At 37.9% G+C, this 72,089-nt stretch overlaps 1 protein-coding gene across 3 annotated transcripts; it reads right to left on the bottom strand.

Annotated features, from left to right (window-relative positions):
• Window positions 1-1,784: 1,784 nt before the first annotated feature.
• slc26a9 (solute carrier family 26 (anion exchanger), member 9) lies at window positions 1,785-60,178 on the bottom strand. Of its 3 annotated transcripts, none has more exon segments than NM_001102740.1 (21): window positions 1,785-3,252; window positions 4,102-4,176; window positions 4,692-4,837; window positions 5,356-5,410; window positions 7,519-7,806; window positions 9,061-9,180; window positions 9,734-9,826; window positions 12,373-12,442; window positions 14,293-14,399; window positions 21,090-21,185; window positions 21,683-21,760; window positions 22,605-22,718; window positions 23,987-24,134; window positions 24,729-24,811; window positions 25,507-25,659; window positions 25,748-25,912; window positions 29,334-29,509; window positions 29,763-29,873; window positions 29,955-30,094; window positions 36,588-36,783; window positions 60,081-60,178. In NM_001102740.1, coding segments are annotated over 20 exon segments (2,391 nt in total). In that variant the 5' UTR covers window positions 36,713-36,783; window positions 60,081-60,178; the 3' UTR covers window positions 1,785-3,204.
• Window positions 60,179-72,089: the final 11,911 nt, after the last annotated feature.

Consider the following 72,089-nt stretch of genomic DNA (forward strand, 5'->3'; position numbering starts at 1 on the left):
TTTTCATGCTTTTCTACTCAAAATACTTTGTAGTCAATGGCCTTTTTTCTCTCTCTCCAAATGCATTAAACTCAATGGGCGTTTTTCTCATGCCAAATGCAAGTCAGTGGCCGATTTTCTCACTTCAAATGCATTGAAGTGAATGGTCTTTTTTTTTTTTTACTGCGCTTTTATTACTTTTTTTAGGAGAATTTTGTTTGCAGAGTATTTTTGCAGTTGGTTAGCAAAAAAATTTTAGGTGGCAAAATGTGGAATTTTGATGTGAATCCATGCCTGGTGAAAAAATGTGCTCATCACTAAAGAAAATGAATTAAAAGAAATGTTTTTTTCTTCTCAAATTTTCACGTGTTTTGAAGTTTTCACTTGAATCTGCCCCACAGAGAGATACTTTTTTTCTGGTTGAATTGTATCTGGCTCCATGAGAAAATCTGGAATTGAATCAGGAGATGAGCTTTTATCATCAAATTAAATTGGGCTCCATGGGAAATAATGAAATTGAAATATAATATACCATAAAATAAAGTTTATCTGTATTGCATGTTTTAGGTGCTGCACTGTTCTCTATGAAAGTTACAATATTATGGCCCTTACTCAACTTTAGCACAGTTTTCAAAATAAGATCACTGCAACCAAGCTGAAGCCCTATTATAACTCTTGTTGGACCTACAGCAGATACTACCCTACTAGTTATATTTTTTAAATATATTTGTTATAATTGTTAAAAGAACATCTGGACGGACAGTATCTTCCTTTTGTAGTAATACATTTAGGGCCAAGGTGCTGCCAGTCCCTTTCTAAGGGCTCTGGCACACGGGGAGATTAGTCGCCCACGACAAATCTCCCTGTTCGAGGGCGACTAATCTCCCCGAATTGCCATCGCACCGGCGACAATGTAAGTCGCCGGTGGGATGGCACACGTGGCGGCGCGATTGCCTCGCGAGGCAACTTCGGCAATTTGCCGCAATCGCCTGCGCAGCATGTGCCATCCCACCGGCGACTTACATTGTCGCCGGTGGGAGTCATGTAGAAAATCCTTTACTATCGGGGAATCAAAGAACAAACTGCTGTCCAAACTAGCTAGTGGACAGACTAAAGCAAACTAATTAGGTATGAACAAAAATAAAGTGAGGTACTTTACTGAAATATGTAGGAATTAGCTTTCAAGTTTACTTAATAGCATTGTTCCATGTAGGCTGAACTAAGTCATTTTGGCACTTTTTCAGCTGTATATGCACAACATGTTTCAGTTCACCAACTTGCAATGATATAAATTCAGATCAAAAGTTTTGCAGAGTTTAGCAGCATTCATTGTTTTTCTTCGGAAAGAAAATAGAGTAGATTTATAATATACCATTTATTATTGTGCATGCCATTTTATATGTCACTATATGAATAGCAAATGTTAACTGTATAGAAGATATGTCGTTTTTTGCCTTTTTACTAATAAATTTGGAGCTGAGTAACTAGGTGTGGTTTTTTGATCACTTCATAGGTGGTGTTTTGTCTCTCTCTCTCTTGACCAAATACAGAGTTGACCAAAATGCATTAAATAAGAATAACACAAACATCCTTGTCTGTACTTATATTTCTATTTTCTATAAATGTATACATGTTGCTATTATTATTGTTAACACATATTTATAAAGTGCTAACATATTCTGTACTGCTGCACAATGAAATACAAATGGTTCCATGATTTTACAGTGTTGTACATGATATTAATGAAGACAAGTAATTCAGAAATTCAAGGTACACTCTAAATAAAGAAACAATGCAATATAACGTTTTGGCAACAATAATTTATTTCATAATATTATACAGCATAGATAAATACACTGTCAGCCTCTGTCCTGGAGAGTTTATACTAAAATATTCTAAGTGTAACACTGGAAAGTGAAACAACATACAGCATAGATGGAAGTAGAAATGGTCAGAAACTTAGCCATCTATAATAGTCCCCATTATATGAGCAGAGTATGTGCTGCTGTGCATTATTCAGTTCTGGCATTTCTCAGGGTTGTTTTGTGTTCATCAGAATTATGGGAGCATGATTTGAAGCTATATTTCATGAAACAAAGCAGTAGAAACGCACTTGAAACAAATAAATCAGAACCTTTACATTTTTTCAATAATCTTCTTTGCAACAAACCCAACTGCAGAACCATTTGTGTTCTAAAAAAGGACACATTCTAAATCAAAACGTATGCCCTTACTTAGTGACAACAAACACATCTAAATCATTATGGCAGGCAGTGTGGAATTGGCATTCAGAGGGGTATGAAATAAATAACTTTGTATAACTTTTGTTTCTATATATACAGTACACACACTGCATTTCATATTTAAATCAATGGACTGCGGTATACAGTGTTTGCTCCTCAGTTCTGGCATTTGAGTGAGCATGGCCTTTATTGTTTATTTCACCCATGGCATACTAGAGTGAGAATTTCTGCATGTCATAAAATGCTAGCTGCTATTTGTCCCTCCATCGGGGAAATGATTATGATAAAGTCTTATCAGTATCTTAGTGAACTGGTACACATAACGTGTGTATATACCAGAGGTATACAGTCAAAGCTTCTGATTGACAGAGGAAAATAAAATCATAAAATCACAGCCAATTTGTGGCTTTAGTCCCATTAAATGATAGACACTTTATTTGTTGTACATTTTATTTCACTACCTTTACTATTTAACTGGTATCCTGGTGCACAAGCTATGAAGTCAGTTGAGGTCTCTGAAACCAGTTTCATAGATGATGTTATGAAATGGATACTTTGAATGTTAGGGGATAATAAATTAAAAGGGTTTCCAGGGATGAAAAAGCATCCCTCAGTGTAAATAGTTATCTGTTGGGGGGAAGCATCCAAGTAGACAAAACAAAGTCTTTATCAGAAGGAGGCACCTATGGACTCAGAGTAACCAAGCAACATTGTCATCCAAGTGATGGCATATTCTGGATACCTTCTTACATCCAAGTTATGTGTGCAACCTCAGATTGTCTTTTTGAAGATCTCTTCAAATTACCTGAGTCACTTTGTTCTGGCTGAAAAGCAGCAGGCAGGTAATACTGCTCCAGTGAATATGTGATAGCAAATGGAAGGCAAGGTTTGAGATTGTTAAAAAAAAGTGCTATGTCTTGGAACCTTCTGTGATCAGCAGTATAATATAAAAAGGGAGCTTTCAGCTGGTCAGCATGGAACCTTACAGCGCTGTCTGGATTTCTGTCTGAAACATGCTGCCAAACATTGCCTTGAAAATAGAAAATGAGAAAGGATATAAGAATATAAATAAATCAGTGTGGTATAAAAATACAGGTATGGGATCCCTTATCCGGGAACCCGTTATCCAGAAAGGTCCGAATTACGGAAAGCCTGTCTCCCATAGACTCCATTTTAATCAAATAATTCAGAATTTTAAAACTGATATCCTTTCTCTCTGTAGTAATAAAACAGTACCTTGTAATTGATCCAAACTAAGACATAAATAATCCTTATTGGATGCAAAACAATCCTATTGGGTTTAATTAATGTTTTATTAATTTTTTAGTAGACTTAAGGTATGGAGATCCAAATTATGGAAAGACCCCTTATCCAGAACACCCTTGGTCCCGAGCATTCTGGATAATGGGTCTTTTACCTGTACTGCAAAATGTATTAATTATATTTATATGTTTTCACATTTTTCATTTTTAATATTCTACTTTCACATAATTATATTTGTGTACATATATATATATATATATATATTTGTTCCAGCTGATTTCTTCTACTGCAAAAGAAGAAAATAATGGAACAGAGCAGAATATTTTCTTATGTGGTTGAACACCACTAAAATGAGGGTGAAAGCCTGTATTGTTATCACTTTGTTTTGATCATCTGTCCATATGTTTCAGTAAAACATCACTTAAAGAAATTGATTTTATTTTTGTTAGTAACAAATAACAAGTTTAATTCATTTAAAAAAAATACGTGACTTCAAATTAATTTAATGTAACGGAGATGGTTTTTAAACATCAATGAAGAAATCTTCTTAAAAGTACTGTTTTTAGTCAGGGTAAATACAACACTAATTATTATTCCATTATCTATTTCTACTGACCTCTTCAAGGTTGGGATAATCTTCACTGATTTCATCCTGTGTGTCCATTATATAAATCTCAGTATCACCTGCTCCCTAAAATTCCCAAAAAAACTATTTATTTATCCATTTATAACATATTAGTGCAGTAAAGTGGAAGTAAAATGACATAAACAGTCAAAAAGATTAAAAGCTAAGAATAAAAGTAATTTTCCTCTCATTATCAAAAAGAAAACCCCAAGGCAGGCCCGGACTGGCAATCTGTGGATTCTGGCAAATGCCAGAGGGGCTGCTGTAAGATGCCATAAACATTCATTTAGTGGGCTGGCAGGGGGCTGTTTGGGCCTCTGTGTACTTGAAATACCAGGGTCAAGTTTTAATCCCAGTGCAAGACTGCCCCACAGACTTTAAAATACAGTAATACATCTACAGAAATATATTATAAAATCCTCTGCCAAATTGCCAAATAATTAAAACTTTGTGGAAAAAATGTGTACAAAATGGACCAACTTTTACCCACATTCCCTAAACATTGTGAATGTTCTTTAATGTACAGTATGTGAGTAAGAAGTCTGTATGCACAGAATGGTTGACAATACCCATACCCATACCTTCTTCTTTGAATCAGTGTTTACAATCCCTGTGTTGTTGGCCTCTGCATACAGTACAGCATCATGCACAGTAATGAAGAGGTGTTTACGATCCAGACTTCCTTCAGCAAACATCCCACCATTCTCAATATCATCATATACCTGGGCTGGACAAGTACACAATATCATCAAAAACAGCTTATTCTATATTGAAAACAAGCGTCTAAGGCAATATATTGGCATAAGCTGCAGGTGTTTCTTTTCTATTCCCTAAATTCAGCATGCACATACATTCAACTCCCTCATCTTCATAAAAGCAGTCATTTTAACATGTCTATATTTACAAACCATGTCATCTGCACACTACATTATACTTTGCTCTCTCATAAAGCCAAATTTCAATACACATAATTAATATTATTGTTACATATTTATAAAGTGCCAACATATTCAGCTGTGCTGTATGATAATTTGGTGTATACACTGAACATACAGGTTTACATAAAAAACAACCAATAAACAATACAAAAGAGAAAGAGGGCCTTGCATAACATAATTACATATCATACAAACAAAACCAGACACATGATCTGAAGTATGTAAATTTACAACCAATTTATTACTATCCACATTTAATATTTACTCACTCATCACTTCTATGATTATTATTAATAGAAGGACTTACCCTGTACGTCTGCTAAGTAAACATTGACTCCAATCCTCTGAAAACTTGTGCACAACTAAAAGACACAAATGATATGACAGTTATTAGATCTAATGATGTAATTAAAATTAAGCATGTTATTTATTTTATCTGTCCTCTAATTAATTAAGTATACTCACTTAATTAAGATATAATTAATCCTTATTGGAGGCAAAACAATGCTACTTGGTTTAACTACTGTTTAAATAATGTATTTAGCAGACTTTAGATAGGAGATCCGAATTATGGAAAGACCCCTTATCCAGAAAACCCAAGGTCCCACGCAATCTGGATAATGAGTCCCATACCTGTATTGCATTTTAATAGGTGACAGTGGAAAATAATTTTCTGCCTCCACAAAGTCTTACACAAGAATCGCAAGGGTGAGCAAAACTGTAAGTATTATAAGTAAGTATTATTGGAATGGAAAAAAAATACTAATTTGATGGCAAGACCAAAAGAATAATACTCTATAGCAGTGCTGTCCAACTGGCGGCCCTCGGACCGCATCCCCCACCTGTCTGGCTGCTTTGATGGCTTACCTTTGTGTAAGCTTTAAATGGTATCAGTACTGGCCCCCTGCATGGTTAACATCTCAGGCTGTAAACCCCTGTATTGTTTAAAAATGTAATCCCCTGTGTTGTTCACACCTTTTAATCCCTGCATTATTCACCCCCTGCAGTGTTCACACCTCAGGCTCAGGCTGTAATCACCCACATTGTTCACACCTCAGAAAGACTGTAGGAGCAGTAGAAACCCACAAATAAACCCTACACACTATAAAAAGAACATATACTGTGGTGTTTTATTAATATAAATATATAAATATATATAGTTATTGTGCAAACTGTAGGAGCAGTGCCAGCATTGCGTCACTGTAGGCTGCCTGTGTGTGCCATACTCTGCCTGCCCTATGCTGCCTGTGTGTGCCATACACACAGGCAGCATAGGACAGGCAGAATATGGCACACACAGGCAGGGTAGGGAAGGCAGAGTATGGCACACACAGGCAGGGTAGGGAAGGCAGAGTATGGCACACGCAGGGTATGGCACACACAGGCAGGGTATGGCACACACAGGCAGGGTATGGCACACACAGGCAGGGTAGGGCAGGCAGAGTATGGCACACACAGGCAGGGTAGGGCAGGTAGAGTATGGCACACACACAGGCAGGGTAGGGAAGGCAGAGTATGGCAGGTTTTTGCTGTACTACCACCATTAATATGGCTATGGTCATGCGATAACATGGGTGTGGTTTCAAATGGGTGTGCTTTTAAAAAGGGGAGTGGTCAAAACTAGCTTCCATTATCGGCCCTCCACCACGGAGGAAAAATTTGCGCTAAATATCGCATTAGTCGGTGCGAAAATTAACACCTATATATTATAGAAAAGTACAGTTCATGAGCTTTTGGCAACACAATATGGACTTTGCAGTGTGATTTATTCAAGTATGTGTTGGCCTTAGAGTGATGTAGCCTCAAGCTTGCATTTTCAGAAAAAGTAGTTTTCCGAACGTAATGCTGTGTATGGCTAATATGGCGTGTGTGCAATAAGTAGCGCACGTGCGTTAATTAGCGCGTGCGACAAGTAGTGCGCTGCGTTAATTAGCGAGTGTTGCATCAAATACCGCACGAAAATTGTCTTCACGACTTAAATAACACAAACAGCATCGCGTCTAAATTAGCGCAAATATCCTTTCAGTGAATCGCGCGTTAGGACGTGATAACATTTTTAACGCATACTATAAATAGCGCTCGTTTTATCGCACTTTAGTGAATCAACCCTTATGTATTAATGTACGAGGAAGACCTTGGGCTTGTTTCAAACATATAATGTAACTTTAATTTGGCTACATGCATATCATGTGTGGTATTTAGCACTTTTGTGGTGCTGGTGCACACCATGAGAGGGATCCAGCAGAGGTTGTGCTGGGAACAAGACTGCCAGAATGGGACATAATTATAAGGAGTATAAAAGGGTGTGTACCTGATGGCAGGCAATGCTTTTGGCAATGAAAGAAAAGCTTGCATTTTTCTACAGCATGTTTGTAGACAGCAGGAGGAACATTAAAGCAGAGGGGGTGAGACAGGAAAGCAACTGGACAGATTGTGAAGCAAGGGTGTTTAGAACATAATGAAATAATACCTTCCCCAGAGCTTTGATCCCCATCAAGTCTACAAAGCACACCCCACTCATATCAATGATGACAGTATGGAAGTTCACAATAGGAGGAGCTGCAATGATCGGATCTTGTGTCTGTGCAGGAGTGGAGAAACCATTTTGAACATTTTCTGTTGTCTGAGACCCTGATGTCAAGGTATTGGATGAGATGTAACTAATTGCACTTGCAGTCCCATTTACAGTGCTGTTGTTATTTGAATCAGTAGGTGAAACGCCATCAAAATCTTCCTGGAGCTCTTGCAGTGAAAGTGTCTACATTAAAAACATAAAAATGGTTATATTCTTAATTTTTTTTCTTGGTTTATTATCTGGGGGAATTGGTACATTATATAATGGGCATCGGCATTAGATTATAAAGTGACAGACAAATCTATACTAAGTAAGATAAGACAAGATGAAAGCATAATTAAATCAAAAGTTCTGTAAATCATTGATTGAAAATCTAACAGCAAATAATAAGCACAAAATTCAAAAAACAATTCTTCCACAAAAATAATGTTACAGACTCAGTCCTGGTGTGTTTATCTGTTTTTTAGATATTATAGCTGGATTCCTAGACATTTGCATATGGCAACTATTAGATTTTCAGTGTTAAGGTCCCCATACACGGGCTGATAATAGCTGCCGATATTGCTCCCTTAGACCAATTCGGCAGCTAATAGTCCCGTGTATGGGCACTACCGACAGGCCTGCCGGACCGAAATCTGGTCTGAAATCGGCCAGATCTCTATTGGGCAGGTTAAAAAATCTAGTCTGATCGGGGACCACATCGGCTCATTGATGCGGTCCCCGGCTCGTTGATGCGGTCCCCGGACCGACTTTTCCTATACCTGTCGTCATAATTCGATCGATCGAACTAGCCTGGATTTTTCCAATATCGCCCACCCATAGGTGGAGGTATTGGGAGAAGATACGCTCGCTTGGCGACATCACCAAGTGAGCGGATCTGAAGGTGTATGGGCACCTTAACATGTCCAGTTAGGCACAATGGCTCCTAGGAAGGGATTTTCAAATAAAATCACCTAGGATGACCCAAAATAGTTTCACAGATAATGCCTTATTTTTAGGTGTCAAAAGATATTTATCTGAGCAATAAGCAACCATTATGAAAACATTCTTGCGTGAGACTGCAGTTTGTCAGGTCCCTGACAACTGTGTGTAGAGTTGTCACTGTTGCCAGGTTTTAAACCCAGACAAAGGGGCGCACATCACCGGCAGGGTTATTGTGTTGTATGCAATTCAGAGGGTTTCTGCTCGGTGTTTAGAATGTTGAAAATCAGGCATAAAGTTTTGACCTGGACAGCCCCTTGAAAAACTAGGCTGTCCAGGTCAAAACCAGACAGGTGGCGACCCTAACTGTATGGTAGATTGGGAAATATATAATAATTTATCCTTGTAATTTGTATTTAAATTGCCACAGCAGTTTAAGCAGAAGAGTCTAAACTACATATTACACATTTACATGTATGTTTACTGTTACAGTGACATTTGACAATGTGCATTCACCTTGTTTTTCATAAATAGTGATCCTCTCTTTTTTTTCTGTTCTTTTTTTTTCAATTCTTGCTCTTGCTGCTTCAAGTACTTCTTCTTGGATAAGTAGACCTTTCCAGGATCTAAACCTGTCTAAAAGATAAGAAGCTAATTACTACCAATATATACATTTGATTCAAAAACAAGCATAACTAAATTTAAGCTCTCTCTTTTTCCAAAATGTCTTAGTGTCCTATATATATATTGAGAACGGATGAGTGCAGAGGACCTCTTTTTTCTGTCTATATGTATAGTGTGATAGCCAACCTTTAGCCATCCAGATGTCTAGAGAATGCCACCATCAGCTGAAGACTGTGGAGGCATGGTGGCAAGTGTAGTTCTCCAACATCTGGAAGGCTCCTGGTTGTCCAAGTTGGTATACTGTAAGGAGATGGCTATTGGCTGCTTTTTTACCACCTGCGTATTGTAATGCACCTTTTGACCATCATGCTCATCTGATTAAGAAAATGTTTATCTATCAGATTGTGCATTGTGTATTAAAACAAAATCTACATTTGTTTTATTCTTTCAACCTTATGGAAGTTGTCGTGAAATACTAAATGTAGAAACATCTTGTTTATGCCTTGTGGTTTTAACTACCAAAATTAATATTTAAAGTGAAAATTTTTTTTAGGAAGATATTTACCTTTTTGATCACCTTTTGTCTAAATATCTCAGAGTTGGCAAAGTAGAGTGGAGAACAATAAGTTACAATTTTAATTCCATCAATGGGTTGAACCTAAAGGAAGCAAGATCAGAGCAGTTAAGACAGAAAGATGAATAGACAGACACACATATATTACAGACAATGTAAGTATGCATGTATTATTTGGATTTTAAAACAACATCAGTATTACATTTTCCTTTGTCACCTATTTATTGTACATGTAACACAAATGTGCCCAGTCTTTTCCAAAGAGGGGTCTAGCAGTAGTGAAGAATTAGTTAAGCATTAGACATGCTACTCCATCAAGATCTGCCACCTCAACTGAAATGTTGAAGGTCTGCCCAAGTGCCAAAGAAAATGAAGTTATGGTGAACAAAATACTGGTAGATCATGAACCTTCAACAGTGCAGGATAATGAGTAACCACCTCTATTAGAGAAACAGCGGTGGCTCCTTTAAGCAACAGATGTGTTGAAGTAGATCAAGCATATCATGGGGCCGCAACTACAGGTATGAGGGCTGTTATTAGAAACCCATTTTGCAGAAAGCTACAAATTAAGGGAAGCACATCTCCCATAGACTCTATTTTAATCAAATAACTCATCAAATAACTTTCAAAATGTACCCAGTATTTGATCCCAACTAAGAAATAATTAATGCTTATTGGCGGCAAAACAATCCTATTTGATTTAATTAACGCTTAAATGTTTTTTTTATTAGACAAAATATGGTGATCCAAATTACAGAAATAATTTGGAAAACTTCAGGTCCCGAGCATTCTGGATGTAGAACCCTTAGGGGCAGATTAATCAAAGTACGAGTTCGAATTCCGAAATGGGTCTAATTCGGATTAGATATGATAATTTCTGATGAACGTAAATGTCACCAAAATGCTTACGAAAAAATCCTAATAGTCACGATAATATCGTATTGGCGATCCAAAAGTCACAAAATTTTTGTATCCGAACGGTCGTAAACGGCGGGAAAACCTTTCTGACTTTGATCCTTCTGTGCATGTTTTTGGAAGCCTCCCATAGGACTCAATGGCACTCTGCAGCTCCAACCTGGCCCAAGGAAAGCCTCCCATAGGGCTCAATGGCACTCTGCAGCTCCAACCCGGCCCAAGGAAAGTCTCCCATAGGGCTCAATGGCACTCTGCAGCTCCAACCTGGCCCAAGGAAAGTCTCCCATAGGGCTCAATGGCACTCTGCAGCTCCAACCTGGCCCAAGGAAAGTCTCCCATAGGGCTCCATGGCACTCTGCAGCTCCAACTTGGCCCAAGGAAAGTCACGATAACGAAGCTCGAATGAATCCAAAACTTTCGTACTCATTGCGACAAATACGATTTCTTCACGTAAATTTTGACGCACAGTACAAAAAGTTGCACAAATTAGCGAAAAAAATCACAGAAAATACTCACAGTTTGAAAACTTGGAAAATATACGATTTTTTTGTATTCAGATTCAATCGTACTTTAATGAATGTGCCCCATAGTGTATTGTACTTGGAGACTTTTAAGTAATATAGTCCTCTGTGCCTTCCACTAGTAATGTTTAAGAAAGGGATGCATCAGCCAATCATCATAAGGACAGAAACCAGCCAGGAAAGAAGAAAGATGGGCTGGGAGATTTAGAGACTGACAGTTTGTATTCCAGCCTATTCAGTGACCATCAAGAGAGAAAGACTGCTATTTATCGTCAGGGGGAAACATTGTAGTGTGCAGCCTGCTGGCAGTTGTTTCCTGCTGTTCTCTGAAGGGAGTGTATGCAAGATCCCAGCAGCCACCCTGGATCCTGGATCAAGGGAAATCTGCAGGGTGCCTTCTGGACTGTGATCTACTTTTAACTCCTGCTTTTCCAGTAAAGGGATGTTGAAAGTTATATAACCAGCCATTATCCTACTAATCCATAACATTTTCAGCCCTTTTTGCATCTCGGGGACTGTGTGGCTTCTATGGACTGTGTGAGTTGCTGGATGTTGCTGCAGCACCCAGATGTGTCTCTATTTCAGCCACCACCTGAGAGTGTGGTTCCAGTGAACCCACAGAGCTGCTTGGTGACTTGAGGGATTACACGGTTACCTCATCCACCTGCTGACAGCAACGCTTTCACACATCCAACTGCGCCAGAGGGAGCACCCTTTATACCTTTACCCAGGACACATCTGCATCTTGTGTTGCCTTCATACCCACAGACAGAATCCAGTTCCAAGTTCAATGGCTAACATTTAGTTAGCATTTCATTTAGACTGCTGTGCCGATTGCAGCCCATAAAGTTGCTCACAAGGACCCCCCCACACTATATCCAGCTGGCAACATGTTTGGGGACATAGGTGTGCACACAAGGGTTTGAGAGGTTCTTGCTGGGGGCTATTCTTGTTATCTGACAAAGCACCCAATGGTGCGAAATGCGTTAGGAGGGCAGAGTTTGGGTACCATGAGGCACTGGGAAGCACCTGTTTGTAATTTGGTATAGTATATTTTTGTTTTTCTGTTATGTTTTGTTAAAAACCTGAGCCAATAAATGTTTGTTTATTTCACTGTGAAATTTGTGGATTATAATAGGCACTATAACCCCACAAGTTAATCATTCAAGGTAACAGGAAAAGAATGACACTCACCTTGCTATATACCTTGGGATTTACATAAATATCGGTGGCAGTCACCTGGTTTAAGGATGAGCCATTCCGGCTGTTAATAAAAAAAGGAGAGAGAAAAGGACTTTACTTTTCAGGCATCTATATAATTGCCTATCGCTTCCCTGATATTTTATATACTTTAATGATATATTATGGGTTTGATTGCATGTTGTAATTCAGAAAACTGACAAAAATGTTTGGATTACCGAAATGTAATTTAAAAAAAAAAAAAAATTCTTTCTTTATTGCATTTTCAAACAAGGGGGAAGGGTACAGAAGGCAAAAAGGGTAGGATGGGGAAGGTGGCCTGCATTGTCCATGGTGTTTTAACATTTAACACTGGTCCAAGTTGAGACGTTATTACCTGTTACATATGTTTACCTCTTTAAAACAGTCATTATTCATTCTGCCTCTTGAGTGTTGTGTAAAACCAGTGTAAAGTGTTTTTCTAGGAATTGGGTAAAGGGTCTGCTTTCATGTAGGAGAGCCATGGTTCCCATACCTTTCAGTAAACATTACTTGTGTAATGGGTAATCTTTTCTATTTTCCTTATTTCCTCTACTAGCCGGACCCATTGCACGTGGGATGGGGGATGAATATTTTTCCAGTACCGGAGGATTAAAGTTTTGGCAGCGTGCAGTAAATGCAAGGTAAGTAGATCCGACAAGATAATGTTTTTTCTCTGGAATTGCATTTAGCAAAATTTGGGGTATGTCTGTATTTTATGTGAACATGTGTGCCCATTTTAAGGCCAAATCTTCAGCACTCATATGAGCAGTTTGGAAACATTTTTTTAAGTGTTGCTGGTGTGTGGTGCTATACAGAAATATAATTTACTTTGAAATATGTCTTAGCCAGAGCAATAGAAGACTCTCAAAAGAGACTCTAGGTGGGCCATTATATTGTCAGATTGGGGACCACATCAGTTCGTTGATGCAGTTCTTGGTCCGACAGCCCATATACCCACCGTTTTAATATGATCGTTTGGCCCCAGGAATTAGCTCGATATCACCCACCTTAGGTGGACATATCAAAAGCAGATCTGCTTGTTTGGAAACCTTGCCAAGCGAGCAAATCTTAAGGTGTATGGCTACCTTTAGTGAGTATTGAAATTGCTAGCATGGGGTTGTGACTGTACAAGGTAGAAACAGATTTTCCCTGTTCCCCTTGGTGCAAGGTTCCACATCACAGGGCAAGAGAGATAGATAAGGGTTAAAGGGCTGCCGCTATATAGTTTAGCTGTGCTTAATGTCCAGAGCTGAGGCACAATCTTGATTCAGGCAGAATGGTTTGTCTACTAAGTATAAGCCCTGTGTGGGAAATTTAGAGCAGGGTCACATTGGGTGGATTGTCAGCCTGCGGATAAGTGCAGGCTGGTAATCCGCTTATACGCTTAAAAATTCTTCTTGTTGTGCCTGCCCCTGAAAGCATTGAATCCACCTGTGCGCAGGCACATGCAGCCAATATCCGCCAATAAATGCGTTTGTTGGTGGATATTGGCTGCGTGTACCTGCACTAGGACAGATTAAAAGTTTATGGGGCAGGGACAACAAGAAGGACTTTTATGTGTACAGGAGGATAGTCAGCCTGCACTTATCCGCTGGTTAACAATCTGCCTTGTGTGACCTAAAATCACACAGATCTACTTGTTACCAGCTTAATCTCAGTATTGACTATGGAAGAGTATTTTCTGGCATTTTGTAGCTGTGACAAGAAGCTGGATACACAAGTACAGTAGTTCTGTGTGTCATTTCCCTTACCTTGAGTGTGTGTGATAGAACTATGCAAGATAAATATCAGACTAATACCTCAGTTCCCAGAAACCTCACTGAGAAGTGCAGCAAGTTTGCACTAACCACTCACTGTATGATAAAAGAGAGAAATATTAAAATAAGTACTTACAATTGCGTATTGAAAATTACAACCAGGATAGAAAATGCAACTCCAACAGCCAATCCATATGGGAGACCCAGAATAAATGTAGAGAAGAAACTCACCAGCCAGACAAGCTGTAAACACAAAGAGGCAAGGAGACATACTGAAGAATTAATATTTACTACACTGTCCCCCGACAGGGTTAAAAATATTTGTTAGGACCTAGGAAAAATAAGTCTCCCAAAATACCACATAAATCAACTTGTAATGGGTACAAATCATGGACATATCACAAAATTATTTTACGTACAGTGGTTCTTGAAAGTTTGTGGCAACAGTAAGTGAATCCTTAGGATTATCATATAATTTGAAAGTTAAATCAGAGTCTGGTATTCTCAGTCAATGGGATGACAATCAGGTGTGAGTTCGAGATGCTTCGATCATGGCTTGAACAAAGGACCTCAGATAGAGTTGTTAATGCCCATAAAGCTGGATACTGTACAGTTACAAGACTCTCTCTAAAGAGTATAGGTTGTTACCCTACCTAGTGGTCGTCCATCAAAGATAACTCCAACTGCAAGGTGTCTAATAGTTAGAGGTTAGAAAGGAACCCAGGGTAACTTCTAAGCAACTGAAGGCCTGTCTTACATTGGTGAATGTTGATGTTCATGAGTCCACCATCAGGAGAACAATGAACAGCAATGGTGTGTATGGCAGGGTAGCATGGAGAAAGCCACACACAATTGAAATGTTGTGTAAAGACCTAAAGCGAGCAGGCTATGTAAGGAAACCCACCAACGTCCAAGAGCTGGAATTACTCTGTATAGAGAAATGGGCTAAAATCCCTCCAAGTCAATGTGCAGGACTGACAAACAGTTATCACAAATGTTTACTTGCAATTATTACTGCACAAGGGGGTCACACCAAATACTGAGGGCATGATTCATTTACTTTTGCCATTGGATTTTTTTTTCAATACGTACATTACCAAACATAATAATTTTAGTTTCATTTGTTGAACTACATTTACTTCATCTACTTTTAGGACATGTTTGCAAATCAGAGGATGTTTTAGGTCACATTCATATAAGAATAGAGAGAACCACAGTATATAGTTTCATAACCTCCTAACAATTTGGTGAGGAAATACCATTTTAGGCATGATTCAGTTGTTATTATAACTGTGTGACTGGTCTCTGTGCAGAACCAATAACCTGCTTAACAAATATGTGAAAAGTATTTGTTGATGAAATATTAACAAACTTCCTACTGCATACACCAGATTGTCCACCGCAGTTATATGGAATCATGTGATCCAAAATTAGAGTTGTGCTAGGGTTATATAATGGTGTATATAAATTCTGATTAAGTGTAGACCACACCCACTCCATTCCATACTGAACACAAACACACACACAAATTTGCAGGTGATGGTTCTGTGCATTTTGTGCATTACCTGGAAATTCCTGGGTAGCATGAAGTACAAAAGATACTCTGTACAAAGTCTATAGTCCTACCACTATATGGTTAAGGGTAAAAAACCTGGCTAACGAACAGTACAGGAGATGTAACAGATCCCTCTGTTACAAAGAAAACAGGCTAATGGAAACCTTAGATCCAGGCCTCCGTTACATAATGTAAATGTCAGAGGGAAAATTAGTGACCTTTGCTGTATGCTGGCAAATGCACTGAGCTTGTCTGGTAAATTGGAAAAGCTGGACTGTATTACATGTGCTAAAAATTGTCATATAATTGGTATTGCCAAAACCTGGTGGGATGAAACATGCGACTGGTTTGTGAATTTAAATGGTTACACCATTTTTAGGAGGGACAGAGGGATTAAAAAGTTTGTCTTTATGTAAAGCCAGAATGAAAGCCTATGTACTAAAAAAATTACCAAGGATAGTACTGGGATGTGTGTGGAATCCCTTTGGAAAGATTTTAGCTGGCAAAGGGTACTGGCACAAAAGCAGAATAATCACCTGCAATAACTTTTGGAACTGGTAAAAACTGGCCAAAACCCAAATCCTTTGCGAAAGATTCGTCCAAATACTGAACCAAACCTGAATCCTAATTTGCATATGCAAATTAGGATACGAAAGGGCTTCAAGTTACATGTGTATGTGACAAAAAAATGTCATGATTTTAAGGATTTCAGTAGAATGGATTTGGCCGGATCTGAATCCTGCTAAAAAAGGCTGAATCTTGGCCAAATCCCAAACTGAATCCTGGATTCGGTGCATCCCTAGCATTAAGTAATAATACTAAACTCTATTGTTTGTGTGCATGAGCATTTAGGGAGGGATTGTCCTTGGTCTTTGCCATTCAAATTCTTTATTAATGACCTGGTGACCGTGTGCATTGAAAGTTCTGTTTCCATTTTTGCCGATGATATTAAATTGTGCAAAACTAAAAGTTTTTCAGATTTTCAGAGCAATTTGACAACATTGGAACACTGGGCAACAACCTGGAAAATCAGGCTCAGTTTTGATAAGTGCAGGATATGCATAAATATAAATGCGAATTATACACTAAATGGTAGTGATTTCGGGGTATCTGGGGTGAAAACATAATTATGCCTCTTTATAGGTCTCTGGTAAGGCCTCACTTTGAGTATGCAGTGCAGTTTTGGGCTCCAGTGCAGAGATGTGCAACTAAACTGATGTGTAATGGAAGTCTATGAGGGTAGGCTGTCACGGTTGAGGTTGTTTTCTCTGGAAAAAAGGCACTTGCAAGGTGACAAGATTACCATTTACAAGTACATTAGAGGTCATTAGACAGATAGCACCGGATCTTTTTTCCCATAAATATGATCAACACACTAGAGGTGACCCCTTTAGATTAGAGGAACAAAACTTTCATTTGAAGCAGCGTAGGTGGTTCTTCTCAGTAGGGGCAGTGAGGTTGTGGAAAGCCCTGCCAGGTGATGTTGTAATGGCAGATTCTGTTAATGCCTTTATAAGTTGGTTGGATGATTTCTTGAACAAACACAATATCCAAAGCTATTGTGATACTAAAATCTACAATTAATATAGATATATAAAGATGGTGTATATAGTTTATATATAGTTTATATATCTATGTACATACAATGAGAGCCAGCACTCACAGGACTTTTAGTAATCAAACAAAAGAAGGGAAAAGTTGACAAAAAGTATCCTTACATGCTGGTTTATTAATCCAACGTTTCAGTTCCTCACAGGAACTTTCATCAGGGAGATGCTTTTTGTCAACTTTTTCCTTTTTTTTGTTTGATTACTAAAAGTCCTGTGAGTGCTGGCTCTCATTGTATGTACATTTGTATTTTGTTGCTGCTGCACCCAGGTTTCAACCGTTTCTGTGGTGTGCTATCTATACTGGAACCTAGTTTATATATCTAAGTGTATAGATTGGTAATAGTGTGTGTATTTATGTGCATTGGGGTTCATTTGGAGGGGTTAAACTTGTTGGATTGGGTTTTTTTTACCCAAACTTAACTAAATGGAACTAACATTATTTGCAATATTCCATCCAGTACAACCTTAGCCTGACTTATAGTGAAAAATACTAGTGTAGTGCATTTATTTAGGGCTTAGTTGTGGTTGTACAAATTTGCAGCAGTCGGTTATGCAAAAAGAATCAGAAGCATCTAAAGAATAAGATTCAGATGTCATTTTGATGCCAAGCACCTGAAGTAAACATTGGAGATTTTAGCGCAACTGTGTCTGATTCATGCCAAAGAACAAGTGCCATTGTGCAAATTTTAATCGATCAGGCGCAACAGCATCAACCATCTAAAGAATAAGACATTGGAAAAAGTAGATAAATAATGTCTATAAGTACATGTTTTATGTAAACATATTGATTAGCTAGTGTGTATTGACTGGTTGAATATATTATTCATTTTAAGCATTTTTGTTAAATAAAAACATGATATTTGCACTGATTTATCAGTACATGCAATTATAGTTTAAAAATGTCCTTTTCTTCTCCTTCTTTTTATCTCTATCTGCCCTCGCTCTCAGCACCTGTTTAAAGTTCCCTGGCAGTATCTGCCTTGCTTGGCTCTCTCTAAAAACAAATAAAAAGCAAGTCTGATAAGCACGCAGGCTTGGGTCCAGACAGCAAGCCTTGGCACATACCCGGCGACTGTGCCAGTGAAAAAAAATATAGTACTGTATATAAATGTGTGCAGACACTGGAGCTCAACTATTACCAAAATCCCATTATCTTTTAAAATGATTCAAATTCCTGATGGCCCCTCAGCATCTATGCTAGTAATTCAGCCCTATTATCTTCTACTTCAGAAAAGTTAACTGCTAATGGCATTGGTCATAGGATTGGGGATAACTTTGCCCATGTTACTACATAGATATTATAGTAGATTAGGGTTGCAGGAAGAAAGTGTTTATCCACTCCCACAATATGTGAAAAACTATAAATATGAATGCTGATAACATAAAATCCAGCCAAGAAAAAATATACACTATTTATAGTCAAACTTCCATTTATCTATCATATGGTTATGTACACAGGCATAGTTCACTGTGTGTACAGCTCCATTGTTCTATACATATCTGTATTCTACAAAACTTCCATGTTGTATGTATTGTCCATATATCTATTTAGATTTAACTAAAGAATTTGATACAGTACCATACAGAAGGTTACTGATTAAAATAAGGAAGATTGGCCTGGAACATAATGTTTGTACTTGGATAGAGAAGTGGCTGAAGCATAGATTATAAAGAGTGGTGGTGATAAATAGAACATTCTCTTTTTGGACCAGTGTTGTTAGTGGAGTACTGCAGGATGTCTTTCCTTTGTCCTTTGCTTTTTAATTTGTTTATTAATGAACCTGAGGTTGGCAAGTGCTGCCTGCTGATGATACTAAGGGGCATAATTATTACAGAGTGTAAGCCAACATCACCGGTGATGTTGCCCATAGCAGCCAATCAGCTATTGCAATTTAAAGGTAAGGTTTGTATATCCGCATTTCTCAGCCCTGCGGTTTTGGCCAGGCTAAGAGAACAGGACCTGCTTGCCTACACTCCTCCATGTGCCTGCATTAAGAACTACGGCAACCGGCCGAGTGTGGCACACAGAGAAGAGCGGATTGGAGGTTAGCCTGGAAAACATCAGCTTTTGTGTTTTTCTGGCCAACATTTAATCCACTCAGTTCTCCAGAGTAGACCTTTAATGTCATAGATAAAGGGAAATGGAAACGATATCACCCAACATTAGATGTGTCTATTAAAATATATCAAATAGCATATGTAAAATACTGCTTCATATAAGTAAACCATTTTCATAAAAATATAGTTTCCATAAATCTTCATAAAAAATCTCTCAGGTTGACCAAAACCCCCATTTAATTTTTCTGTAAACGATGCACTGTAACGAATACAGCTATTTCCAGAGTGCAAAGGAGCAGCTGGGGAAGGCAAGGAATGGAAATGATGTCTGCTGGGAGCGTTTTCTTTTCCCAGCAAAACAGGCCACAAGGAAACAGTCTACCACAAATTTGTGGCAAAGTTCTACCATGAGCCAAACCTCAAAAGCACCTCTAAACTCTACAGCAGTGATCCCCAACCAGTGGTTCGTGAGCAACATGTTGCTCACCAACCCCTTGGATGTTGCTCTCAAGGGCTTAAAAGTAGGTGTTAATTTTTGAATTTCTGGTTTGGAGGCAAGCTTTAGTTGCATAAAACCCAGTGTAAAGCCAAAGAGAACCTTGTATAGGTTGCCAGTCCACATAGGGGCTACCAAATAGCCATTTATAGCTCTTATTTTCACCCCCAGGGAACCTTTTCCATGCTTGTGTTGCTCCCCAACACTTTTTCCATTTGAATGTGGCTCACAGGTATAAAAGGTTGGGGATCCCTGCTCTACAGCCTAAAAAGTTTGCTCACCCTAGCAAGTTATATGTACAAAAACAAAAGCAAACATTTTGCCAGTTATTGGATTGGCATTCCTGCACAGGCAGCCATAAGCCCCTTAAAAACAACAATCCCTTCAGAATCAAGTGCTATAATAACAAGACCTGTTGTTTCTATGGAGATTATGTAACTGAGTAGACAACATAAACAAAGGTGTTAAATTGATCATGGGTGATGTCAAAATTCAAACCAAATGAGCACTTAATTATAAATTCCACTGGTATGTGGTAAGCCAGTAAACTAAAGCTCTAAAATCCTATTTCTCTCTAGATCTAAAGAGATTAACTGTTGTATTAACATTTATTTATGCATATTTTCCTGGGCAGCATGGTTGCAATAACTGCCAAAATGACTGTACTGTTCATTTGTACACACACTTTAATAATGACAGACGCTAGGCAGCCATCAGAAACAAACGTATGCGACCCAATGAGGTAAAAAATAATATACATTTACATGAACAAACACAGTCTGCTGCAAATATAATTACTGTCCTTGGTCCTGTAGGAGTTAGCAAATACAAAATACTGTATGGGGCAGAATTACAAATCCAAATGTATGAGTCAGTGGTATACAATCACATCATTGTAGATGTTTAATTCATGGTTATAAATCAAATGTATTGCTGTAAAGCAGTTATTTTAAAGAGGATATTTATAGCACCCATGCACTTTTCAGCATTTACTGTCCTTGCTATAAATAGCTACTGTTTAATGTGGTTCCATTGTTATGCAATTACATATTTCTTCAGTGGTATTGGGGAGGTGTGTGTGGGAATATATACTATTGCAGGGCTAACTATGTGCTTGCACTGTTAATTCCCAAAATATGTGAACTATGTTATATAGTTCTTTACTCAGGGTTTCTACATAGATAAACTTATAATGGTTGAGGTGAGGGACTTACACAGTCAAGTTTGCTTTTCTTCCACAGGTAAAATGGGTCAGACAACTGCTTCAGAGAGTTTTTCAAGTTGACTGCTATCAGAGCTCCTAGAACAGACTGTAAGGTACATTAGATATTCAGGTTAAAAGTAGGAGAAAGTGGTGATATAAAAAAGGGTAATGGAGCAATTGGAGGAAGGAAAAAATAAGAACAATGGATTATCGATGCAATTAAAAAGAGACCAGACACACAAAGAAAGGAAGATGGAATTACAAGTTAGAACAGGGTTCTTTAAGTATTTTTGAAGGGATGAAGACTGAGACTAAAGTATTAATGCCTTGAACACAACGGGGTGGAGCAAAATTATAGAGACCTATCCAAAATAGCACTGCAATCATTGTTTGGCCATGATTCTACAGTTCCCTAACCAGTAAGGTAGAGGCATTAATATACAAAGTTATTGAACTAAATGAAACTTTGATGTCTGCTCTGATGGTTGCCTTTTCTCAGCATATTTGCTTTCTAGCATAATAATAAGCCCACCAAAACAAAAACTATATTATGGCCTATCCTTTGTAGTATAAAATATATGTTTCCATGGAGGGGGGTTATACCTTGGGTAGGGGGTTCAGATAGGTTCCAAGAGCCAATATTGTCACCATAACTGACATCATGACAAAGAAGCTGGCAATCTGAAAAGGCAAACAATCAGTCAAAAACAAAGTAAAGATAAGTACAATCTCATATTTGATGTGCAAACATTTTTGCTGAAATACTGGCTGCTCTTTTGGAAACAAAATCTTTCTCTATATCCCTTCTTCTTCTCCATGGAACAGGGAACAATAGAAGTAGCAGAGCCAGAGGGTTCATTGGGAGTCTTAAATGATTTGCATTATGTGTATAGTATGTAAAATAAAGGGGGTCCCCTAAAAGATTTTGCAATTCTTTGTATGTTATATCATCTATTCTATTATTTCCTTTGCTGCTCTTGGAAAAGCTCGGTAAAAAACCTTTACAGTGGTCTACTTAATTTTTTCATGCAAATTTCCTTCTAATTTCTCCATCACTTTTCCCACTTCCTACATGTAAGTACTAATATCCAATGCAGAGTCAGATCCACAATTGTACTGTATTTAATTGCATTGTATTTATATGCATGATCTGGGAACTAGCCCTTATATTGTAGTGTCACCCACTGTGACCTACAGCACTTATATTCTCCTATTTGTGTCTGTAAGTTACCCTCCCATCTACAGTATATTGTAAGCTCTACAGGGCAGGGACCTCCATCCTCTTGTGTCTTTGACTCTTAACTTATTGCAACTATATCTTGTATTTATTTGTATTTATTGTTATACTTTGTATTTATCTATTATTATCTTAATAACCCCCTGTTTGTATTAATGTATTCTACTGTACAGCGCTGCGTACATAAGTAGCACTTTATAAATAAAGATATACATACATACATACATACATACATACATGTGCCCCTGCAGTTTCTAATAAGCAGTGCTTATATTTTTTTAGTCTTACCTGGGATTTACCCCCAGCACCATCCACTGCCAGTGTGACAGACAAGGCGCAGCAGATAACATGTATGAAGAAGAATGAGCCAAAGAAATTACCAGATCCAAGGGCCAACATTTCCTGTAAAAGCATTATGTCTTGTCAGTACACAGCGAGCAGAGCTTGCTAATCTAAACATACATATTATAAAGGCATTATTTTTATATTTTATTTCTCAGAATACTGAGGTGCTAATCAGCCAATGGCATAGGGGGTGATTTTAAGTGTTTTGTTGCCTGGATATTTTGAATTCATGTAGAGAATATTATCTACTCTACCCATATGTGAACTATTTTTATAATTGATTAGTAATTATATACTTATGCTTGACATTTTAAGACAGATTGGAAAGTCTCAAGCACATTAGTGTTTGTCTGAATTGTATAGATAGATAGATAGATAGATTGCAATTCAGTTAAAACCCCCCAAACCACTACCTGTGCCATGAGCCTTGCTATTTTAGTTTTTCTGTTTGTTTGATTGGTCTTTGAGGGTTGTAAGAAAATTCTCCTTATTTCCAGGTGATTGTGGGTTTTTGTGCAGAGATAGTTCATCAAAATGCCAGAATCAAATCATACTGCTACATGTGAGTTTATGTGATGTAGTGACACAAAGCTGTCTTAGTAACATTAATATTTAGACTAACATAATTAGCTTTTAAAACACATAGAGAATGCACACAAAAATTACTTAGCAATACAAGGTGGTAGAACCAGGATGCACCCACAAAAAGGTGTATAAAAATGTGGCTTTAGAATATGCCACACATCATCACACTAGCTAATATACAGGTATATAGGCATATAGGTGACGGTGTAATATTCTGGCAAAGGAATAACTTCATTCTAAGTATAAATATTTGGGTTCACAAACCCCTTAAAGAGTGATTTACAACCTTAAGCGCAGTCTGCAAAGTCCAATTTGGGCACAAATCAACAGGTTTTTTTTACCTATAAAAAAAAGCGTTTCCCCACACAATTCCAGGGTAATTGTGGCTGTGCAGGGAGTTGCTCCCGGGATTGCACCAATTTTGGCTCTTGCCGTTAAAACGATATTTGTGTGTGATTCTTTGGGAGCATGTCTGCTGCACTTATTGATGAAACTGTGGGAACCCTAAAATTACCACTATGTTTAGTATGTTAGTAGCTCCAGGGTTCCAGCGTCAACAGGTGCATTTGCACATGATTTAGCAAACAGAGAGAATAGAGTCAACTATAGAAGTGCTAGGAGTGTGTCTGGATACAAGTACCTTTAATGTCCATTTTAGCACAGCTGTACCAATGCATTTGTAAATGACCTCTTTTGACTTATTTTAGCTCAGACCAAGAAGAATAGAATGGTTGTCTCACCTGGTTAGCATCAACATCGAAGCCATGCTTAGCTCCCAGTGTCCTGCCCATGGCTAAGTTAATCACATAGCCAACGATAGCCAAAGAGAAGGCTGTGCCAACCATTTCATCCCACTGAGTAACATTGGGCACTGTGGGGGAGGGGAACCTATGAAGGAGGAGATAGAACATGACTCCACTAAACAACTAATGATTCTAAAAAGATTATGAGACGTTGAATTTTATCTGTCTTAAATCAAACAATAATACATGTTTTGTTATTTAAATAATGTTATTGCGCCAGAAGCCCTTATGATGCAACTTAATGCTTAGTCGAGGAAAGCAAACCAAAAGGGGCTGCTTTTCTGGCTGTCAGCCCTAGGCTAATAAAAAGAAGCCTGTGCGGCTTTACAATTGATGCTTGTGTCTATACATTTCCATTGGTTTAAAGGCAAGTAGGTGTCACTGTCACTCAGACAATTGTTTGGTGTGTTACTGCTGATCGCCCAAAAGCCTTCTACCTGAAAGGAAGCAAGAAACCAAACAGAAGAAAGTCTGAGAGTAGGCGGCTTAATTAGAAATGGCTGAAAGATTGAGAGGCAGCAAAGTTAAAGAGAGGTCATCGAGAGGAAGAAATGTAATGTGCGACAGGACAGATATTAGAGTAAGCACAGTCAGAATGCCATAGGACAAAACCCTCAAAGAGTATATCCCTGCTGAGGGGTCATAGTTAAACCTACAGATTAAAGTATTAGGCACTTACCCTAGCGGAATATGCCCAACTACATTCATGTGATACCTTTCAGGAAGTTTAAAGCTACCAGATACAGCTGTCGCAACAATAACCTAAAATGAGAGAGACACACAGATGCATATTTTCCTGAAAGGCAACAACGCCTATTCTAAATTTTCAAATTTTCTTTTGCTTGGGAGGAAAAAAATACTGCCCTCATCCATTGTGAAGCAAATACACCAGCAGATATCAAGGTGGCCATGGTTCAGAGAAGCTAAATATTTTTGTGAATTCTACCTGCATTTGTTGGGGTCCAGGAGGTATTTGGGGCTCAATAAGCCACTTACTGATAAATAGTTCAAATATATATTTATAAAACACATATTAGGACCAAAGTTAGAGGGCCCTAAAATTATGTTGTTTTGGGGGCTAAAAAACTTCTAGATACATTACTAAATAAATGTCTTAAAATGGATTAATCAGCCACAGCCAAATCCATTCATGCCATATAATATCAAATGTAAATGGTTTGTGCTTCACTGGTGTGATATTGATCTAGTAGGGAGTGCAATCTGTACTAGATTGAATGAGCATAATAAAACACTACATAAAAAGACAGAAATGGAGCCATTATCATCATATATAGGGATAGCATAATTAAAATACGCAAAATGAAGTAATAAGAATATGTAAAGTTAATTTGATTCATTGATAGAAAAGAAATTTGCACAAAAACAAATACAAAGGGAAGAAAAAGAGAAAGATTAGAAAAGAAAGTAGGGAGGATAAAAATAAAAATGAAACATACAATGATGATCTCCATGGGAATTGGGAAGCGGATCTTATGCATAAATTTCATGTTAAGCTCCTTGACAATGATGAGCAGCACAGTACTGATCAAAGCAAAGATCAGAGAGGCCACATTGGTTTTGGGTAGTTCCTTACAGATATCTATAAAAGTCTGGAAAGAGAAGGGGAACACAAAGCAAGTCACATTGTGATTCCAGACAACTGTTGTTTTATTGTTCTATACTAGTGTAAATACTTACATAAATTATGGCCAAGACGCCACTATAAGGTGGGATTGAGACTCCAAAGATGTATTTGAGCACAGAGATGAGAATCTGCAAACCAGCAGCTGTCATAAAACCCCGGATGAATGATTCAGAGAGATATATGGCAACAAAGCCAAACTGTACAAAGCTCAGAGCAATCTGAATGAAGTTTGACACCATTACAAGTGTAGCAAAGGAAGAATAAGAAAAAAATATAAGTATAGATTAGTATATTAATCTTTACTGCTTCTCACACCTAAAATATTTCAATCTTTAGCAGTTGGTACAACTAATTTTGGATAACATAGAGACATGAAAAATAGACATTGTATATATAGGTATGCAAACAAAATAAAAAAACGAAAACCCATGCTGGCACCTCCAAACTCAATGGTTACTAAATACTTATTTACAAAGCAGGATGTCAGTGAATGGTCAGTGAAATGGATACCTTGTTCAAATGGGAGTACAAACATACATGGGTTCTAAACATCCATGAGTGGCACATTCATTTTAGACATATCTGACAGTGAAAAAATGCCCCAATTTAAAAACTTAAGTGAACCAGAAGGGGAGAGTGTTTCTAAGAAATCAAATGGGGATACCCAAGAAAGAGGATCTCGGAGTGAGGGAAACATCTCTAAACATGTGTTAACCCATCCCAAGAGCAAGTTCTTACTAGGGGTCTTTCCTTTTCACCTAGTTACAAAATACCCATATGATCCAACCACAAAATTTAGGACAAAATACAACTCCATTGTAAAAGATGTATGGTCTAGTGCTATTGTCTCTAATTGAGTATTGTCAATTCATTTTTACATACTAAGATTTTATATGTTACCTAAAGTACACAAAAATTTTAATTAACCACCTGGGAGACCCATTATCTCTGGTAATTGTAACCTGTGTGTCCTGGTTATGGAATTTATAGAGTGACAAAATAACAATCATTCAATATCAAGCTGACATATACATTTGATAGTAGACAGATTAATTTTTTAGATGTAACATTATATCAGACATCCAACAACACCCTAGCTAGTGACCTTATTTGTAAAAAGGCAGCCACCAACTCTGTTATTCACTTTACTGGCCATCACCTCCTACCCACAAAGAAGGGAATTCCAATTAAGGAATTTGTAAGATGAAGGTGAAATTGCACAGAACTGAATGTATTCAAGAAAAGGGCAAGGGAACTTTCCACCAGGTTGAAAGAGCGAGGATATACCATTTAAGAAGGCATACCACAGGGCACTTACAACATCTCAGCAAATTCTGATCTCCCCTAAACAACAAAAAGAAAAAAATCAGGAGGAGACAGTTCGGTTTATTGGGACCTTTGGTAACCAATGGCAAATGGTGAATCAAATTCTATATAAGCACTGGCACATTCTACGTACAGATCCGGTTCTGTCCAAATTTGTTGGGGAGAGACCTAAGACCTGTTGTAGAAAAGCCCCACACTCTTGTGGACAAATTGGTCTCTAGTCATTTCAATAAACAAATGACACCTAAGATTCTTGGCATCCATACATATGGTATATGTAAATCATATAAATTCATTACAGATTGTTTTGGCTCTGTATATAAAATGTAACATTTTTTTAATTGCTAAAGTAAAGTGGTAGTTTATTGTCTGACATGACCTTGTAAGAAAATGTTTGTGGGAAAGACCTTCTGCACTTTCAAGACTTGTTTATTGGAACATGTTCAAAATATAGTGAATGCTGAACAGGATTCAATACAGAACAAACGTATCAGGTTTTGAAGGGGAGGGGGGCGCGATATGAACCAAATATTACTTGAGAAGGAAAGTGAGTGGATATTTCACCTGAACACCCTGTCACTACAGGGATTAAATTAGAGCATTGCCCTCAATGTATTTATGCGACTTATCATTAGTGATGGGCGAAATGTTTCACCAGGCATGGATTCGCTGCAAATTTATGCGTTTCACTATTGGCGGATTGTTTCACGAAATGGATGAAAAAAATTGCTGCGCGTCCAAATAGAATAGTTGCGGTCGTCAAAAGAATAGCCGCACGAGAAAAGAATAGCCACGCAACAAAAGAATAGCCGCGGGCGACAAAAGAATAGCCGCGTGACAAAAGAATAGCTGCGGGCGACAAAAGAAAAGCCGCAAGCGACAAAAGAATAGCCACGGGCGACAATTTTTTGATGCACAACATTTTCGCCGCTTTGCAAATTTTTCGCCCTTTTGCAAATTTTTTGAAAGATTCTCTGATTTTTCGCGAAACGGGACAGATTCCCTACTACTTATCACTACTTATCATACAATATATGTATATCTCTTTCTGTTTTATATTCAATTATTGGGAAACCAAGTTGTGATATGACATATCATCAGGGATTACGGTCTGTTCAAACCACATTCATTTTTTATTAATATAACTTTTAATAAATACATAATTAAATACTGGTATGTGGATGGATATTTCTAACTATGATCTGCAACCTGATCAATACATGCAGAGTTTTCTTGTCATTAAGGAATATTCACTTGCCTACTGATAGCAAGTCAGGAAAGAAGGGGAGGTCTGATTGGCAGACTTCAGCATAGAAGGTGTGGCTGTATGCATTTAATGCGCCCGGTGCCTTTGATCCCCCTGTATTGTTCAAAAATGTAATCTCCTGTGTTGTTCACACCTTTTAATCCCTGTATTGTTCACCCCCTGCAGTGTTCACACCTCAGGCTGTAATCACCCACGTTGTTCACCTGTTCACATCTCAGACATTGTACTTTGTATGTACTGCCTGGCCTATGCTGCCTGTACACACAGGTAGGGTAGGCAGAGTATGGCACACACAGGCAGCGTAGCACAGGGAGGGTATGGCACACACAGGCATGGTAGGGCAGGCAGAGTATGGCACATACAGGCAGCATAGGGCAGGTAGAGTATGACACACACAGGCAGCATAGGGCAGGCAGAGTATGGCACACACACAGGCAGCATAGGGCAGGCAGAGTGCTGACTGTGTGTGCCATACTCTGCCAGCCCTATGCTGCCTGTGTGTGCCATACTTTACCTGCCCTATGCTGCCTGTGGGAGGTGAACCTGGCAGGGGTTTGTTCTGGGACTTTTTTAGTAGTTGGAAATAGCCATTAAATGGCCCCTAAGGTGTGTAATTATGTGCTGGGGGTTGCTGTGCTATCCACAGGGGAGGAAGAAGCATATGGATTTAAGGGTATGTCTTAATTTGACATAATATAATATGAATAATGGTTGATCTCCCTGCAGTGAGGACCAAGCATTTGGGTTTTTGTAACACTACCACCATTGTGATAAAATGGGTGTGGTGTGAAGTTGGTGTGGTTTAAAAACAGGGAGTGGTCAAAACTGGCTTCCATTAGCGGCCCTCCACCATGTATGCTAGAGAAATTCTGGCCCTCGGCACCGCAGAACTTGGACAGCACTGATGTAGACCATTAAAATGGAATGTAAAATTTTACAGTATTTAGTAATCACTGAGTTGGGAGGTGCCAGCATGGGTTTTTCTTTTGATTTTGTTTGCATAATATGTATATAGGTAACAGAAATAAAAATGCCCAAGATTATACCTGTATGATTGCCGTCAGACAGGCCAGTGTTGCTGATATATGCATACGTTTCCCGTTCATGGCCTCTATGTCAATGAAGGTCACATTACTGGTCCCATTAATGGTTACAAATTCAGACTCAGGTGCAAGCTTTAGGCACACATTTCCAACTATGATACTTATGACAGCAAAGGTACCTGTAAAAAGAGGTTAATTAAAGGGAGGTTGAAATAGTGATTAAGGTAATAGGGGTCACACAGACATACCAGGAATATGCAAATTTGTGCTCTGATTATAACAATCACCCCATTCCCAAAATGTGGCCATAATGGTGGGTAGTGATATTAAGAAGCTGAGCCTCCCCGTGACTTAAAGCAACTTTTATTTTATCATTAGTTAGTTTCCCAATGCCACTTATGCCAGTGACAGTGTGGAAGAAGAACTTCTTACCTGGTACCATCTGTGGAATTCCTCCCATGAAAAAATATACCACAAGAGGAAAGAATGAAGAATATAAACCATTAACAGGTGGAAGGTTAGCAAGAAGAGCAAAAGCCATCCCTAGAACAAAAGAGGACACTTGTTATTACCCCTTGGCTCTATAAATGCAGTGTTTCTGTTTCAGCCAGAGATTCTACTAACCTTGAGGTATCTGGATGGTTCCAGCACTGATCCCTCCAAGGGCATCATTCAGAAGGTTTCCCTTAATGTTATACTTAGGCAGCCAGGAGAGAATTGGAAAAAGCCGAAAGATAAAATTCTTTATTTTGCTTGTAGAACAGCTGAAACAAAGAGCATTTGAAATGACCAATGGGAACAATTAGACAAACGGCAGAAAACAGTTCTAATTTCTGATGCTCTGATTGGGGCATTACTTTTATCAGATCTAAGAAAACTCCAGAGCAGTCCAGGTTGCACTCAGTGGTCTGCACAATATTAGAACTATTTAATATTTGTAAGGAAAAATACATTATAAAATGAAAATATATATTGGTTTCAACCTTTGTAGGAGACTTAATTTTATACAAATTCCTAAGTGTTAGTTGTTTGGATAAATACCGAAAGAGGATCAGAAAGAACAAGTAAACAAAAGATGCTCTTAAATTTCAGTGTATCTGTTACAATGACATTAATTGAGCAGCACTAACAAAGCACAAGCACCTTGATGTAGCTGTCTTTTGGCACAACAGTTTCTGGGACAAATCTATGATGAGATCTATCTGGATGCTAATGAACTACTGTAGACTTGATGTGTTTGCTGTGACCTTGTAAAGATACAGCACTATGAAAGTGGTAAAAAAAAGGCACAGATATTGACTTATTAGGAAATCTTACCCACTACAGATGACGGGCAGGGTTCAAAGAATGAAAAACAGATGCAAGCTGTCATGTTTCCCTTTCTTTGCACCCTGCCCAGCCATCAGCTTTCCATATGAATACAGTGATGTCTGCAATTGGAAGTGCTGTATTTATGAAGGACAGGCTTTGGGGGCATGTAGCCTCTCCCTTAGGTATACCCCTTCCCCCCTACCCATGTAACTTGCAAGCTATTGTCCTAGATACAAGTGTGCAATGAATGTGCAAAATCACTAAGGAGCACAATTCTGCATCCCTTACTGCTCTTGTACTTGTGTCCAGGGCAAGTACAAAATGAGCCCTATATGTAATTAATTAAATCTATAATTATAAGCATCATCCAGACAATTAACCTGTTTAACTTGTTAATTATGACCTAGGGGTGGGTATTATACGTAATGTATCAGTGTTTGCAGAAACAAAACTATGCAGCCCAATCAATTCTATCCAGGATATGGCATCCTTGCAGCAGGATCTTGGCAATACTGGCAATCTGGGTGGTTAAGTGGCAGATGAGATTTAATGTGGATAAAAAGTCATGCACCTGGGATGGGATGAATATGCAAGCCACTTATACCCTTAATGGGACTGCACTAGGCAAATCCGTAATGGAAATGGACCTTGGAGTCCTTGTAGATAATGAACTTGGCTGTAGCAAGCAATGCCAGGCAGCAGCTGCAAGGGCAAACAAGGTTTTGAGCTGTATTAAAAGGGGTATAGATTCATGGGAGGAGGGGGTTATTCTTCCCCTTTACAGAGCGCTGGTAAGGCCCCATCTAGAATATGCTGTTGCATAAGCAGGGACATTATTCAGTTATAGAGGGCACAGAGAACGGCAACTAAGTTGGTAAAGGGTATGGAAAGTCTCAGTTATGAAAAAAGACTGGCCAAGTTAGGGCTGTTTACACTGGAGAAGAGGTATTAACCCTTTCACTGCCAGCAATTTGAACAAAGTGGAACTTCTACTGCCAGACAATTTTTGAACATTTTGCACTGTTTCACTTTAGGGGCTTTTCCTCGGGGGGACTTTTAGTTTACCCAGGAAAACTATATATCGTTTTTTTCAGGACAACCTAAGCTTTCAAAATATGGTGGAATTTTTGTGTAATTCCAATTCTGTTACCAGATATAGGCTTCTAAATGTATAAAAAATGAAAAAAAAATATTTTCCATAATATAAACACATACACCAGAAACAAAAATTATTTTATGCATGAAAATACAACTGATTTGGAAATTCCTATGTCTCCTGAACGTGCCAATACCAAATATATATAGTTTTATGGAGATTTTTCACTTGTATAGGTCAAAAACTCCCAGCAGTACACTACCAAATTTCCAAAGCACTGCTCCAGAAAGCTGCATACTTTAGATTTGAAGGCCAAAAATTCCACTAACAGATGGTTTATCCCAGAAAATTATACATTTTTAGAAAGAACAGATTGTGGGGAATCCAGAATAGGTAGAACTGCCTCTATACTCAAAACTACCAAGTTGCAATGCTTTCCTAAAGTTACTGGTTTTTATCAAAATTTTTGAAATTTCTTAAAAATCGCTTCAAAGCTTCCAGTCTATAGTATCTTAACTCCTACAGGCCATAAAGTAACCAGATAAAACACCCTAAATATGAACGCCAGGGGTCCACTGAATAGTTTGATGCCCAATATGTATAGGTTTACCTAAGTATGTGGCATGTAGGGGCCCCAATGTGAACATACCCCCATATTATCTATCATTTCTGTCATTTCAGCTTCTGCAAAATCAACACATTTACATCATTTTGTGTGGGATAACACTACAAAAAAAGTACGCTCATCCCAGAAAGCCATATATTTGGCCTAAAGTTGGCAATTTTGATAATATTTCCAAAAATCCTCTCAAAGCTTCCAGTTTGCAGCATCTTATCTCCCATGTATCATTAGGTACCAAGATAAAACACCCTAAATATGAACGCCAGGGGTCCACTGAACAGTATGATGCCCAATATGTTTAGCTTTACCCAAGTATGTGGCATGTAGGGGCCCCAATGTGAACATACCCCATGTGATCTGCCATTTCTGTCATTTCAGCTTCAGCAAAATCAACACATTTACATCATTTTGTGTGGGAGAACGCTACAAAAAAGTTCGCTCACCCCAGAAAGCCATATATTTTTGAAAGTACACATTTCCCCGAATCTAAAATGGGTACCCATATCTTTCTACTCCAAAGTACCAAGCTGCAAAGTGTTTCTAAAGTTAGCAATTTTGATGACATTTCCAAAAATCACCTCAAAGCTTTCACTTTGCAGCATCTTATCTCCCATGTACCATTAGGTACCAAGATAAAACACCCTGAATTTGAACGCCAGGGGTCTACTGAACAGTTTGATGCCCAATATGTATAGGTTTACCTAAGTATGTGGCATGTAGGGGCCCCAATGTGAACATACCCCCATATGATCTATCATTTCTGTCATTTCAGCTTCTGCAAAATCAACACATTTATATCATTATATGTGGGATAAAGCTAGTAAAAAGTACGCTCACCCCAGAAAGTCATATATTTTTGGAAAGTACACATTCCCTGAAATCTAAAATGGGTATCCATGTCTTTCTACTCCAAAGTACCAAGCCGCAAAAGTTTCCTAAGTTTGCCGATTTTTATGACATTTTCAAAAATCACCTCAAAACTTCCAATATGCAGCATCTTATTTTCTATAGGTCATTAGGTACCAAGATAAAACATCCTAAATATGAACCCCAGAGGTCTACTGAACAGTTTGATACCCACTGTACATAGGTTTATGAAAGCACGTGGCACTTAGAGACCCCCAAATATACCTTCTGCGCACTAATTTCATGGCTTACCTTTACCTAATTCATAAACACATGGCAGTTTTATGTGGGATAGAAACTGCAGAAATGTAGGGTAACAGCTGAAAACCATATATTTTTGGAAAGTACACGTTCTGACAAATCCAACATGGGTAAAGAGTCCTTTCTACACCAAAGTACCAATCTGCAAAGCTTTCCTAAATCTAGAGGTTTCTATGACATTTCAGAAAATCGTCTAAAAATGTAGCAATTTGCCGCATTTATCTCATACAATTTCTTGCATACAAAGGAATATCACCCCAAATAGGAACACCAGGGGTCTACTGAACAGTTTGATGCCCTATATGCATAGATTTACCAAACTATGTGGCGTACAGGGGCACCCATATAAAAATAGTGCATATGAATTTTCACATATGACGCTCCGGCTCGTGCAGTTTTTGCACCTGGTAATGTGTATTATGTGCCATAAGACCCCCTAACACTATGGGGACCCTAGAAAACCATACATTTTCCGAAAGTACACATTCTGACAAAACAAAAATGGGTAAATACATCTTTCTACTGCAAACTACCAAGCTATGCTAAACAGAACAGTTTTTATTACATTTCTGGAAATCGTCACAAAGCTTGCATTTTGCCCCATTATGTAGCCCACATTTCATAATGTACCAACATAAAACACTCTAAATATGAACTCCAGGGGTCTACTGAACAGTTTGATGTCCTATATGCATAGATTTACCAAACTATGTGGGGTACAGAGGAAGCCAAATTGAAATACAGCAGACAAAATGTCCATGTGCAAAGACAAGTAACAAAGAACAATGTGAAATGCAGTAAAATTGCTAAAATTGCTAAAATCCCCCCCAAAAAACTAAAATCAATGGTTTTTTTTTTCCTAGTGATATCTGCAGTCAGAATCACAGTTTGAGTATTCTGGCTTGGGCAAATTAGTTTTACAGACAAAGTCAAGCGAAACAACAACTTTGCATAACTGAAAATGCAATAAAATGGCTAAAAATGCAATAAAATGACTAAAAATGCACCAAAATCACAGAAAATGTAATAAAAACACAAAAATAATACACAAAAGGTATTGCACAGTGCGATTAGTGAATATGCTATCCGCAATGGCAATAAAACATTTTTTTCAGGCAAGAAAAAAAACGATGCGATAAAAGAAAAAAATTTACAAAATTACATAAGTGTGTAAGTGAGTGTGTACACATGGTAAATTGTTTTGTGTGCATGTGTGTGTGTGCAAGTAAGTGTGAAACCCCCAACCCCCCCCCAAAATGTATGTGTGTGTGTATACAAGTGTAAGAATAAGTGTGTATTAGTGTAATAAGTGTGTGATTGTGTGTTTGTGTATCTGCAACTAACCTGGGCACAAACAGCTAAAGATCACAGGAGGAGACAGGAGATCGCAGGGACAGCAGCATCAGCAGCCGGCTTCAGTGTGTGGGCGGCACAGGAAGTGGGGGGAGCAGAGGGGGGAGCACAGGAAGAGAGGAGAATCAGAAGAAAACGAGAGGTAGGAAGTACATACTGGCTTTAGCTACCCTTTTCCCATGGGGCCCCTGGGCGATCGCGCCCCAGGGGCCATTATTTACCCCCCTTTGCTCGTTCCCTAGGGGGTTTTCTACCCTGCGCTCGCTCTCTGCACTCGGATTAAGCAGGGAGTGCAGAGAACGAGCGCAAGGTAAAGAAAACGTAGCTTCTACGTGCTTGGCATTTAACATCTTTTTATGCCAGCAAGTAGAAGCTACTACGTGCTTGGCACATGATAACTATGTATAAATATATAAAGGGATCATATAATAATCTTTCTAATGCGTTATTAACCAGTAGGTCCTTCCAACTGACACAAGGGCATCCATTCTAATAAGAAGAAAGGAGGTTCTGTCCAAATATTCTGAAAGGATTTTTTACTGTGAGAGCTGTGAAGTTGTGGAATTCCCTCCCTGAATCAATTGTACTGGCTGATACATTATATAGCTTCAAGAAGGGGTTGAATGGCTTTTTAGCAAGTGAGGGAATACAGGGTTATAGGCAACAGCTCTTAGCACAAGTTGATCCAGGGACTGGTCCGATTGCCATCTTGTAGTCAGGAAGGAATTTTTCCCCCTCTCTGGCAAATTAGGCTTCAGATGAGGTTTTTTGCCTTCCTCTGGATAAACTAGAGGTTAATCAGGTTATACAGGTAAAGGACCCGTTATCCAGAATGCTTGAGACCAAGGGTATTCCAGATTAGGGGTCTTTCTGTAATTTGGATCTCAATACCTTAAGTCTACTAAAAAATAAATAAAACATTAATTAAACCCAATAGGATTGTTTTGCCTCCAATAAGGATTATTTATATCTAAACTGGGATTAATTACAAGGAACTATTTTATTACTACAGAGAAAAAGGAAATCAGTTTTAAAATTCTGAATTATTTGATTAAAATGGAGTCTATGGAGACAGGCTTTCCGTAATTCGGAGCTTTCTGGATAACAGGTTTCCAGATAAGAGATCCCATACCTGTATAGGCATTAAGGTTAAACTTGATGGATGTATTTATTTTTTCAAGCTAACTTACTATGTTACTATGTAATAAAAGCTGTAGATAGCCACCAAGCTCTTGTAAATGATCACTTAATGGATTTGAAATTATGCTAGATAATGCATATAAATATATATTTTTTTCATAACAGCAAATAGTTTGCAAACTAATTTGTCTTTTTATTTTTTCTGGATTTACAAAAAAGGTGATACCTATAGTAACTACAATACTAGTTAGAGTAAGGTTTATTTAACCATCACAATTTATAATTTTACTATTTTTGCCCCATATATATTGGGGATAGTTCTGAATTATTTGATTAAAATGGAGTCCATGGGAGACAGGCTTTCCGTAATTCGGAGCTTTCTGGATAACAGGTTTCCAGATAAGGGATCCCATACCTATATAGGCATTAAGGTTAAACTTGATGGATGTATTTATTTTTTCAAGCTAACTTACTATGTTACTATGTAATAAAAGCTGTAGATAACCACCAAGCTCTTGTAAATTACTTTGAATGGATATAAGGTAGGAAGTAGCTGAAAGAGTTTTACCTGAAAAGCTTTCTGGCTTTCCCTCCAATAGGGTAGCTGCGAATCTTCTTTTCATATTCCTCATTAAATAATTCAACAGAATATGCAGGGCGATCAATAATATATCGAGGTCGCACCTTATTCATTTCTAGCCAGCTGAATTGTGTGAATGGTGGGGTATAACTGGGCCAGCTATTGATTCTGCTGGAAGGTCTTTCTGTTCAAACAAAAAAAGGAGATTTGTTATTTCTATAACCATTATGCAGTCTGTACACTCTACAGTGCCACAAGGGATAGAAAACAAAGAATTGCATATGCAAGTGCATATCCTATCTTGGCTATATTCTGTCTGTGGGCAGTGTTATGTCCAAAGATAATGTATGTGACATTGGTTTTTGTAGCAATGGAATATTAAAATGACTTTATGGGTGTAATTTGGTAAAGGTCTGCCAAATATTTTTCAAAGATTGGAGTAAAAGTTGTATATGAGTGTCAAAATGTATCATCATAAGCATATGTTTGTTTTGGAAATGTGAAGGCATACAAGGTAAATGTGCAATAACACAGAGCTTAAATGATTTATATGCTCTATTTAGAGTCTCACTTTTCCAGTACAATCAAATTGCAGTTGCATATTAGTCCATACACTCAAAACCTCTTTTAGACCACTGGGGAGTATGTAAAAGGTACAAACCTTCCTCCAGCTCCAGCAACCAATCAGCTGTTAGCAATGCAATCAGTTACTGACCTTGAGATAGTGTTGCTCCTATTCTTATATTAATAACCCTTCAGTACAAAACTCCAACTGCCCCATTGCGAACATGATTTGTGAAAACCAGATGTACCACTGAATCTCATTTACTACCTGATTTATAAACATTGCATTTATGTTTCTCTGGGGCACTCGGAACCTCATATAAATGCAAAAAATATTGGGAAGAATGCAGAATTATTTTATAAGAAACACTGCACCAAATTTGGTGTTTGTGAGACAACCGCAGCACCACAGAACACAAGCTCAACTGTTTCCAGCATTATCCCTATATTGCTTTTGTGGCTGCCAAGTTCATCCGAGCTTTGGACTCCCATTCCTAAAGGACAGAAGGTGATCCCTATATCTGCTCACAAAAAGAGACCATATGAAAATAAAGATAATGTTTCATTTGTATGTGAAAACAATGGGTAATGTTTGCAGGCACCCAGGGTACATGTACACTTTTCCTTTCCCATTGATTATGTCTGTACACAAATCAACAAAGTGATCGAGTTATAGAAACCTTAATCTAACTGTACTTTAATCTCTGCACTCTTAAACAAATTAATCTATAATATTGGGTTATAGATGTGAAAAATATATATAGCTATGACGTATAAATGACTAATTTGTACGCTCAAATTGGCCAACTATAAAGGCAGCTTTAAATGTGAGGGAGATATAGTAGAAATACCGTGCTGTTTGCACACCTAAGATCACTTAATGGATTTGAAATTATGCTAGATAATGCATATAAATATGTTTTTTTCAGAACAGCAAATAATTTTAACTAATTTGTCGTTTTATTTTTTCTGGATTTACAAAAAAAGGTGATGGCTATAGTCACTACTATACTAGTTAGAGTAAGGTTTATTTAACCATCACAATTTGGAATTTTACTATTTTTGCCCCATATATATTGGGAATAGTTCTGCATACTTGACCCATACAATTATTGTAATAATTCTTTTAAAAAGTATCTGTCACGGTCGGCACCCAATGCCAGAACAAACGCTAAGCACCCTGGTCTCGGCTCGTGCTTCGCCAGTAATGTGACCGCCTTTGGCTTCGGGAGGAGCCCTCAGCTACTCAGATGCCACCTGGACTTAATCGAGAGGTGCAGGGCAGGAGTTCTGGCCAGCAATGGGGCACGACAGTATAAAAAGTCTTAAGGCCAACGGTCACGGTACAGACTGGAGTTAGCGGATACGAAGTCAGACAGACCGGGTCGAGGCAGGCAGATAGCGAGGAACGTCAGGCAGGCAAGGGTCACACCGGGAAATCAGACAGAAGGATTAAGCAGAATCAGTAGTCAAAAACTGGCACGGGTCAGGATACAGGTATTCAGAATAGTCAAAGCCAGGCAGGGTCAAAGCAGGAATCAGGAATCAGGCAGAAGCTTAAAGCACAGAAAGGCACCAGGAATAAACCTATCACGGGCAAAGAAGCATTCCAGAAAACCCCTATAAATACCCCTTTAATTTTTCAAATTTGGCGCCATTGCGCGCTGACGTCACGCGCCAGCGTGCCTGCGCCTTTAAATAGCCGGCGTGCGCGGTGCGCGCGCATTAGGAAGGAGACGGCTAGAGGAGCGGCGCGGCAGGCGTCCCTGCCGATGGTGCGGCGGGCGTCCCCGCCGCACCAAAGGTAATTTTATTACAGTATCATAGGCATACCATGCATTACCTCTCTGCTATACTATCGGACACAGTTGAACACCATAAGGAAATTTGGGATCCCTGGACATCATTTAGAACACCTGAACTCAGTACCAATTTCGATTAGATACAAATTGAATTTTACCAAAATATATTTTTCCCAATCATATTGTTACCACTAAGAGCTAGTTTTATTTCCTGAGTTTAATTATGCTTTACCGTGTATATTAGTTCAGTTCAATTTTTCTAATTTGCATACCATGCCGAATTGAATATACCAATGATGTTAATAATCAATGTAGAAAAAATGTTAAATAAAGTAATAAAAAAGTATCATAAAAAAGTGTTATTATTTTATGCTAAATGAGTATAAGGACTTGTGGCATATCCCTGCATTGATGTAACATGCAATCATTAAGTGACATTAAATATTAATTTAAAACATTAACTTTAAACATGTATAATTAGATATACTAACGCTAGTATTGTTCAGTAATATTGGCAAATTGCATTATGGTTTTATGACGCCTTACAGTCACCATGGCTCTGTCTGTGTCTGAACCAATACTCTCTTTTTCTTTTTCCTGCTGGTCAATTTCCTTATTTGCAAAACTGAAAAAATCAATTGAAAACAAAAAAGTAAACCAAGGTTTGACTAGTATGACTAACCTTTCAGCCAGTGCTGATTAGTGTCCCTCTAGGTATGGTGGCTAAACACAGATTGTGCCTGCTTTCCTCTTTGGTAGTTGGTTTCCAAGTCTGAGCTTTATGGAGCCAGGCTCAATTGACAATGTATATATATCAGCATGTATCATATTTATTTGTATTTCATTTATTGGGGAAACACTTACATCTATTTAGATATTTAGAAATGAAATGAGAACAAAAACTTCTTCAGCTTGAGTACCTGAAGCAAAGGCTTAAAACAAGCATATGTAACAATAGGACTGCAGTATGCAGAATACTCAGAGTGACATGGATTATGCTGGGAATCTCAGCTGCTGTTCTCTGAAAGATCACAGGGTGTCTTTGTGTGCGGCCTAGGCAAACAGACTTGAGACAGCATTGGGACTTCTGTTTCTCGTTTTCTCTCAGATTTCACCATATCCTGAGCGGATATGAATGGAAAAAGTAGCAGTATTTGATTTTTTTAAAGTAGGTTCTACATTGTTTGCTGCAGAGTGTTTAAACACAGACATATGGGTGTCCTTATATGCTAGAGCTTCATGCCATATTAATATACAGTGGCATTCAGTTCATAGGTCTGACTGTGTTTTGGTTTGTACTGGTATACAGTGGCTAAGACTGGATGGAAGACAGAATTAATATACAGCAAAATACAGTTTCTCCATATGTAAAAAATAAAAGGGTACAAAACTTGACCAGGTGCAGTTATCCATAGCAACCAATAAGATGTTTGTTTTAAACCATGTGACCAGTAAATGCCGCCTGCTGATTGGTTGCTATAGGAGATTAGAACAGTAGCAAACTTTGCACCTTTTCTTACATAACCCCTAAGTTTTTAATACAAGTAACTAAAAAGTGGCTAAAACGTATAAGGCTTAAAAAAAGAAAAAGGAAAAAACAAATGTATAATTTAATATAAAATGTTGCTTGTTTCTTATTTGATTGTGATCTTGTGGTTCTATCTTTCATCACTTTGGTTTCTGACAGCAGCATGTCTCCCAAAGCTTTCTGCACTGTATTCAATACCAGAAGAGTGGAGAGTTGCAGGAATAACTCACACAGACTGCAATTCAAAAGCTGAGTTGGGTATTGTAGGGAATGACAGATGTAAATGAGGAGAACCCTTATGACAAAATCACCAGTTCTGTTGTGAAATAGCCAAACAAAAGGAATAATTGTTTCTGTGCATAGTCTGTTGGCATCTAGGACAAGGAACTGAATGCAAACCTTTTCTTACTGACCTGCTCTATAAAGTAAAATGAATGACAATTGCATTGATAAGAAAACAAATGTATAACAGATAATGCAACACATACAGCACACTCGGATATACTCAACAGATATAATCAGTGGAGATATGTGCAGTGCCAAGGGAGAACTTCCTAAACCAGTGTTTGCTAGAAGCTTTCTAAAACAAGTAATTCACAATAGAGACCATCATCTGGTAAATCAATAACATCCAATCGCTTAACCAAAATACTGTTTTTATGATTCGTAATGTGCCTTGCTTCTATACATGACATTGTTTGTGATAAGGGAAACATCGCCTTTTCTCATCCTATTACAATATTGTATCTGTAGTCAGCTCCCCTCCAGCCAAAACTCCAGTTCCCAACATGCCTTGTATGGCATTGTGGCAACTGGAGGAGAGCTGTTTTCCATAGTTTGGCAAACTGAGAAGGCAGCAGCAAATCACAGACAGAAACTGCTTTTAATTGCTCTTTAATATATAAATATAATTGGAAGTTTTTTGTAGATTGGAAAGTTTTTCTAAAGTACATTTACTTTTATTATGCGAAGAAGAATAATGTACATTTCGAGTGGACATCCATTGTTGTACTTTGGTTTGGTTAGATCTCCATATATTTCATCTTTCTCAGGTCTTTATTTGCCTACTCTAAAGATTACTCATCTTATTCTGCTTTTCTATCTCTTTCTGACTATGTAAATATGATTCTCTGGAAATGAGAGGGAAGGTGTTATTAAGTAAGGGGTTCAGTTGGAAAGCATATACACATTCAAAAGAATGAGCTTAGAGTAAGATTATTATTTTTCAAACGTAAATACATTGTCACCCCTTTAGCTTTGGTTCCCTTGATTCCCTACATTTGTTATTAGACTTCTGGTCATCTTTACACAGATTTTCTGTCAACCTACATAGCATGCCACCAATGTTTAGAGTGATATCCAAATCTGTTATTTCTTTGTGAAGGTAAAAGGGTTTTCTTTCTAACAATAACATAAAACAAATGATTATTAATGTATGTCATATTAAGATGAGAGAATTATTTACTCATACATTCACTCTTAATTAAACCATATTTAATGTGTTGCGCCTTATCATGGGTCATAGACAGCTGGAAGTGGTGGCCTGTATAGGGAAGCAGGGATGACAGGATTAGCTAGCAGCACCCATACTACCCTTGTTTTTGAGTAATGGTGTGGCTTTAAAGGAAGGCTTAGTTTTCTTGTGCTTAGTATTGATTGGTTAAGGTTAGTGATTGGCAAAATAATTCACCAGGCATGGGTTCGTGCCGAATTTCCATGTTTCCGAGAAATGGACGACAAAATTCCCTGCAGAAAAATTTGGCACATGACAAATAATTGTTGCCTGTGTCAGAAAAAAATTGTTGCACGGATAAACAAAAATGCTGCACTTCAAAAAAAAGTTGCATGTGCCGTTTTTGTGATGTGTGTGAGAAAAATTTGCAAAACGTCTAAAATGCTGTGCGCAAACAAAAATTTTCATGCATGTCATTTTTAGACGTGCGTTATAAATTTTTTTGTGTCCATCGTTTTTTTGCCGTTTGGCGAATTTTTCCCTGCTGTATCAATCTATTCAAAGAATTACGAATTTTCAGGGAAATAGGCCAGATTTGCTTATCGCTAGTTGTGAGTCACTGATTTCATAAGGAAATAGCAGGGGTATAGGTCAGCCAGTTTTAGACAGCCCTGTCAGTGCCCCCTGCCCTTTAGTGTTTGTGCATGGTAAGCAGTGGGATATTTCATTGGAGCTGTGATTAAGGTTACTAGGTTAGGCTAGATGAACTGTACAGGAGTCAGGTAGCGGTTGGAGTGGTTGTGGGAGATGGCCGTTACGTAACTTGGAGCTTTCTGGATAATGAGTTTCCAGATAAAGAATCCCATCCCTGCATAAGCTTTGGTGTAAAATGACATATGTATATTATTTGTGTACTTGGTTAACAAATTCTTTTTTTTATCTCACAACTGTGTCATAGCTGCAGATTTATCGCAGTAAAATTCTGCTTTTTTCTATACTTTTTTTTATGGGATTTTAAGAGGCATATTTATCAAATGGTGAACTCTAGCTTTTACACATTAATAAATAAGTCTCTAAAAATTCCATAGAAATAAATTGAGAGTGTTGGAATTTACTTTGGTGAGCTCTAATTTCACACCTTAATATATTTACCCTTTGGTATTTCTTTATGGGAAGCCGGGGGTTTGAGTGGGTTACATTTGGGATGGCTGAATCTTGAGGTTGCCCTGATCATGCAGTGCCCCTGTAGATTAAAGGAAAATAATGTAAAGATCAATCTGATTGCATTTTTATCTTTACAGTAGGTTCTGTTTTGTAAATTTATTATTATTAATATTTATTTATTATTATTATTATATAGGACACATAGAAAACAGCATCAATCTTTTAAATGGGCTTGTGCTGAATATTGGTAAGCACTGGGCCTTTAATATGCTCTTTAAACTAAAATCTTCAAGGGTGCGGAAGGTTGTCTATTTATAATATTAGAGAATGCTTCTTTTTCAAATTAGTTGGATCAACAACTCACATGATCCATGGATAATTCTCACTTGAAAGAATGGGCAGAAAGGAAAATGATAAAAATAAACACTGTGAGCAAACAGAAAAAAAAGCTAGCAAATTAAACTCCAAGTTATGCAAACAGATGGGGTAATCATATAAAACACTAACAACAGAGGCTTGGACCGGAGAGTTTTGTCAGAATTCCATCCCAGGCTGAACTCAGTGTATTTCATTCTGAGAGAAAATATTCTGATACTGCTGGGCTCTATACATATTAGGGAAATCGGACTATGTGAAGCTAGCTTTCTGTCTGTTACAAGGCATGATAGGTTTAAATTATTAAGGGGATAATACCATCCCAAATCTTTTCTTTTCAACAGTTTTCTTTTGATAAAAATGCTCCCATCAAAAATGCCCCTATGACACAATGAGGGCTGGGGTTTGGCTGAATCGATGTAAAGAAATGCAATACATTTTCTTGCTGATTTTTTTCTTTAATGCAGGAGCATGCATGCTATCACAAATCTAACAGGCTGGTGGAAAAAAACCAACACAACACAACCAACGCTGTAATCTTTATCTATCTGCTTCAGTCCTCCTAGTATAATTGTAGGCAGTGAAAAGACCCAAAAGGCTGAAGCAATGATATAAACAATATCCTCAGCCATCCTTGAATGAGACATTGTTGCTTGAGTTGAATGTAGTGGGTTTCCTGATTGCCTAAGAATTGATTTATTGAGTGGAAATCAAAATGATGTGGCATCATGCACCTCATGCACCTTATGTGGCACATCATTGCCCTTATTCTGTAACAGTATTTAAAGCAGGGCCTTTAACTGTTGGAAGGCTACATTAAAGACAATCTAAGTCAGCAGTTCTCAACCTGTGGGTCGGGACCCCTTTGGGGGTCGAACGACCCTTTCACAGGGGTCGCCTAAGACCATCGGAAAACACATATTTTCGATAGTCTTGGGAATAATTTTATGGTTGGGGGTCATCACAACATGATGAACTATATCAAAGGGTAGTGGCATTAGGAAGGTTGAGAACCACTAATCTAAGTCAAAGAAATTGGAAAGATCTTATAGTGCTAATGAGTTATTTTCAGGATGAAAAAGCCAGCATATCTGTATTTTAAAATGGCACCTGCATCAATTGTGTATATAAAGCAATTTAACAATACTTTTTGTTAGAAAATCAGGAATATGTTGCCTCTTTGCAGTTGTCCCATCTCCTCATAGGTTGCACAAACATCAGCATATATCAATCAGGTACTGGCAAGTTACTGAGATAACTAAGCAACAATTTTTCAAGTTATTGGAATTTAATATTATTGCATACAAACTGCTGGTTATTAGTAATTAGTAATTAGGTTAGTGGACAGCAGCACAGGTTATGGATTGTAGAAGAAGTACATCATAAAAGATGCCTATTGCCATTGTGTCCTACTTCGTATGTCTAATTCACCCTTAATTTAACTCTAATTTAACAACTGTTGTTATGTTAATGTTGACCTTTATTAAGGTATAGTTAGTGATGCTTCAAATGAAAAAGGTTTTGACCAGAAAATGTTTGAGGCCTTAGCAAAAATATGAGCTATAATAAAAAAATAAAAAAAAATAAGCTAAAATATATCTTGCCTCAGATTGGGAGGCCCTGTCTTGCTGCGTTTCATGGGCCACCTCTTACCAACCTCTGACTTTGCTGCCGGGCTTTATTTTATTGTTCTATTGCTTACTCTTTTAGCAACAAACTAAATAATTCCATATTATTGAAATAAAAGAGGAATTGTCTAGAGTAAGTGGAATATAATTGGAAAGTGTTTGTATGTTTGAAATGACGCCATCCTCTCCAGCACCACTAGAGCAAGAATAGAATAAAAATGAGTCTGTTTAATTTTATTCAGCACCATGGAGAGCAAGCAGGCTTATTGTGTTCCTCTCAAATAGCTCCCACGTGATCTACTGTCATCTGCTGGGGCCCTATTTGCTCCCGTTTACAGAGTTAAGAATCTGATGAAGGGTAGGAACTGATCAGGGGCAGTGTGCTGTGTGTAAGTGAATTTATGTATTACTACTATGCAAAAAATACTGGCAGATTCAACATAAAAATGCATTGTTGTTTAAAATCCCCAATGTTTATAAAAAGATTGCCTGACCTTATAGCAAATCCAGCACCGTAAAATGTTTTCGTATAAAACTGTACTTAAATTTCATGTACAAACTCTTTCATATACAATTTTATATGCATCTGTGTTTCAAAAGAAGGCAATAGTTGAAAGCTAACCGGTACAACAAGGTTTTGTACCGGTTACCATGTATTCAGGAAACACTATTACATATGTTCACTGTCACATACCTTGAAAGCCAAAAGCAAAGTATAGCAGTACTCCATGACTCTGAGGGCAGGGGCACATGTAGCGAATTGTCTGCTTTCATGTGTTCACTCCTGTAGCTCCATTGACAGGCCCTGCATCAGCATGTGCGGAGCTACACAAAGTAAGTACTTTGCGGTAATATCTATTCCATGTAGCTCCACACAGGCCAATGTCCGGCCTGTCAGTGGAGCTACAGGAGTGACCACATGAAAGCAGATCAACTTTTTTCTTCACCTGTTTGCAAACGCAGGCCAGGAAAACAGGTAATCCATTATTTGTGCCCTTGGTCTTAATCAAACCATCTTTATTTCATAACAGCATGTTTGAACTTTCGGACCCCTTTGCCAGCTTGAGAAAGAACTTGGGAAGTTCAAAATATTGCTGTGATCATACCAATATGAAGTAAAGGTAGTATTTATTCAGTGCTTTTCTTTTCCAACACATCATACTTGCTCTTTTAGGTTGTTTTCCTGTCATGGCTCACACAGAGCAGATTTTGCTATGGAAACACAGTGTTTTCAAGCCAAAATCCACTCTATGTGTGCAGCACATTGCAAAACACATTAGAAGGAAGGAGCTCAGGGACCATGGAGCACTGAGGTACCTCTGCCCTTATGTTATTTTAAACATTTTGGATACATTTGTGATTGTTTTGTGCACCACAAAAAGTTTTCACGTGTAATACTGCCTATAATCTGTATGAATACACTGTGCTGAGAATACTTTTAGTTTATTGATCTAATAACTAACTAGGACAATCAGAGAAACTGAAGCTACTTTTTCATTGGTCCTTGTGAGGCACTTAGTCCACTAAGGATAGACTTATAGAAATTGAGAGGCATTAGTCATTAAAAATGTGTTTAATCAAGTTAACAGTAACCTTTTTAAACATTGTATTATATATTACATAGTTACATAGTTACATAGTTACATAGGGTTGAAAAAAGACCTGTGTCCATCAAGTTCAACCCATCCAAGTAAACCCAGCACACCTAACCCACACCTACCAATCTATACTCACATACATAAACTATAAATACAACCACTAGTACTAACTGTAGATATTAGTATCACAATAGCCTTGGATATTCTGATTGATCAAGAACTCATCCAGGCCCCTCTTAAAGGCATTAACAGAATCTGCCATTACCACATCACTAGGAAGGGCATTCCATAACCTCACTGCCCTCACCGTGAAAAACCACCTACGCTGCTTCAAATGGAAGCTCCGTTCCTCTAATCTAAAGGGGTGACCTCTGGTGCGTTGATTGTTTTTATGGGAAAAAAGAACATCCCCCAACTGCCTATAATCCCCTCTAATGTACTTGTACAGAGTAATCATGTCCCCTCGCAAGCGCCTCTTTTCCAGAGAAAACAACCCCAACCTCGACAGTCTAACCTCATAGTTTAAATCTTCCATCCCCTTAACCAGTTTAGTTGCACGTCTCTGCACTCTCTCCAGCTCATTAATATCCTTCTTAAGGACTGGAGCCCAAAACTGCACTGCATACTCAAGGTGAGGCCTTACCAGGGACCTATAAAGGGGCAAAATTATGTTCTCATCCCTTGAGTCAATGCCCTTTTTTATACAAGACAGCACTTTATTTGCTTTAGTAGCCACAGAATGACACTGCCTGGAATTAGACAACTTGTTATCAACAAAAACCCCTAGATCCTTCTCCATTAAGGATACCCCCAACACACTACCATTCAGTAGATAGTTTGCGTTTATATTATTTCTACCAAAGTGCATAACTTTGCACTTATCAACATTGAACCTCATTTTCCAGTTTGCTGCCCAGTTATCTAATTTTGTCAAATCGCTCTGCAAAGCGGCAGCATCCTGCATGGAACTTATAGTTTTGCACAATTTAGTGTCATCAGCAAAAATAGAAACAATACTGTCTATGCCCACCTCCAGGTCATTAATAAACAAGTTAAACAGCAAAGGCCCAAGGACTGACCCCTGCGGTACTCCACTAACCACACTGGTCCAATTAGAAAATGTTCCATTTACCACCACTCTTTGTACTCTATCCTTCAGCCAGTTCTCTATCCAATTACAAATATTATGTTCTAGGCCAATATTCCTTAATTTGATCATTAACCTTCTGTGAGGTACTGTATCAAACGCTTTAGCAAAGTCCAAGTAGATGACATCAACTGCCATTCCAGCATCAAGGTTCCTACTCACCTCCTCATAAAAGGCAACTAAATTAGTCTGGCAAGATCTGTTACGCATAAAACCATGCTGGCACAAACTAATAGTATTGTGAACTGCAATGTATTCAAGTACCCTATCCCTTATTACCCCTTCCAAAAGTTTTCCTACTACTGATGTCAGACTAACAGGCCTATAGTTTTCAGGCTGAGAACGGGATCCCTTTTTAAATAACGGCACCACATTAGCAATCCGCCAGTCTCTCGGCACCATGCCAGACCTCAATGAATCCTGAAAAATTAAGTGAAGAGGTTTGGCAATCACAGCGCTCAGCTCATTTAATACCCTGGGATGAATCCCATCCGGCCCTGGACCTTTGTTTACCTTTACATGTTCAAGTCTCTTTTGAATTTCCTCCCGAGTGACCCATGCGTCAGTAGCTAAATTACTAGAACTGGGCATATTACAAGGGAAGCCTTCATTATCTGGCTCCTCAGATGTATAGACAGATGAAAAATAAGAGTTCAAAATTTCAGCTTTTTCCCCGTTTTCATCAACCAACGTACCCCCCCGTGATAATAAAGTTCCCACCCCTTCTTGCTTCATTTTTTTACTATTCACATAATTAAAAAATAATTTTGGATTCTTTTTACTCCTAGCAGCAATATCCCTTTCCATCTCTATTTTAGCTTGCCTGATAGCTTTTTTGCATGCTTTATTTGCTTCCTTGTACCTGATGAAAGTTTCTGCTGTCCCAGCTAACTTGAATGCCCTAAAAGCACGTTTTTTCTTACCAACCTCGACAATAACACTTTTATTCAGCCATAAAGGTTTTGCTTTGCGATGCCTCTCCTTGCTTACTAGGGGGATATACTGTTGCGTATACCTACAAAGCAATGTTTTAAAGATGTTCCATTTTCCTTCTGTGTCTAACCCCATGAAAAGCCTTTCCCAGTTGACACATTGCAGAGATGCCCTTATACTGGCAAAGTCTGCACGTCTAAAATTGAGTGTTTTAGTTACTCCCTTATAGCGCTGTCTCTGCAGCATTATCTCAAAGGAGACCATGTTGTGATCACTGTTCCCCAAATGCTCACCCACACAAATGTTAGAGATAAGTTCATTATTATTAGAAATCACCAGGTCCAAAATAGCGTCATTCCTAGTGGGTTCTTGAACTGCCTGAAATAAAAAGTTGTCATTTAGCATATTTACAAACCTACTAGCTTTTTCTGACTTAGCCACCCCATTACTCCAGTCAATGTCCGGATAATTAAAGTCCCCCATAACAACAACTTGACCCAGTTTTGAAGCCTCCTCCATTTGCAACAATAGCTGGGCCTCATCCCCCTCATCTATACGGGGTGGTTTATAACATACACCAATGATCATTTTCTTTGTGACCTTCAGCCCTACTGAAATTTCTACCCAAAGAGATTCGACGTTTTCATTGGTAATGTCTTTATTACATGGCTTTAAGTCTTCATTTTGTGTTACTAGCCCTTTAAGAAATATTCTGCTAAACAAGCTTAGACATGCAAATGACTGTATCAACTGACTTGTTTTGTATATACAAGTGAAACTGTTCGTCACTAATGGCCTACTTGATGAGCTAATAATAGGCAGGTTGTTGCTAGCCTTTGTACATGTAGCGTTATCACTGTGTATGCTGTGGTGTGTCAGATTTTGTGCTAGTGTGATTAGTGGGTGTGTTTTACCAGTATCACAAGCATTATGTGCCAGTATGATGTGATTTATCATTTTGACTGAAGTGTGAAAATTCCCTACTCCCTGTCCCACAACCTGAATTTATTACCCTTCCCCTATATATATATATATAAATAAATCTATATATAGAAACAATGTCTGAAGATAGATGCAAGAGAACTGGAAAGTCGCAGAAAGTTTGGTCACTTTTTTTCATGCTTGTGTTTTTTTTCCCAGCACAAATTTTGATATACCTCCCTCTCAATTGTGCCTTGCCCATGGCACAGCATCCTGGGAAAATCATACATCCATTACTCATACCACTTTTTATTTAAACTATCTTTTTGCAGGAAATGTAATAAAAATCAAAGTGGAAAAAAACTGCCTAAATAAGAACAAAAAATTTGCATGTCAAAATGCTCTTCATTAGACATTAAAATTATTACAATGTGAATTCTAATTTGCAATGAAATTTTTAAACTTCAGTCACTCTTTACTGCTGTGCTGCAAGTAGAAGTAGTCACCTCCCTCCCTTTCCTGATCAGCAGAACAATGGGAAGGTAGCAAGATAGCAGCTCCATTACAACTGTATTGCTAAAAATGCTCCAATGCCCCATCTAGTGGTATATATGAGAATAACACTCAATAGTAAAAATCCAAGTCTGGCTCAGCCAAGTCATGACTCCTCCAGTTACATGGGAGTAGGAGAATCAATAGTTTATCTGAAATCAATTCCATTGTGCACTGCTGCCTCCTTCTGGAAGCTCAGAATACTAAAAAAATAAATGTGTTGGTTCAAGAATAAAATATAAATGGTAGAGTGAATTATTTGCTATGTAAACAGTGTAATTTATAAATAAAAAGTACCCCATAAAAATCATGACAGAATCCCTTTATCACTAAAAGAAGTTCAGTATAAATAGTATGATATTGTTTCAAAGATATTGAATTTCTGAACTTTATTTTTATATGTATGTATTATTCATTTAATTATCTGTATAATAATGTATGGTTTGGTAATATCATTAATACAACATTTTCTAGAAAAATACATCACTGATATCAAGAATCACAATCCACACATAAGTGTCTGTGTACTGGACAGAGCATTTAACTGCTGACATATTTTGTAAATCCTCTATGGTGGGTGATAAAAAACACTGGGTGCCAGCATCATTGGTCCTAACTAGTCGCGTATATTAGTTCCATCTGCATACATTTTTTGTACAGATAGATCCACAACTCATGAGTTAAATTCTATCTTTTTTACACCTAAAATGGCATCAATCTCCCTTCCTCTGCATTAATGTCAAGTAAGCCTACCCTATGTGTTTTAAGTTTGCCTTAAAGGAATAAACACATCAGTTAATAGATCTTCTCCAGAAGAATACTGCCTTGAAATACGTTTTTTTTTTTTTTTTTTTTTTTAAATCACATGGGCCTAGCCATGATCTTCATTTCCCAATCAAATGACTTGCGGTCTGATAAACCTCAGTCACAATTTACTGCTGTGCTGCAAGTTGGAGTGATATCACCCCCTCCCAGCAGAACAGTGGGAAGGTAGCAAGATAGCAGCTCCCAGTAGATATCAGAATAGCACTCAATAGTAAGAAATAGCTTGGGACTCCTCCAGTTACATGGGAGTAGTAGAAACAATAGGTTATCTGAAAGCAGTTATAATGTGTAGCACTGGCTCTCTATCTATCTTTCTAAAAGCTCAGCAAAATGCATTGAAATGGCTGCCTACAAACATTACAACTAAAAAAAATACGTAAGATTTTAAATGGTAGAGTGAATTATTTGCTATGTAAACAGTGTCATTTAGAAATAAAAAGTACACCATAAAAATCATGACAGTATCCCTTTAAGTCTGGTTGAAAGGACACAATTTCTACAGGGTCTTCTTTGAATTTATCTACAGACGTTTCCCATTATATGCATACAAAGAAAACTCAAGACTTTATAAATAATAATCTTCATTTTGATAGTATAATAATGTACACAGTAGTTTAGGATGACAGTATGAACACTACATTTCACCAGATTCAATGTATTAAATAAGACATCATTTGGCAGACTAGATGTTTATGGTCAAATTATTTGTTGTGTCCAGTCCTGGTCAGCTTAACACTTGTTCTAACAAGTTATACAAACCTAGTACCAGTGGGGATTATCTCCCTGGTAAACGTCACAACTCCACATGAGCAATAATTGGATGTAGAATTATCTAATCCTCATCCACCTCCAGACATGAGTAAATTTTAACTCTTTCATTAGTTTTATATAGCTGCCCAAAGGCACATTGCATATGCATTTAGGACATCTAGGATAGTAGATATATGACAGATAGCTAGCTAGATAGACAAACAGACAGACAGACAGACCAATAGATAATACAGTATACAGTATATTAGTGACTCAGAAATGGTCAGTTTAATGTTACTTAGCAAAGGTGCTCCTTGGAAGAGCAGGCAAAAATGCATTATATCACAGATCAGTCTCTATAACACTAAATTCTCTAACTCTGCATTAACTGCACTTCATACTGTATCCCTTCTTGCCAAACTCCCTCTCATTTTCAATAGTACTACATGAGGAACATTCTCCTTCTTATAATACCTCTTGTGTACATATGGCTAGGCACACCAAGAGAACAATGGCTCTAAGCACTGAGTCATAGGGTTATAGAAACTATAAGGCATTTTCATTGCTGCAAAGCATTTATTAAAGATAAATATTTCATTATATATGGAGAGAATTTACTCTTAACAACACCATCAAGGCAAGACCTAAGCTCTTACTACATGTCATATCATGTTAGGTAACTTTCTGCTTCTTTTTGCATGCTACAATATATCTTTTTTGCCTTAGAGAAACTACCACTATAGCCTACATCCCCTAAAGCAATGTTTAATCAATATTTTTAATAAACAGAGCTATAAAGAAGACCTAAGCAATCTTACTAACATATTTGACCAAAAGACAATTTTTAAATTCACAAATGTCCTTTGACAAAATGTTATCAAAATTAATAATTGCCCTTTTACATCTTTTACCCAGACACCATTTTGTGATGTCCTGCGAGTCACTCACTCACCTGATAGGTGAAATGCATAGATTCAGGGTCCCATAGGCATTTTCCATTTAACCAAAAACAAAGGCTTTAATCCTAGACTGATAGCAGGAGCAAAGGAATGAAAGTCATTTGTAATTGCTATTGTATGCAGTAGCTGCCTATTCCTTGCTATTGTCTACACTTTTGGCTCTGACTGCTGAAACAGTGCTGCGGATAGTACAGAGTAACAGAATTCAGGGTTACTGAGACTGATCTGTGATATAATAACTTGCTGTTTGCCCAAGCTGTGTGTATCTACCTGTTTGCCTGTATAAAGCTGGCCATATATGCTCCGGATAGATTGTCCGATTTTCACCATACTGCTTTACTGTCTGTGCATGCTATGCAGTTTTTGACAGGCTATCCTGTAGTCCTATCAGAGGCAATCTGCCGAAATAAAATTCCCCCTGATGATTAACTCTAACTATGGGTCCACAGCTGCAGCTTCTTCTGACTTCTAAGATCTGCTCATTCAGGTAGTTGGCCAGAAAGACAGGAACAGATCAGGCTAAATCTTTTTGATGAGTCTCACATATTATTCTGCATTTTCCATAGTCATAGATCAATACAATCTTTATGACAAATATGGTTGTTGTTTTATTACAGTATATAGAGAAAAAATTATCATTTTAAAATGTTTTAGATTTTACTTAATACATTCATACTTTTTACATTTATTATGGGTTTTTTTTTTTATAAAATGGGACAAAAGGGGGGATAATACCACTTGCACTGTGCCCTCTTTAATTCTTATTTGCTTTGCTATCAAGTGCAACAATTGCAGTCTTGTGATTTCACAGTACACAAAATTTATCACCAGGGACATGAGCAAATAAAGAGTGGAAGGTGCTGAAGAAAGGAAAAACAGATTAAACATTCCTTCCCTGTGCCCTATCACTAAAGGTATACAGCGGCTGGGCAGGAGGGGCGGGGTTACATGGAACCTTTTACAATATGGATCACTGGCACCTCATTGCTGACTGCAGAAGGAAACATGGCTTGATTAATTATGATTCCAAGCAAAAAGTAATCTATGTGAATTACCTTCTGTCCAATAAGTAAATAAATCTCAAAAAGATACATTTATGGACATTGAAAGAAAAAATTACCAAGTGTTAAATTATCCATGTAGGTAAGTAAAGCTAATATTGTTATCTATATATAACTGTTCTTAGTTTGTGGTGTATTTAAAATTGTAACTCACTGACATAATAGCATTGATAACTCTTAGGCCTAACCTAAGGGGGGGAAATAGGATATTTGGATCACTATGGAAGCACAAAATGGCTTTAGGACTATGTGAATCACAAAACAGAATGCTTTACATACTGGTTTGTATTTTAATTACAGAGAATTGTCAGCGACTGGGAGAACCCCATTGACTGATATTATCTATTGATACTGTATTTTTAGTAAGTGAGAATGGATATATTATATTCTGGTGAGTGCACTGCTCATTCAGAATGTTGGATTACCTTTTTAGTGCCTATGCACTCTTTAGTGCAAGAATATGTGAATACATATACAATGGGCTCAATACACAATAATGATTCAACAGGCTACCTCTTCAAAACAGAGCCAAACTCAAATGGAATGACAGGAAATTATCTTGTAATAAGCATGATTCATGTTATGAATAAGGCAAGTAATTGCAAATGCCTATGTTTACAAATCTGCTATAAGCTACACAACATTATGGTCTAGGGTTTGAAGGAGGTACTTCTTGGGTAAAAGCATTCACTTGGTTGGACTCACAATTCTCTGTTAAACAACAATTAAATCTATAGTGAACTGAATACTAAATCATCTACTTGTGACCAGATTTCCTGAGAGGAAGCTCTCTTCACAGAGGAATAACATATTGAATATCTACAAAAAGAGTATTATAGCATTGACAGGGCAATAGCACATTCATCAGACAAGGGGCCCTACCTTGATTTCTGATATGAGAAGCATTCTGTCTGAAACCCCTAGTATGACAAAATATCCTAAAAGGTCACTGTTAACTAAAGCTGTATGGGGTTACTTCAAACCCTGATAGCCCTGGCTATACAGGCATTTTCTGAATATATAGCTACATGTCTGTATTCCTAATACATAACTGAAAAAAAACAGAATGAGCCTAATTTTGCGTACTGTACTTTTCCTAGCACTTTCACATAACAGCTCAATTCCTTTTCTGCCAAGCAATTGAACTGCTTCCCTAAGGGTGTGGCTTTGAATTACTGACATGTTTCCCAGTATAACATAAGTGCCCATTTGCCACTTTATCTGCATTAAGGACCTGCCACCCTTCAGAATGTTATGAAGAAACCTTTGGAGCATAACATAATAAAATGTTGTGTAAGGAGTGGAAAGCATATTTCATAGAACAGCTATGAAAGGTGGCAGACACACAGGGTGTCAAAATCAGAAGGTGAAACCAGCTATCCTCCAGCTTGGGAGCCTCCCCCCACTCCAGTATCTGGCTGTGGATTCCAAGACTCTTCATTTTTAATATACTGCATAACCAGACCAATTATGTATAATTTCACAGGCATTTTACTATTTTACGGGCACATTCTAGTTAGTTATGATAGTTCTTGAAAGCATGAAAACCTTTACAATCAGATGTGAATTTTAGAACATACTTAGAAAACAAATTGGTTTCTGCGCGGAACCAATTTTGAGACCCACCTGGCCCACCAGGAGTAACAGACTGTTGGCACTAATATCTTTCTGGTCTGTTATGGCACGTCAAATAGAAGGAAGTATGCAATTTCTTTGTGAATTTATCAAATCAATTGTATATTTATGGAGGGCTGAGTAAGCAGGTTTTATTGGACTCTGTATTGCCTACACAGGGAATACAGCCTCAGTTTGTTGGTTTATTTAACAATATTTCATAAAATATTCATAAAGTACCAACACTGCTATTCAATAGTGGTGAGACTGGACAATTATGTACAGGATCTCTTATTTGAAACCTATTCAAATAAAAGCTGGCCATACACGTTAAGATTTTTGAAAAATCTTTTTGTTATCATAAGAAGCTTATCCTGAAACAATTGTTTAAAAGTACAATTTGGCCTTCAGCAAAAACAACCATTTCAAGCAATATTGTGTAGTTGAAGTTAGGAAAACTACCTGCTTGGTCCTGCAAACAATAGAACAATGGGCAAATGTAATGTGTTAACGAAAATGTTCAAACCTACCCAATCAGTTTTATGAAAAACGCTAGATGTAACGATCATTTGGTACCAACTAACCTTATGATAAGTTGACAGATTTGACGTATTGCACTGAAATTGCTTGTTAGGAGAAAAATTTTAACATGTATAGCTAGCTTAACTCAGAAAGAGTGGATAGTGAGTTTGACCAAAAGACGGCAAACTTTAATAAAGAATAATTTTGAGATATAATGGGCCAGATTTAATTTGATGAGATAATCTTATCTGCTAATTCAATTTCAGTTTTTCTCATAGAGCCAGATGCAATTCAGAAAAATGTTGCTTATTATTTAAAACTGAATGAAGTCTATGGGGAAAAAAAAAAACTGGGAGAGGAGAATTAAATCCAAATATCATCAGCATAAAGGTAATAATTAATTTATAAGCCAAGTGTGATTATTATGTGTTGAATAAAAGTAACACTAAAACAAAATCAATTTTGATCAATGTCCTCATTTTTTCTTCTTAACCCCTTTTTTTGATTTAAGCAATCAGCACATTTAAGATTAATTCCAAAAGTAAAACTAAACAGTTTAAGCACATATCTGGAAACCTTGCCAGAATGCACATGAGTTCATCACTCTGTAGTTAGCAACTGGCAACAAAAAACATTCTTACTTCATTAGTTTATCAGGTTTTCATTCTTCCCTGTATAGGGAGATTCTTCTGAACAAGATTTTTGAATTAAAAAAGAAAAAGTAAAGAAAAGACTTTTCCCAATCCCTCATGTCATGTGTATTACTGAGCCTATGAAGCTTTAGGTACAAATAAATCCCCTACAGCTTATGTGATGACAAAGAACATCTAAAACAAAATGTATGTAAAAAAAAAAACCTACAATGGGGGATGTATGTAATATTTGTCTTAACTGAAATGGCAAAATGTAAATAAATTCCAAAGAGTAAAACCAATCTCTTATTTTCACTCTTATTTTATACCTAGAGTCTAGTTTTCTAAGCACTCTCAGTCTGCCAGGAATTGGATTTATAGTTAGGATGCCACTGGCAAGATATCTATGAATAAGCTCATAGGAAGAGTAATTACACAATGATTTTATCCCTAATCTCAATACAGGTATAGGCACCATTTATCCAGAAACCTGTTATCCAGAAAGCTCCAAATTACAGGAAAGCCATCTCTCATAGACTCCATTTTAATCAAATAAGTCACATTTTTAAAAATGATTTCCTTTTTCTCTGTAATAATAAAACAGTACCTTGTACATGAAGCCAACTAAGATATTATTGATCCTTTTTGGAGGCAAAGTAATTCTAATGGGTTTAAATAATGCTTAAATTATTATTTAGTAGACAAAGTATGGTGATACAAATTACGGAAAGATCCCTTATCTGGAAAACCCCAGGTCCTGACCATTCTGGATAACAGGTCCCAAACCTGTAGTTATACAGATGGAATGTTGCAACCCTGACGCTGAATGTATGGCTAATGTAGCACTGCCAATGATTTGACTCATAAATGTTCAATCTGCAACCCTTAAACTATTTGACTACAACTGGCACGTCACTTTCTGGAAGCCATATTTTGGCAGCCCCAGTACATAGATTTAGGCACTTCAGGGCTGAATTCATAATAATTGATACAGTGGTGGGTGAATCTTTTTAACGCAGTTTCAGATTTTCAGTCTTTATTGTACTGTTCTAATACTTTCTTATGACTTCCCTGGATTTGCAGGGGTGAACCACTTCCTGCTGACTGCATATTACTATCTTCCTATTGTGATGACACTCACCGCTGCGACATATGAACTGCATAGCAAAGCTACATTAAAGTTGCATTGCCATACAACTTGGTGTTTCAAAAGACATACTGTAGTTTATTTGATATACACCATTTTTTTCTTTTGAATTATTTAAAGCTCTATTTACAAAACGTAGGCTGGTTATAAAAGAGTTAATTTAATAATCCCTCGATGCTGGGGTGGGGGTTAATCTCTTAAGTAATAAATGTTAAAAATGCTTCTTTTAACAGTATCATTTGTACACTCGAAACATTTTAACTCCTTCAAGTTACTCCCATTGCAGCCCTGTATTGAGTTTAGGTCCTTATTAGAGTCTAAGATTTGTTCAGGACCCCTAGTAGTACATAAAACCTTATATAACAGCCCAGAAAAGATTGTGATGTATTAAACACTCAGTTGTTACAGACAACATGATAGATTGCAAGAATATCCAGAACAGCAAATAAGCATTCGTTCAAAATCTAACTCTAATATAATAATTTACAGTGTTGTGTACCCCCTAACAACTTATGGAACAGTCCCACAGTTTAGAGTGCTTTCTTTAACACAACAGATATGTCGATCTAAACCTGACTATGCAGCTCAATGACCCACAAAAGACAGTTTTAATTGTTTCTGTATTAGATTTGCAGAAAGTGACCAAATAGTTAAACCAATGTACTTTTACTTTCTACAAAATAATTAACTGTTTGTAGTACAATGCAGTCTTACATTGTGCACATTTGCTTTTCATGCATGATATTTAGACTATTCCTGTTAAGAGCAAGCAATGATATTTCCAATAGTAACGCCAGCAGCATTTCCTATGTAATAAAGGTTTTGTAACCACACCTCTTACTGACCTGGACTTTTTATCCCTAGTGGTAATATGGAAAAGTCTTGATTAGATCTGGAAAGAGTTAATGCTTCCTCCACTCCATATCATATTTTTCCTATCAGTTTCTCCACAGCAATGTGAGTGTTTTGTTCTTTGATAAGATTCAGTAAGAAGTCACTTTGAGAGAGTCCTTACTAGGAAAGACGCAATGTAACCCAATAACTGCTGGACACTATAAGATAGGGAGCTGCAAAGAAATTCGCACAGAGGAATATGATTTTATATGTGATACATGTAAATGTACAGAATGATGTGCCATATATAAATACAAAGATATATATATATAGGTGTGTGTGTGTATGTGTGTTTGCCAAGTCTGCTTAAAAAGTAAAACATACTAATTATTTGCAAAAGGTGCATGTCTCGATAAGAATGGGATTAACCATGGGGCACATTTTATGCAGTATGGTGAAAATGTCCTACAGTGCTGTAACCCAGAACCACCAATCAGAAATTAGCTTTGATAGGTCTAGTGTAGTTAGAATAGTGAAGGTGTGAGGTCTGTGGATTAGACACCTGTAATACAAAAAGTGCATTCCATTTTTTTACTTGTATCTCAAGATAATTGAAATGATGTAGTTTAATATGTTCTTGTTCAAAATAGCCTGCCTCTGCTAATTAAAATGACTACATTTTAGTTTCAACCAGATTAAATGTTTTTCATCTATTGTGTGGTAGAAATATGTATCCTATAGTCTAGGCTTTCAATAGTTAAAAAATTGAAAAGTTTACCTTTTAAACCTGTGTGGGGGTGAAATAAGGGAAATATATTTCTATGACTGAATATAAAGTACGGAAGGGACATGTGCTTTGTACAATGTGTGGTGTTGGCAGTCTAAACTTTCTCAGGTTTTCTTATAATAAATGTACATATTATAAATTAATTTGGTCGATTTAGCGGAAAATAACATACCTACTTAACATTTAGAGTGATAAGCCTAAAGCAGTCCTATTCATGGAAGTTCCATCAGTAAACAGACATATTATTCACCCTAGTTGACTCCACTGTTTCTATATCTGGGCAAAGCTCCTATACATTTAAAGCTGTATCCTAAATAATATAAAAGTACCAACACAATGTTTATATCTCTGTGCACTGACCTGCACCTTTAATAAGCTGCGCCTTTATATAACAACTCATATTGCTTCCACTATACAGATTCCTCTCAGAAGCTTTCAGATAACTTAAATAATTGTTTGAATATATTATACACCCTTCATTAGTCAATATTATTCTTAGAATCCAAAAGCTGTGTAGACTATAAAAGACCAGAAACAACAAAGCAAAGGCATTAAAACCCCAGCTGGGTTTCTGCAAATGCAACACAGATTTTTCTTTCAGTTGTTAGTATAATATAGCAAGATGCACTATGCAGATGGCTGACACGTTTAGTGCAGTGTAATAAGGTATTTGACTAGTCCTTACCTGAGTGCCTGGTATCCAAGGTATGATATCACCAGCAGGGCTCTAGGTGTGCTAGAGGTAATTGAAGTGGAGGTACTTGAATTAGAGAGGAAAAAAGTAACTGCAAACGCTCTCCTTTCTGATCTCAAACTGACTCATTTATAAACAGTGGCAAATAGGGAGGGGGGAAGTAGAAAGAGTCTCTGGATTGGCTGCCAATGAGAAGTGATTATGAATGGTACGGCAGGTCTCAATCCAAGAGATAGGAGAAACTGATAAGAAGAGAGGGGGGGTGGGCTAGAAAGTGGTGGGGGTAGTGGGTAGAACAGAACAGCCCTCTTTTTGTTCCTGCCTCCACTCTCCCACCCCTTTGCTTCCTTTACTACCTTGATCTGTTTCTGAAATTTCCTAAATACACCCAGGGACAATAGAGCACATTGAGAACTCCAAAGGTTTCCCAAGAGCTGAACTCTAGGTAAGGAGAGAGGAAAAGGAAAAAGGCTTAGAGGGGCGCTGCTAACTAGCCCCCCCCACCCCCACTCCCTGGCTGTGAATACACTTTGAATTTATCTTCTTCGCTTTGCAGCTTCCAAAAGGAAGCATTGTGATCAGACCACCCCATAGTCCCATCACTCGAACAGGCATGGTGCTCTTCCACAGAGGGGGGAATGCTAGGTAGTTGTCACTGTGAGACTTAGGACCACTTTCTTCTGGTTTTGTTTTATACCATTCATTTAGTTGAAATCATCATTATTGTGAGACTGTAAGCTCTGTGGGGCAGGGACTTTCTTACTCCTGTGTCTTTTAGCGTAACTTAAGTGTGTCCTCTTGTTTGTTTGTATGTCTACTTTTACTTTATTTAAGAAACATATAGCACTGCATATACAAGTCTTGTCATATAAATGAAGCTATAAATCAGCAGTGTTGGTACAATAAGGTGGGTCTGTAACTTTTAAGCCTTTTTTAGACTCTTGTAAAGTAATATATTTATATATATATTAGTATATATACTAATGTGTCCCTAGGCTACAGTTTGTAAACTGATGCTGTGACACACTAAAGAACTGCAATGACGTTTCTTTCACTGGAGACATTTTTCATACTCACCTTTTAGTATATTAGAGATGTTGTGGGGAATTTTCACTTTTGGTAAAAATACTTTAGATTTTCACTTTTACCCTTTAGTAAATATGATCCTGTATGTGCAATAGATATTTTAAAGATTTAAGACCAATATCTAATAAGAATATACTGCATATACAACCAACGTTCAAGGATCTCAGTATGGAGTAAAACCATATGTATGAGATATCCTCACAAAACATTAAATTACATAAGTATACTTATATTTTCAACAGTAACCTTTTAAAAATGACATTTATGTTAGAAACTCTGATCCTAAGGTGTCTTCCCCTGTCTGCCTTGCACAGTCCCCAGCCTTATTGAACAGCTGGTGCAGTTAGAAAATAACACTAAATACCTACAGTGAACACTAAGGGCTCTGGCACACGGGGAGATTAGTCGCCCGCAACAAATCTCCCTGTTCGCGGATGACTAATCTCCCCGAATTGCCATCCCACAGGTGAAAATGTAAGTTGCCGGTGGGATGGCACACGCTGCGCAGGCGATTTCGGAAAATCGCCGAAAATGTCTCGCGAGGCAACTTCGGCGATTTGCCGAAATCGAATGCGCAGCATGTGCCATCCAACCGGTGACTTACATTTTCACCGGTGGGATGGTAGTTCGGGGAGAATAGTCGCCCGTGACAAGGGAGATTTGTCGCGGGTGACTAATCTCCCCGTGTGCCAGAGCCCGCAAGAAGAAGGCAAAGGACATGCCTTAAAACCTGATTAACATAGGATCAATGAAGTTCCTGAGTCTGTAGGTTAAACTGGCCACACAGAACCCTTCTGAGATCATTTCCAAATTTCTGCTGAAGTGGGTAGGAGTAATAGTTCTAGAACAGTAAAACAGATATTGTATAGATATAGATATAGAGAAAAAGCCAATAAGGTATACCCAACTACCATATAAGGGCAATAGACTGCAGCCTGAGTGCTTTTATTAAAATTGTGGAACTTTAAGGTGGCTTCTAATTAAATTCTTAATCAAGCACAGACTGTCTCTGAAACAGACAAATAATTGACAAAGACCTCTACACAAGAAACATTACCCACCAGTGGTTATCCATTTTGCTGGCTGAGCCCCCGGGACACCGGAAAAAAACCCAGTGGGCCACGGCAGCCCAGACCCTACCCTTGTCGGAGCTCCCCCAGCCAACCTTTCCTCCCCTGTTAAACTTCTACGCGCTCAGGGGAGGACGTCAGGTGGGGGACTCTGAGGGGGGGTTAGCGAGGCTCAGCAAGGGCCCCTGCGGGGGGTGTAAGGAAGGCTCAGCAGGGGCCCCTGCGGGGGGGGGGGGAGTTAGGGGGTGCAGGGGATGCAGCCAGCATGGGCCCAGCACCCACCAGTCTGACCCTGCATATTTGGTGCAATAGCTGGAGTTAGAGAGATAAACCCAAGGAGATACATGAAGGCTAGTGTTTTAATCTGAGCAGGGGAAAAGATTGTAAATCAGGGATGTTCAACTTGTAGCCCTTACAAAGCTGACTTACAAAGATAAGCAACCAGAGACAGTCAGGTATATGCCTTTTATACTTTTTGGATAATTTTAATGATGAACTGGGTGCAGCAGTTGTCTCTAAAAAAACAACTTTGCATTTAAAAACAGAGACAGGCAAAGTCTGTTGCTGCCCTTTATCATAAAACCCAGTGAGAAACATTATTCTCATCACCCATATTTACTTTATCGCTGCATGTTTCTCAGACTCCATAGTCTCTGGGAAACTTGGTGGCTTAGTAGGATCACACACCTTTACTGGTAATTGCAGGAATTCAATGTCTCATTAATAACTTTAATTTCCAGCAATTATTTACTGATAAGGAAAAAAGGCAACGCTGAAAGCAGAAGTGATCTTCTTTTTCTTATCGTGAGGCAGATTTTTATTTCAGTAAAGCTAATTCATTACTAATGTAACCTTTATATAAATATTGATATTAACTCAGAGTTTACTTTAAAAAAAATGGGAACTACCATATAATCAGAAGTTATTTTCTTATGACCAGGTATCATACACAATCCATGAATAGTCCAAATTAATAATACATTCCAGAGATTTCACTGTTGTTTTTAAAGGCATATCGCTCCAATGTCGCTCCAAATGAATTAGTATGCCATGTTATTTCCCCATCATTAATCTTGCATGGATTATGTTTTAAATTATCTTCGGAGACCTACTACATTTCTATATTAGTTTCAACAGAATTCATTTGTCTCTGGCAAATGTTCGGGAGCCCCTGTAAGCCCCCAAATGTTTTGGAGTATTACAGGCAGTCCTCAGTGACTGTGCATTGGCTATGGCTGGGTCTCGTTTGCACCATGCAGTCTTCATTTACACACAATCAGCTGCTTGGTATGCTTGTCTTTATTGTAAATGCTTGCTTTGTTTAGCATAACATACCACATACATACATTCCTATACAAGTCAAAAATCCAAGCAAGAGTAGACATATGTGAAATATCACTCCTACTTAATTGTTTTGCAATGTGTTTAGAATCAACACATTTCTTAAACTTGGAAAGTGGAAACTATAGATAAAGAGGGTTATTTACTGACTGAATGGCAGGGTGAAAAGTGAAAAAGATGCAGTCCACCATTTTTTGTACTTTGTACCCTGTGTTCTAGCCTAAATGATTTGGTACAGGTCTCTTCTCTCCATTTGAGAGCCTAGAGACATGTGACTGCCCCATAAATACAGTACTGCCTGCGATTAGCAGCACTGTATTCAGATGGGCCAGCAGAGAAGCACATAGCCATCCCAACCCCCATCCCCTATCTATAACTTACTTTCAGATGCAAAAGTTAATGGCAGAATTAGACGTAGACTGCAACTGGGAGAGTGGCTGGGGAAAGTGTTTTTTACTGCCATAGAGGAATCAGACCCCATGGTCTGGGCCCCCATGTTCCCCAGGCCCCAGTGGCTGTGAGGTCTGCTTCCTCTATAGTTACACCACTGGCAGGTAGTAAGGACAGTGTTAGCTTCTGCACTCTGCACCTCAAGTAGGATTATTCAGTGTGAGGTGCACTGGAATGCTGCCGTATGTATTGGTTTTCCTGGGTTGGGGCAGTGTCTACTGTTATGGGTTCCCTTTTCTCATATCCTTTTAATATAATTTAATGTGGTTATTTTCTACCTCCATGAATAGAATTCTATTTGTTATCCCCTAGAGCAGTGCTGTCCAATGTTGGAAATTTTCTGGCCTATGTGGTGGGGGGACCAATAATGTAAGACAGTTTTGACCACTCCCCTTTTTTAAACCGCACTCACTTCAAACAATACCCATGTTATTACAAGAGCTGTTAAGACCATAGTTACATTAATGGTTGTAGCACAGCAAAAAGCCAAATGGTTGGTGCTCACTGCAGGGATATCACCCATTACTCATATGTAAAAGAAGTTTATTACATCATATTAAGCCACAACCTTAAATCCATATGGCTCCTCCTACCCAGTGGGTAGCACTGCACATATTTACACAGCTTAGGGACTTTCTAACAACTATTTTCAAATGCTAACAAACTCCAAGAACAAACCCCCTCCAGGTTCACCTCCAAAAGGCACCAAAGGGCAGAATATGGTACACACAAGCAGAGTAGGGAACAAGACAGAGAAACCTATCAGGACCATGCCAAGATGAACAGTTTGTTCTGCAGTGATATAATGCCTGCACTGTTGAACAATGCAGGTCCTTACAGTCTAAGTCTGGATTATGAGCAATGCACGCCCTTATAGGTGTGAGCAATACTAGTTGTCATTTATAAAGTTTGCGCAGTGCATATGTTTTTTTTTTGTAAATGGTTGTTTTGAGAATGTTTTCCCCTAAACACCATCTTTTCATTTGTTTGCGAATCGAAGTGACATGCAAGTTATCCACAAAAATTTGCAGATGAGATTGAGGTTTACATGCTCATGCCCTTTGTGCATTTTTATTGTGTGCAAGTATAGTGCCCAGTGCTGGATTTAAAATCGGGGCGCCCCAAGGCCGCCCCCCCCCGCGCATGCGCAAACCCGCGAACATCTCTTCTCTCCCCCCCCCCCCGCTGCGAGCAGCGCGCATGAGCAGGCATTTAAACTCCCATATGAAGCTGTGGGGAGAAATCCCCATTGCTCCGTATGAGAGCGAAATGCCACAATTTCGTTGCGCCGCCCTAAGCCGGGCCTTTGTGGCCTCGCCACAAATCCGGGCCTGATAGTGCCAATTTTTACTTTTCGAATATAAATTCACAATTTGTGAAATCAGTTTAGGGAATATTGTTTTCCATCACCGAAGTTGTGCGCATAAATACTTACAGTTTATTCATTAAATGCGCCACTCTTGTCTAGCTTTATAAATGTTAACACGGGCAGGGCAAATATGTTCACTGTGTGAATAAATTCTATGCTGCACAAATTTTATAAATGACCCCCACTTGAGTAAGCATTTAAAGGAGAAGGAAAGTCTAATAAAGAGTTAATCTCAAGCTGCAGGCATACCTTCAGTTCTCTCAATAGTGCCCTTAAGTCTCCCCATATTTCTCCCGTTCAGATGATCAGAAGCCTCATAGGAAATAAAAACGGCGAGCTTTGTAAAGAAAATTCCCATAATGCCAAGACCAAGACCCCTGTACATGCTCAGTTTGTAAGACTATGAGGAAGCTTCCTGCTGATTGGCTCAGATCACACATTCCTAAGGGGTGGGAGGGAGTTCTTAGCATTCTTGAGTGGGGGGGAGCAGGAGAGAGGAGAGAGCTGCATGTCTCTGGCAGAGGAGAACAAACAGATAAGAAATTCTGTTTCTTTTGACAGAAAACTCAGTGCAGCGTTTCTGTGCATATGGCTGTATTTACATAGATCTTTCTGATAAAGCTTACTTAGTTTTTACCTTTCCCTCTCCTTTAAAGCTTACTCAAGGTTAAGCTGTCACAGCAGCCAGACAGATGGAGGGGCCACACAAGGGGGGCAGCAGGCCAGATGTGGCCCACAGGTTGCAGTTGGACAGCACTGCCTTAAAGTATCCAAGGGGACAATACAGGCAGATAAGAAGGTGGGTCACACGATAAAGAGTACTGCATTTTGCAAGAACAGAGCTCAGGAAGTTCTTTGCTTATATATAAAAATGAACACATTTATATTTGTTCAAAACGCGAATATTGTATTAACTTCCTACAATAAAATGAGAATGTAGACCCAACTATCACAAAATAAGAAAAGACACATGCAATTTGTTTGTTGCTGTAAATGTCCTGAAATATTTGTCTTTGGACAGTTAAAAAAATTTGAGGTGGGCAAAAAGGTTAGACCAGCGCAATAGATCTGGATATATAATAAATAATGGGTAATACATATTTTATATAGGTTGAGCGTTTGGATTAATAAATATTAGTATTTATTTTACTGTGTTTTTTTTTAATTAATATGGATTTTAGTAGGGTGGCCAGCCAAAATGTTTCTTATTATTAAACCTATGATATTCCTGTTACTGCAGATGACAATATTTGTCCCTTTAATAAACCTCACAGTGGAAAGATGAGTCTGTGTTCCGCTGGTCTGGGTTGGAGCCCCAGGCCTTACCTTTGGGATAAACTGTCTGGGGGCTCCTTTACCCCATATAGGGTGCTCTTGCTTCTTATCTTCCTTGGGTAGCAAAACAGGCGTCTCCTCTTTCCTTACTTTTTCCCAGCAGTCATCTTGGAAAGCCCTTCAATCAGCATCTTCATGGCCTATTGAAATCCTCACCAAGTATAAAAAGGAACCTCACTCAGGTGCTTCCCACTGTATTGAACTAAACTACTCTTTTTAACAGTTATGGGTGTATTTATTATGCTGTGTAAAACTAATTTGCAGAAAAAACGGAGTAAAAAGCTGTGTAAAATAAATGGAAAAGATTGCCATCTGAACGCCGGATATTACGCTGTTTTTCCATAAGTTCCGGTGGAAGTAAAAACGCATAAAACAATTACGCCGATTTTACGCCATTTTTACACGGCGAAGCCTGGCGATGTGTGGCGAATTTTCTCGCTGTTTTTTACACAGCATAATAAATATGCCCCTTAGTGTATTTCTCTCTCAGGTGTACTTTCTTGTTTCATTTTAATAAATTACCTTTTGCATTACAATTTTTTTTGTCTGTTAAGAAATATTTTAAATGCTTTATTAACAGACTTGCTACCATATTGCAGCAATATTTACATAACCTCATAGCTGAAGTGGGCATTTGCTCATTTGATCATTAGTGCACACAAGTTTCCTTATATATACTTTAAACTACCTGAAACATCAATGCAGTAATAAAATTCTGGGCATATGGTAGAAACTGACAAATCCCACAGGCTTTCAGACTTGCCCATATTTAATGAAGACTTCTGAAGTCAGTTGTTCTCATTAAAGCTACTTGCGTCAAAATGCACTTCTTGCCCTTCTTTTTAGTTGCGCTGGGTGCCACTCAGTCCTTCTCACTTTCTGTTCAGAATTGGGTGATTCTGAGCCTATTAAAGCAGGGGAACCCTGGAGCTACTGCCACCTCCTGACCAGGCGGTAGCGCCCAGGTTCCCTGCGTCAATCACTGCAGTTGAGTTGCACTGAAAGAATAGGGTGCATGCCACTTGCACACTGGAAATTATGCCAGTGAACACTGATACCAGACAGACTTCTGTCTGCAATTAGCATGTGCAGTTGATTCTATTTTCGTGAAATGGACAATTGCGTACAGATAATCGACCGCAACAACGCCGGAAATGTGAAAAAAACAGTGCATTGTAGGAAAGTACTTGGCAATTACGCTTCAGTCTTACATTTATATAATGGCATTTTGTTAGTTTGTCTTTGTTTGTCGCTAACCTGCTGCCTGGCAGACACCTGCATTTTTTCCCAGCGAGGAAAGGGACATATCCCTTACTCATAGACTTGGAATGTGCCAGTGTCTCACTAATCCCCAGAATGGGATTTAGTAGTACAGGTATGAGAAAATACATTTGTAGGCAGAAAGTGATACCAATTTCTCATTCCCCAGACTGGTGACACACCACAGCATTACGCCACTCAATAAACCTTGACCCACTTTTATTTACATTTTGCATATATCCTGGTTATGAACATTTTAGTTTAGTTTTTAGTTAAAGAGGCATATATATTATTATACAGTACAGTTACAGCTATAGAATGAATTACACTTTCTAACAGATGTGGTTTAAACAATGTAAGTAATTGTAAATAGCCCATAATACACTGGGAGTGTGCCATCTGCAGCTAATATAAAGTGAGGGAAAAATTGTATAGTGTACATACAGCCAATGCATGAGTTTTCTTCACGTGTGAGCAGCTCAATATTAGTAAATTAACTTGAAGAAAGGAAATTATTTTTGTACCATGGAGGGTAATTTTGTTAAAACTATACAACCAAACACTCTGCCCTCTACCACTGAAAAGCAATTACCATTGTGGGAGGTAAAATGGTGTTAGTAAGGCAGGACACTGACCACACCACCATATCATTGTAGCTACCAGTCAGCACCACATCGGGCTCCTTTCATGTTGGGTGAGCGTCCCACTGTGTTCACTTCACAAATAAGACAAATAAAGGTTCTGTCTAGAATCCAGACAAACCACCATCACAAAACAAACTTCTTTGGCTATGGTAGTTTGATTTAAAAAAGTCCCCATAGACCATGAGGAATTTTCTCTAACTCTGACTTTGATCAAGGATAAAGGTCAGGAAAGTGTGAAAAGACTGAAAAACATTACTTTAAAGAAAAAATAAAACACCTTTGTTCACATTTTGTTAAAATGGCCACCTTATAAAGGCTAACAAATTATTATTGATTCAGAAAGTGATAACACTTTAGGGGTAATTTATGACCCAGTTGTAGTTCCACAACTTTAGGCACAGTTTTTGCATGAAAAATGCTTTTCATTAAAAGTACTTGGATCTAAAGCCACTGTTTACATTTCCATACTGTGTTTGGTGGCGTGGTTATGTCCCACCTCCTCTTAGATGGCAGAAGTGGAAATGGCCAGGCCTCTAAGGAAGCCAACAAGATAAAACATGTCAGGAGGGAAGAACTTCTTACCAGCCCACACTGAAGACACCAAGAAAATTACATTACCAACAGCTTTGATGCAACCCAGCTACTGTATGTGGTGGGCCTGTATTCTAAAAGGGCTCTTTAAATACCCACCTACACCCCAGTTCTATAACTTAACCTGTTGTAGTTCAGTAAGTGGAACATTTTAAATTTTTATATTATTTAGTTTATTATTACTCTAGCTTATTTTACCATCTCACTGAGTACTGTGTTCAGACACAATTTCATGGGGGTGTCTCAAAACTAAAAGTACTACTACACTATATTTTGTAAAACAATCTCTGTTGCTTTTGTTAGTACTAACAGTACTAACCAGTGAAATAAGGTAAAAAGAAATGAACAAAGACTTGCAAGAAAATAGGGTATAGAATACTATAGCCACACAGTAAGGGCAGAGAATGGAGGGAAAAGTTGTGGCATACAGAGGTGACAACTAGCAGCAACAAGAAGTGTATTTCTGAGTTTACTAAGTAGTAATGCTGTGTTTTCAACTCATCTAACATGTCTTTTTGGGTTGGCACAGGGATCAATGTTAAGCTGTCTTTGCCAATCATTTCTATCTCCTACATCTGCCAGTTAGAAGTGTGCCAGGGTACAGGAAGACATGTCATTTTTGGAATGCCCCATGACTCCAATAGTAGACATTTGCTGAGAGATGAATTGCTTTGTTGAGCTTAATCCATCATTAATACTGGATCCTTGGCAGATGATCCTAAGTCGCACACAAACAACTAATTATCCCCATTATTTACCTGTGCCCATATTTCAGCACTGGCCAAACAAATATTTAGCATCAAGAAAGATTTTTAATGTGCCTGAAATTTTCTCCCAGTGATATGTTTACATTTCTTTGACCACTGCCTGAGAGTAATAAATGATTGATAACAAAATATAACTACATTATATTTATAGCATCAGCATACCTATGCAATATAGGACCCTAAGCAAGTTATTGTAAAAACTACCTCCCAGGGCTTCGGATATAAAAAAAAATATAAACCATTTTTCTTATACATGCTTTATCTTGTGTATGTGTTCCAAAGACTTACTGACCATTTTATTTCAATGTATATAGTGTAGTTTTATTAATTTCCTGTAGTCACCAGGCCTTTAATATTATCAGCACAATGTACTTGCATAAACAATGTAAATATTACTTGCTCTTTAGATGGATTCAATTTTCAGTTGCATTTAAGTAATCTGGTTTTATTGCTATAAATGTCTCTTTAAAAGGTTACAATTTGCAAGAAAGAAAAGAAGTAAAAGCAGTTGGTAGACAGTCTGCATTTTTTGTTAATTTTTACATGCAGCAATCCTATAGGCCTGTTAATCTGACATCAGTGGTAGGAAAGCTTTTAAAAGGGGTAATAAGGGATAAGATACTTAAATACTTTGCAATTCACAATACTATGGGGGAGATTTACTAATCCACGAACGGTCTGAAGGCGTCCAAATGCGTTTTTTGTATGTTCCGCGACTTTTTTGTATATTTTCTGCGACTTTTCTGTTGCCGTTGCGGAAAAATCGGATTGGGTTTTTCCAACCGCTCAATCCGAAAAAATCGCAACGGCGACGAAATAGTCGCGCAAAATACGATAAAGTCGCGGCGGCGACAAAGAAGTCGCAACAAATACGAAAAAATCATGACGGCGATGAAAAAGTCGCAAAATTTTCATTTCCAATACGTTTTTTTCCCTTTTGGGATTCGGATTCGTGTATTAGTAAATCTCACCCTATGAGTTATGCCAGCATGGTTTTATGCATAATAGCTCTTGCCAGACTAATTAAATTGCCTATTAGAGATGGTGAGCAGGAAACTAGACTCTGGAGTGGCAGTGAATGTGATCAACTTTAACTTTGCTAAAGCATTTGATACAGTACCACACAAAAGGTTACTGGTTAAATTAAGGAATATTGGTCTGGATCATAATATTTGTAATTAGAGCACTGCCTAAAGGATGGATTACAAAGAGTTGTGCTAAATGGAACATTTTTTTATTGGACCAATGTTGTTAGTGGAGTACTGCAGGGGTACAGCAGATGGGCACTGAAAGCACTGTTTATATTTTTGCTTATAATATGAAACTGTGCATGCAGTTCCAGGCAGAATGCTGACACTTTGCAGAGTGATTTGACAAAATTGCAAAACTGGGCATCAAACTGGAAAATGAAGCTAAAAAAAATTAATTTGTTAGTTCAAGAATAAAATTTTAAATGGTAGAGTGACTTATTTGCTATGTAAACAGTGTAATTTAGAAATAAAAATTACACCATAAAAATCATGACAGAATCCCTTTAACTGAGAAGGATCTGGGGATTTTTGTTGATAACAAGCTGTGTAATTTGAGGCACTGTCATTCAGGGTGAAGACACACTGAGCTACTAGTAGCTGCTACTTTTTCCACAGCTACTAAACTCCAGAAAATACCTTGCCAGCATAGACAATACTGAGAATTGCCTCTGCTAAAACACACATATGGAAAATTATCAGTAAATGATCAGCATTGTCTTTTTAGTAGCCACAAGTGGCTGCTACTAGTAGCTCTGTGTGTCTTCACCCTCAGAGGCTACTAAAGCAAATAAAGTGCTGTCTTGTATTAAAAGGGAATTGACTCAAGGGATGAAAACATAATTTTGCTTCTCTGGTAAAGGGTAAAGAGGATGGAAGTTCCAAACTATGAGGGTCATGGTCAAGGTTGTTTTGTCCAGAGAAGCTTGTGAGAGGACATGGAAACTCTTTCCAATTAGTGACGAGAGAATCTGTAGCAGTGAAAAAACTCCCATTGACTTTCAATACATTTTCATTAATGTTTTGCAAAACTGCTGAAACAGCAAAACATTTGTGAAA

Source organism: Xenopus tropicalis, chromosome 2 (genome assembly GCF_000004195.4).
Source record: "Xenopus tropicalis strain Nigerian chromosome 2, UCB_Xtro_10.0, whole genome shotgun sequence".
Taxonomy (NCBI): Eukaryota; Metazoa; Chordata; class Amphibia; order Anura; family Pipidae; genus Xenopus; species Xenopus tropicalis.

Excerpts from the sequence above, each read along its gene's own strand:
- slc26a9 (XM_031895595.1), bottom strand. The coding sequence starts at position 45,865 with ATGTGCCCCTGCCCTCAGAGTCATGGAGTACTGCTATACTTTGCTTTT. Across the intron at positions 36,784-45,807 it reads CTTTGCTTTTGGCTTTCAAG|AAAGACCTTCCAGCAGAATC; the intron begins GTATGTGACAGT and ends TTGTTTGAACAG. Across the intron at positions 12,443-14,292 it reads GTAATTTTCAATACGCAATT|CCGGAATGGCTCATCCTTAA; the intron begins GTAAGTACTTAT and ends TTTTATTAACAG.